Source organism: Pteropus alecto, unplaced genomic scaffold (assembly GCF_000325575.1).
Source record: "Pteropus alecto unplaced genomic scaffold, ASM32557v1 scaffold7, whole genome shotgun sequence".
Taxonomy (NCBI): domain Eukaryota; kingdom Metazoa; phylum Chordata; class Mammalia; order Chiroptera; family Pteropodidae; genus Pteropus; species Pteropus alecto.
Genome location: NW_006494614.1, coordinates 56,201,244 through 56,260,242, shown reverse-complemented (window position 1 = coordinate 56,260,242; position 58,999 = coordinate 56,201,244). Strand labels below are relative to the sequence as shown.

Sequence of the window (58,999 nt, the reverse complement as noted above, 5' to 3'; positions counted from 1 at the left end):
AGAAGCACATCTGTGTCTCTTCTTACCACATATGGTCAAAATAAATAACCCATTTCGTCAAACAAATTGCAAGTGCAGATGACAGAATAGTCATATTTACTCAATTAGATCATGAGGTAGAAAAGCTAATCTTTCAGAAACATGAATTGGATGGATGATCTGCTAAATTATCTCTGGGAGTTAATTTTGGTGATAATCAACCACCCTGAGAACTGCACATCTGTGATGTTGCTTAAACTCTATTTTCTCTTGTCATCGTTTAACTTTTCTTCTACTAATAATTTTTTAAAATATTTACCCTTCTTGTTTTCTTCAATATTTGTAAGGGTTTTATTATTTTCTTAGCCAATTGCCTCGGAGGAAAGAAATTAGATTAGGATTTTAAATAGCTGGTATTAAATCCTAGCCTGACCCTCAGTAAATATATGGCTTTGGGAAACTCATTTAGCTTTCTTGAGACTGTTTCCTCATATAGTTAAAGAAAAGGTAAAAAAATTAACATAGATGTGCTGTCGGAATTAAATGTATAATTCATATAATGCCTGAAAACTTTTATCACATTTCTAAGAAAATGTGATAAAAGAATATTGTATATGAGGCTTTCTGACAAGGTTGTTGCAAAGTTATATGAAATGATGTATGTAAAACATCATGTAAAATGCTACTACTACTGCAGTTAGTAATAATAGTAATAACTTACATGTCTTGAGGGAATCCTATATGCCAAGCACCGTGCTAAGTGCTTTACAAACAAGCAATTTATTTTCACAACAATCTTATGTGGTAGATACTACAAAATTTTGTCTATTTTCTGATGAAGAAACATCTCTTTAACCTCATATTATTTTGATTCCAAGAGTGAGTGCTCAAATAATATAAATGCCATAATGTAACAAAATGACTCAAATCTACTGTAAAACCTTAAGTATGTCACATAATCAAGAAAATCAGCAATTAGACTTATTGGGAAAGGTCTCTTACAAAAGGTGTTATAATAAATTGTCCACACAGGAAATATCTGAACAGGCCCAGTGGAAGGAGAATTACATATATCAATCTAGTAAAACAACAATGTAGTCATCACCAGGCCTGAAAGTGAAACGATGAGGGTACCAGCACAAGCAGGAAGAAAGGAAGGTCCTGGCAATCCTTTTTGAGGCAGAGCATGGTTTCCCAAATTCCACGTAACTACCCATGAAGGACTTTGTGAGCAAAAGATTCCATGGTCAAAATAGTTTGGGAAATACTGAATATAATATTACTTTCTTGGAGGTTCACATTTCATTCCATCACATTCAAAACTTTGTCAAACTTAGCAATAGAGAAATCTACTGAAACTTCCCAAATTAATTTGACCGTGAATCCTCCTTACTTTAAGGAACATTTATTGATAACCTATTCATCAGTGTTCCTATGAATACTTTTGTAAATTCTGAGGTAGGAAATAGTGGGAAATAATGTAGATAAGGAAGGTGCAACCTAATTGAAAAAGACCTTGAACTATAGAGTGCAGATGAGAATTTTAGTCTTGTACTGAGAGACAAGAGAGAAAATGAAATAACAAATAATTGTCAAAACATTCACTGATTAGTTAATGGTTACTTGATGATTCACTTAATGATTAGTTAATACTGATTGGCTACTTCAGGGTTCCCCTGAAGCAAAGGAAAGAATCAACAGCAGTAAAAGGGGTAATAAATCCCTGCCCTAAAAGATCTTAAAAACTCATCTAAGCAACTACAAATTTATATTTAATAATCATTTTTGTCAATCTGAAAAGTTAAAAATAACATTAATTAATATAATTTTAATTTTTCTAAATTTATTTCACAATTTTAAGATCCAGCTATATGTTAGGTACAATTCTAAGTATGTTCACTTATTTAATTTATTTAATTTTCTGGTAAGCTTCTAAAGATCTATTATTTCCATTATAAAACCCAAGACAGACTCAGGGAGTGAAAATTAGCCAATAACACACCAAGAGAAGGTCCTGGAACTAGATTTTGAGCCAAGAACCTCTGAGTGCAAAAGAAGCTCTTTTCACTACTTTCTTTCATTGACTTAAAACTAAATTTATGCACAAGACTTTGGGCAAATGCATGAGTTAAGTGACCAGAGATGTGTGTAGAAGTAAAAAACATTTTTGAAAGCACATGAGTTAAGTGACCAGAGATGTGTGTAGAAGTAAAAGGCATTTTTGAAAGCACAGATTTTTTTGGTGAGTAATTGCATTGGTCACTAAATGACTTGACCAGAGATGTGTGTAGAAGTAAAAAACATTTTTGGTGAGTAATTGCATTGGTCACTAAATGACGTGGGGGGTCATATGCCTTAGTAGCTACCACCATCCTCTTTCAAAGAATTGAAAGTACAGCTACCATAGGGTAGTTCTATCGTGCAATGAGTTATGACCTTTGAAGAGGCCCAAAATCTAGCTTTAACTCTTCAGATTTTTATTTAGAGCACTGTGATCTTTGTACTATCATGCAGCAAATAGAGTCGTGTCATCTTTCACAGTTCAATGTTTTTATGTATTTCTGTAAATTTTGTCCCAGTACTGAAAGTTAAGGTACTTTTCCGCCTGGGAATTTAGGCTGTACATACATCAGGCAAGGCATAACCTCGCCCTTCAGCTCACTCGCATTTTACGCTTGCTGGTGAAGAGTGAGACATATTTCTTTATGGTTGTTTAATAAAAGGAATACAGAGGGAAGAGAGGAAACTAACGTATAATAGCTATATAACATATACAGGGAACATAACATACATTGGCATTTGGGATACTCTACTTGATCCTATGTTATTTTCTTTAATTCTTTTCTCTCCCTTCTGAAGGCAAGATAATTGTTCTATTTTACAGATGAAAAAGGAATCAGAGAAATTAAATAACTTGGTAAAGTTGCACAGTTTCTACTTTTACAGAACTGGTATTTGAACCTAGATCTCTATAACATTGGAAGGCTGTGCTTGTACCACTCTACCCTATTCATTCTTTCCTTACTCTTATCCATCTACCCACTAACGTTAAACATCTTCTATACACTTGGCTCTATTCAAGACACTAAAGATGTACATCCAACAACACCCAGCCTGTGTACTAGAGAAGCTCAGTGATTAGAGCAGAAGGAATGCATAATAATTGAATTACTATATTAGAGTGAGTGCTATGTTAAAATATGCACCTCACAGATAACAGTTTATTCATTGATCAAGGTAAGGGCTTTATAGCTATAAAACATACGTAATATTCAAAGTGGTATTCTTTAAAATGTACAGCCCCTTTCTTCCCAAAGCTCCAACTGATTATATAAATAGCCCTGATTTGTAAAATTAAAAAAATAATAATAATAAAAATTTATCTTTCACACTTGACTGTCTCAAAAATTACAGGGTCCCAATGTTACTTATTTTCTATCAAATAAGTTGGAGTTTTGGTTTTATTTTTATTATTTCCCTAGCATTCATATTTAATCAGCTTAGCCTAACAATTAAATCAGTCACTCAGCAGATAACTCCACATTCTTTCTATTTAAAAAAGTTGAAATCATCTTAATTTTTATGAAAAAATATTTATACATTTTATAAAATTATATGCAATACACAAGTATGTACAATAGAAAGGAAACATCTCACTTTATCTGAGCCACACAAATCCCTTACTCTCTTCCCTAAAAGTAATCACTGTTAACAGTTTGATATCTATTCTTCTATAACCTTTATGTACATTGCATATATATGTAACTTCACAAGTGATAATTTAATTTTTACATAAAAGGGCCATACTGTTTATGTTGTTTGGTAAAACACCCTTTTCACTTAATGATATGCCCTAGTGATATATCCAAGTCCATACAATTAGATTTCATTCAGTTAAATTGTGTGATTTATTAAACTACTGCTTATTGATTGATACTTAAGATTTTCTATTTTATCACTACTGTAATGCTGTGATGAACATCAGTATGTACACTTAGTATAGTATAGTGTAGTGAACACTTTTAGGCATTGGCTCACCCAGCATCCATTATTATTTTTTTAAAATAATGAAATTCAGATGACCTTTATTGGAATCTCCTCTGGCCCTCTTCCATGAGATTCAGAAAGAACCCTATCCCACTCAGTCACATGAGCCATAGGCTTGTGCCAGACAGAATATCCCATACTACATCATAAAGTTTGTTCTAGTGATGAACACTTGTCCCATTTGAGTTGGTGAGTGTCATGGCTTTCATTTAAGTTGGAAGGAACAGAAGCATTATTTTCTATGGAATATAAATCTGATACAATACAATGCTGAAACTGCTACAACCTTTCTGCCACTGCCATGAGTGAACCCGTCTGGGAATGGAGCCAAAATAAAGGAAGCAGAGCCAGGAAACAGAGAAAGAAAAATAAGTTCTATTGACCTAATGTCAATCCCTGAAACAAAATGTTTCTGATGCTCCCAAGAACTAGCCCTGTACTTAATAGTTATGTGAGTTAATAAACTTCCTTTTTCTGCCTAAGCCATTTGAAGTTAGCTTTTCTGTTGATGGCAACCAAAAGATATCTTACTGATGTTGACAGAAGTATAATTGTCAGGCAATTTAAGGGTACGTGCAATTAAAATTATGTTATATAGTGACAAATTTCCTTTTCATAGACTCTACCAACTTAAAATATAACAAATCTCTAAACGTCAAGAATATTACAAATAATTTTACCTTTTGACAAAGTATAATAATAAAAAATAATTATTTTTAAATGCATTATTTGGTAACTAGGTAGATTGATCATCTTTTCATATGTTTTGACCATTTATAGTTTTTCTTCTGTGTATTAACTGTATGTACATTGTTTTCTATTTTTTTCTATTAAGTCATTTATATGATTTTCAGATGGTCTTCATATATCCTGAAAATTAATCCTTTTTACTTAGGATGCATGTATTTTCTTCCAAACTACCTCTTTTCTTAAAACATTATTTATGGTGTTCTCATAAAGATGTTTTAGAAATTTTACTGTAGTTAATAGATTTTTTGGGAGGTGGAGTCTTGTTTAGAGGATCTTCCTAAGATCATGTTAACCTCTTAAAATTTTAATTTATCCTTAATTTTAAATTATAATTTCTTATTTGCTTTTTAAAACATTTAGAATACATTTGGATACATGATGTGAGGTGATATATAATGGATAGTTATTGTGCTAATACTACTAAGTAGTCTATTCTTTTCTAATGATTTAAAATGACATTTTTATTATTTGTTATAGTCTTCTTATACCTATGTCAGTTACTTGACATTATTCTGCTTTACTGATCTATTTTGCTTTTTTATTTTGGGGGCTCAGGTGCACACAATTTTATTAATCATATTTCTTCTTTTATGATTGGTTTATGAATTACCTGGTTTTGATTAGTTAGTTGGTTTGACAATTTAATAAATACCTGCAAATTCATCACTGAGAGCAAAATCTATGAACTTGACAACCTACATCAAACTATTTGATTTCCTTCTCCCTATTCAATTTCCATAGCTTTGTTCCCTTGCTTTCTTTGTAAATACTATATGTACTTTATAAATTCTATATGTATTTCTAGAATTAATCATTTAATTTTAATTTATTAACATTAACATAATGAGACCTAAGATATCCTTAGAAATTGCATGATTTTGAAGAATAAATTTGGGGGAATTCTAACTATAAATAATTTGAATAACCCCAAATAAGCATGTCAGAAACCTATTTGGCTGCCTAATCTCATGTAATCCCATGAATGAAATATCTTTCTGAACTGTAGGAGCAATCCACCTGTTGGATTGCCGTTCTGGAACCATGACCTTGCCACTAAAAGGACACCTTAGGCATGAATCCAGAGCTCCTCAGAGAATTTATTCAATCCCACCACAGATTAGAGGGTCAGAGAATACCCCAAAGGGAAGAAATAATGATCAAGGCCAACAAGTTCTAGTCTAGGATCAGGGTGGCCCCCACCCTGGATGGCATCACAGGCCAAAGCTGGTCCCAGCCATTGGAAGAAAATACAAAAGATTTTGAGGAAGTCACTCTAAAGCATGGAGTTCCCTGGCATTAGTGTCCAGGGCAAGGGATCTTTCTTGCCTGAGTCAAAGTGCAGTACTGACATGTGTAAAGCTTTCTCTTGAATATGTAGACAGGAATGAAGTAGGTTATATGAATATTCAGCATTTTAGGAGACAATACTAAATATGTTTACAAAGTGGTTGCGCTAATTTATATTCTCATCAGTAATATCTTCTGTGGCTACTCAATTTCTCTATATAACGCATGGCAATTTTAGAGTTTTTAATTTTTATCAATCAACTATAAAATACATTTCAATGTAATTTTAATTGACACTTACCTGAATAATGACAGACATGATAAACACTCTTCCTTTGTTTGCGTTATGTGTTGCCTCACCTGTGAAATATCAGTCATGTTTTTGGGATTCTTGTGCTTCTTTCTTATTGAAAAAAAAATTTATACATGTTTTATTAATCACTGATACTAATTTTTTGTTAGTGAAGTATATTGCAAATATTCCCATTTTCATGTTCTTTGAGGTGTTTATTTATGAACCATAATTTATTTTATTATAGTTAAGATTATAATTTTTCCTTTCACAATCAATAATCTTGTTATTTTTACTAAAAAATATTTCCCCAAAAGAAATCTAAAAAACATCTATTTATATATTATACTGAGTTTTATAGTTTCTTAATATTTATTAATCTAGCTAGGACAGGGTCAAAAAACTTTTCTGTAAAGGTCCAGACAGTAAAAACATTTGGCTTTGTGAGCTATATAACTTCTATTAAAACTATTCAACTCTGATGTTGTAGCATGAAAGAAGTTATTCACAATCCATAAATTCATAGAAATCCTACTGTATTATAGGGAGAGTGTTATTTCCTTCTCTTATTCTGCACAAGTGTTTGACTATTTTTGGTCCTTATTCTTCACCTAGAAGTGTATTATATCCTTTCCCTGTCAACTAAAATATTTACCTTTTGAGATGAATGTAGCTTAAAACCTTCCTCAGTCAAATATACATAAACCTTGATGGTCTAGATTTCATGATGTAATTCAATCCCTTCTTTGTTTAGAAGCAGCTGTTCTCAAGCTATGCTCTAGTGAGAATAAGACATTCTAATCTTGTTTTAGTTTTTTTAGTTATTCCCAGGTTTAATGAAAAAAATATTTTTCAATAATCAAATACCTAAAAATTTTGTCGTTTGTTAATTTCACATACTAAAATCTATATAGGATGGTGTCTTAGGATAAGTACACTTAGTCGCTACAATGAACAACCTCCAAATCTTAGTGGTTTAAAATAATAAAGATTTATATTTTCCTCTATTATAGTCCAATGTGAATTAGTATGGATTGTGCTCCATGTAGTCATTCAGAGACTCAGAATCTTTCCATGTTGTGTCACCTCCATCTCTAACATAAAATCTCACTAGAACAAAAGAACAGTATGTGGAGATTCATCCAGATGGTTTTACATGTCAGTCATGGAAGTGGGTCATATCACTTCCACTCAATTCTATTGGCCAGAATGCAGTTTGTAACTCCAAATTTACTTCTAAGGGTTAGAATATGTAATCTTCCTGTGTGTCCAGGAAGAAAATGAAATAAATTTGATGAATTTTTATAGCACTGTATCTGCAATGGATGAGCTATGTATCACATTATATGTCATTATTTATTTTACATTTGTAATTAAGTGCATCATGGTATTTTATAAATTTAGAAATCCATTAGATTAAATAGTTTGAGAGACACTTAACTAAATGTTGGAAAGTTCTGTGAATGTTTTGCTACCAGGTTATATATTTCCCTATAGGAAACATAAAAAGTATAGACAGAAAAACATGAGAGCTGCTAAACAAATATGCCGAGGCCATCTTACTTCACTGGTAGAACTACCAGAATTATTCATGTTTGTTTAAAAGATGGATATAAAAAATGTATCTAAATATCTATGACAACTGGAATGCCTAGAGTATTTTCTATGTAGGAAAAGACCAAATTCTAATAATTTAATTCCTATTTTTATTCCATAGGTTACGTTTTATTCTAAAAACACTTTTATATAATTTCTCTTCTCTGATCATCTTTGAAAATAGTTGTAAACCACTATTTATAAATGTGTATTTTAAAACTTCCACTTCACTCCACCTTTTCTATTCTCTACATTGACTTTAATAACTTAGAATGAATCAACTTGAAACCATGGTTTACAGTAAATAATGTTTCCAGCACAAGACAAAAAAATGTGTTACTCCCTAATGACTGTGCATGATGTTGACATAGCCACTGTTCCAAGTTGATTTATAACTTCAGTATGCCAGTAGAGTTTTACTAGGATATTGTTTAAATGAAAGAGCAAGAGATTATCAAAGAAAAGGAGATCACCAAGGAAACTATGTGTCTGTCTCCCTTGGTACTTCATCAAAAGACTTTATGGAAACATTCATATGCACTGAACAAACCATGACAAATCTGAGACCTAATCACTCTCATTTTGATGAAATCTGAGTCTCTTAAGACCAATAGAACAATATAAATTTCCTCTGCTTACTAACAGGGACATTTTCTAAGGGAAAATAGAGGGAATCTTTAGTCCAAACTTCAATAGGCTTATATTTTAAGAAATCTCAGCTAGTTCAACAAATGCATTAAAGATCCAGAGAAAAAAATTTACCCTATAGCTTCTGGTATTTACTGTTTAATGTTGATATAATTAAGAAATATATGTTTAAAAGGTTTCATTTTTAATTGTTTTTAAAAATCAATTTTGGTATTTTCAGTGTACAATTTATTTTTGTGAACAAAATCCAATTATAAAATTTTGCTTCTAATGAGAAATTATTTCACCTTCCATGGCTTCACTTATAGTTGCTACCTTTGGAATAAGTGAAAAGACTGAAGGAACATAAATGACTTCCTACTGGACACTTAGTTCTCTCAAAATCCATATCCCAACAGCAATTTTATGTGCTGAGAGTGGGTCATTTTCCTATTCACTATCATATGTTAAGTTTGTTCCATAGAAAGGAGAGTATAAGAACTTAAGACAAGAGAATGAAAAGTCTTCCAATTTCCTGCAGTCTTGCAGCCAGCACTCTTTTATGAGCACAAAGGAAAAATTAAATTTAACTATTAATGGAATACCACATTTTCAGTTAAGTATTGTAGACTTTTAACTGATCCATCTGTTGTTGCATCAGCTGAAATTCTTCATTTACTATCTGTGGTCAGCAGAATAATGGTCCCTCAAAGACGATCACATGCTAATCCCTGGAACCCATGATATGTTACCTTACATGGCAAGAGACTTTGCAGATATGATTAAGATTCAAGACCTTCAGATGGAGAGATTACATGGATTTTTCAGGGAGCGGGGCAAATCTAACACATGAGCCATTAAAAGCAGAGAATCTTTCCTGGTTGTGGAGAGAGACGCAATGTGAGGAGGATCTGACCTGAGCAGAGTTACAAATGACAGAGTTTAACCTTACGGTTAAGAGATATGGCAACTTCAGCCTCACATGAGTTCTTAGAATTTAGTAATGGAAACTACTCTCACTTCCCAGCTATGGAACATTTGTTTTTCTTATCTATTTATTTAAATAACATTAAATTCAACTTGCATTCATATGCAAGTAATAACTGGAAAAAAAGTAAGGCAAACAAATTTTGTAAATTATTCAGACCAAATAAACAACTTCAAACAGTTTACCTTTAAATATTTACTCATTTAGGCATAAAGTGCCATTCCAAACCCTGCCTTTAGGTAGTTTAAAGGATCCAAATTTGGGGGAAAAGTAACTTGTGATTCACTTTCACTTTGAATGGTATGACTTCTATGATGTGGAAATCAGTTCAATCCATTTTTATTAACTCCTATTGTGCCATGCAATAGTAAAGTTGTCTTACTGTTCTCATTTAAAGGAAGTATAGGAAATTTCTGTAACAGACTGTCTATACCTTATCCAGAGAAAAGCCTGGAGGTGCAGAGTGCATTAGGTGCCAGTGCAAGCAAAGGCGGGGACCACCCCCAGATATGAAGCTATTGGCACAACCATGAAATGCAGGTCTGCAAAGCTAAGTAGGTTCTAATGGTTGTGTTTGAAGTTTACCAATATTGATGAGTTCATTGCTCACACAGCTCAATGAAAAGAACAAGCCCTTTGATGCTCTAGGATGCAAGTAAAGTCTCTTATGGAAATAAATTGAAGCATTAAGCTAGTGTTCCTAAGATTAAATACAAAGAAGTACTTCTAGCACTCTCACAGTTAGATGCAGACATTGTCTGTGTGTCTGCTGGTGTCTGTGTTTTGGTGCTTGGTTGGATCCTCAAAAGCTAATTCTTCAATCAGTATTTGATGCTATATTGTGGAGGGACGGGGGTAGATTAAAAAGTTACAGATGTTGTACCTGAAATATTTTAACTATCAATCCAAAGACTGCAAAACAGAGATTATGCGTCACCACAAAGGAGCAGTTCCCAAGGGAGTTTTGTACACTCCTCACTGTATGCCTCCCCCCGCAAAAACAAACAAACAAAAAAAAAAAAACAAAAAAAAAACAAACAATAAAAACACGTAGACACTGCTTTAGAAGAATTATTTGTGGAGGCAAGGGAGTATGTTAAAAAGCGACACTGTCAGAATTATGAAGATGGGGATAGGAAATAGTAACTTCTGAGTTTATAAAGTGTGTGTGTATGTTAAAGGGAGAAGAGAGAGACTTTTTCCATTTCTAGGAAAAATCAGCTATTATAAGATGATATCCCTGGGGAAAGAGGCTGCAGCAGAACTGATAATATTTTGCTGAATTAGTGTTTTGGTACTTTAGTTATGGTTTATTTTATTTTTGCAGACAAAATAAAAATTAAATTGTTTGACTGGTTGAGTGAATTTTTGTACTAACTTTGGAAGATTTTAATGTAGATAGATTGTGTATATGTATAAACATGAGAGAATGTGTATACTTGCAAAGCAGATACCCACACATTGTCCTGGGAGGAAGGTGGTGGTGGTGTGGTGAGAAACAAGATCCATTTTTGGCTCTGTGAGATTCTAGGATCTAAATTCTGTTTGAAGGTTAAGTACCAGGATATTTACCTATTACTCATTTATTTGACATCAATTTTTTTCACGGAAGTTTCTAGATGGAAAGATGTCAGGACAGAGATTTTTTTCTCTTTGAAGACAAATTATTAAATAGGCCAGCTAGCAGAGAAGGACAATAAAAGCCCCCCCCCCCCTCCAAATGATATTCACAATAAGGAAGGGATGACATATCTGGACTCAACATCAAAATCCATTTTGTTGCAGGGAGATGAAGAGTGTGTGGTTGATGCTGTTACCTTCAGTGAGGCAGTCACACTAACAGCATGAAGTGGCCATATAATTCATAGCCCAAACTCAGAGCCATTTGAAAGGGGTAGTATGAGGCAAGGTAACTATTTATAATTAAACCAAGAAAAGAGGCATAAATTGAGACTATCATAGGAAAAGTGGGGTACAAACCTTAAGAAATTTGGGGTGGATTGGGGTGCCCTGTTGCTATAGCACTTCCTGTGGTACACAGAATTTGTAACCGGTGTATGGACTTTCTGATTTCAGAGCAGTGCCCCGTGGTGGCAAAAGTCGTGAGTACCAGGGCCCTTTGACTTGCTGTGAGGAATCTAAAGTACTGTTCAGACTTGAGTAAGCCCTTGTTAGAAACCGGAACTTATTCCTGAGCCCAGAGTGAAAAATACCTGTCTTATAGTGAGTAGTCAGTAGACACAGTAAGGTATGCACTAGTTTTCTGGTTGTTAATTTGTTCCTAAACAGTCCAAAGCTTTTTCAGTTTCAGAAGTGGACCTGATGAGTCGGTGCATTGTTAAGCTTTACTATTTTTCCTGACAGCCCAAAGAGATAAGAAACTTCAAAGCTGTGTGAGCATAAAATAATATTTTGTATTGGACATTCATTAAAATATGGGAGGAAGACATTTCTAAATTTGGTGTTTATTATTTTAAGTGTTGACTGGATCTTGTGGAAATGGAGACATGTTAACAAATTTTGTTATTCTGAATTGGAGATAAACAGAATGACAAATTATAAATAAAAATAAAACCACATTAATATAATACTTTATGTCAACTATAATTGAAAAATAAAAAATATGATTTAAAAAGTAAAATAAAACCATAAGTTATAAAAGAGATGATTTGAGATGGTCAATCAATTAGACTTACTTAAGCGTAATTGGAATTCCTTTCTTGCTCAAAGTCAGAAAGAATACCAGCTTCCAACATTTTATGAAGAGGGACAAATTGTTTTTTCTTTTATAAAATGTCTTCAGACCTGGGAGTTGGTAGATAGGGCCAGATTCTCCGGGCCAGCATGGAAGGATACACTTAATATCCAAAGCGGAGAGTAGCAAGAAATCTCTGAGAGAGGAAATTGGATGCTGCCTGTTGTTTGGAATTTCTCTACCCCTCTTTCTATGAACTTGCTAAGTAAATGGGGATTTATTCTCCCGCATGGTAAGAGGATATCTTGAAAGCTGTAAATTAAGGAGAGGGTAGAAAGATAATGGACCAAAGTTACATTAAAAGTACAAGTAGGTATAAGGAATTGAGGATTAATTGGTTACCCTTCCTTTAAAAAAAAAAAAAGTAAAAATAAGAAATGATTATAATAGAATAAATCTCTACTAGATTTAATTGTATACCTTGCTATGTAGAGATTTTTTTAATTGGAAATTGTTGGCCTCTGGATATGAACCTCTAGCTTCTTTTTCTCTTAGCACTTTTGTTTTGTCCTACCTTCTATTCCTTGGGGGAAGTAATGTAGATGTGTTTCCTTAGGACACTGACATTATTCATTTTTGCTCAGTGAAAACTCTTGTCTTTCACTCCTTGGAGTCTCTCTTTCTCCCACTTGAGTTGTGACTGAGGTTAAATTGATAATTGTAACAAGATAGAGGGATTTTTTTTTTTTAACCAAGATTTCAAGGGTCATACACAGGATCCTTGACTTGCAGCAGGCTCCTGTGTACCTGCTCCACTCTGCCACCATGCCACCCCTACTCACCATCCATAGGACACATGCAGTGATGTCTTCGGAGGAAACACATTCACAGAAGACAATGCCAATCCCAGTGAAACTGTAGGCCTGGAGTTTCAGTACTGAGTAACACATTCAATTTCTGTACTGGACATAAAATGATTATTCAGCTATTCTGTTTCTTTTTGTGTCAATTTTTCTAAGGTGTATCTTTTAAGAAAGATATCCATTTCATATAAATCGTCATATTTGTTAGCCCAAAGTTGTTTATATAGTATTCTCTTATTCTTTTAAAGTGTATAATCTGTGTTGACAAATCCTACAGATTAAACATTCATTATTGATATTGATTTATGTTCTCTTACCTTTTCTCATGAAAATTCTACCTAGAGGATTATCAATTTTATTGATTTTCCCCAAAGAACTACATTTTTACTTAGCTAGTATTCCCTGTTATCTGTCGTTTTTCAATATAACTGATTTTTGCTTTCATCTTTATTAATAACTTTCTTCCTCTTATTTTGTTCTTGTTTTTCTAGTGTTGTCAGATGGAATCTTAAATTATTGATTATAGATCTTCTTTCTTAATTTATGCATATAAAACTTTCCATTTACCAGTGCTTTAGCTGTATTCTATAAATTTTGATATGTTATTTTAATTTTCATATCGGTTCAAAATATTTTGTAAATATTTGTTCTTTGATCAATGAATTATTTAAAAGGTGTAATTTAATTTCCAGAAAAATAGGATTTAACTCAATATTTATTTTTATGTAGTTCTAATTTAATTCTATTGATGTGAGAAAATACACTCTGCGTAACTCGGATTTTTAAAAAATTAATGGCCCTGTTTTGATCTATCTCACCATATTCTGTCTATCATATGTACTTGAGAAGAATGTGTATTCAATTATTAGACGAAGTACTCTATAAATATAATTAGATTAAAATGGTTCATAGTGCTATTGAGATCTTCTGTGTCCTTACTGAGTTTTTGTCTAGCTGTTCTATCAAATGCTCAGACAGCTGTTTGTTAAAAATCCTATGATCAAAATTTATCTCCCTTTAATTCTCTCAATTTTTTTCTTTTTAAAAAATTTTATTTATTTATTTATTTATTTATTTATTTATTGAAGAAATGATTTAAAATTTTTTCCCCCTGTATACCTACCCTCTCCTCCTTCCTTTCCCCGCTACCCTCTGGTAACCACTAGTCCATTGTCCATGTCCATGAGTCTCTGTTAGTTTGTCCTGTTCGTTTGTTGCTTTTAGGTTTATATCCCATGTATAGGTATTATCATATGATTTTCAACTTTTTCTGTCTGGCTTATTTTCCTTAGTATGATTATTTCAAGGTCCATTCCTGTTGTTGTAAATGGCAGTATTTCATCTCTTCTCAATTCTCTCTATTTTTGATTTATGTATTTTGAGGCTCTGTAATTAAGTACATAGAATATGATAATTGTTATTTTAACTAATTACTTCTCTTATCATTATTATGAAATGTATGTAGACTGTTGTAATATTCTTTTATTAAGGTCTGGTTTACCTGATATTAACATAGCCACTCTAGACTTCTTAGGTTTAGTATTTGTATTTCATGTTTATTGCATCCACTTACTTTAAACCTATCTGGTGTCTTTATATTTTGTGTGGCTCTTATAGCAGCATATGGTTCAATCTTGTTTTTACCCATCTGTCAATATGTCTGTTAATTGGAATACTTAAAACAATAATGGGTTATGTAATTATTGATATACTTGGATTTAGTCCTACTGTTTTCTTGTTTGCTTATCCTTTCCGGTTTTGGTTTATGTGTTCTTTCCTTTACTTTTGGAATACTTTTGGTATTCCATTTTAATTTATTACTTGGCTTTTTTGATACATTGTGTGTCTATGTGTGCTTTGTTTTATTTTTAGCAGTTCTTTTGGGGATTACATATACATACCTAACCTTTCACAATCTACTTAGAATTTCTTTTAGCATTCCCTATAGAAAAGATCGGGTAGTGACACTTAATCCTAGTTTTATTTCATCTGAAAATTTCTTGTTTCATTTTCTTTTCTGAAGGATATTTTCATTGGATATAAAATTATGGTTTGATAAGATCCTTTTTCTTTCAAAGATGTTGGCATCTGGCCTTGATGGCTTCAAATCATTGCCCTCTTGTAAGTAACATATCATTTTTCTCTAAATGCTTTCAAAACTTTATATCTGAATTTTAACTTTTTGTCTGTAATGTGTCTAGTGTTTTCTTTAGTTGATCCTTTTGAAGCTCACTTTAAAATTTAGTATTTTTAATCTAAAAATGTATGCCTCTTGTGAAAGTTGGGAAGTATTCAGCCATTATGCCATGCAATATTATATTTTTGCTCCAATATCCTTCTCTTCTTTTTTGGAGGGGAACTCCAAATATTCATATATTAGACCTTTAATATCCCATAGGACCCCAAGGGTCTGTCCAACTTTTTTAATCTTTTCTTTTTTTGTTATTTCCATTGTTATATCTATTTTGTTTTTTTGTCCATCCAGTAATTCTTTATTTCAGATATTTAATTTTCAGTTCTAAAATTTCTATTTGGTTTTATTTTTTTTATTATTTTCTGTTGAGATTTCTTACCTTCTAATTCATTTTATGTGTGTGTATGTTTTGTTTTTGACCTCATGGAGCATAGTGTTGCTTTGTGTCTGAAAATGCTAATTTCTATTTTGGTGTTACATTCTTTGCTTTATTTTTTTGGAGATGGGTTACATTTTCCTAGTTCTTCATATGTCAGATAATTTTGAATTTTATATTAGACTCTGGCCTGTTACAGTCTTCTGAAAAAAGATGATAATTTTGTATTAGCAGGCAATCAACAAATAAGATTTGGACGCTAAGTTCTGTCTTGCCTCTTTTGGGTGATGGTTCCAATTTTAATTCAGTTCTTTAAATTATTATTTTGCTTGTCTATGGTTATTTTAGGTGTGCACGATTTGAAATTATTCTGAGCCTTGTAGAGATGATTCACATCTTAGTTTAGTTTTCAAAACTTTTGCTATGCTGGTTTGATTCTGTCCCTATGTGTGTAATTCAGAGGTTAGGCTCAGTCTTATGTTAGTGGTTCAAATCTTGGTTCAGTTATCTAGATCTGTTCTATGTTGGTTTAGGTCTGTCCCAGGCTTATTTGTTCAGAGTTAAGGCTTGCCAATTACCTTTATGTTTGCCCATATACATAAACAGACTGATTAGGTTATAACTGAACTTTTGTTTTAGATTTAGTTTTAAATTAGCCGGTATGGATACAGAGTTGTAGAGGTCTCAATGATGAAAATGGCAAGAAAAGCCAGAGAAAATTAATAAGGTTTATTTTGAGAAAAGTAAGGAACATGGGATAAATCTGAGAGGGAGTATAGCATAGTAATGAAGAGCATCGGCCTTAGAATCTGACCAAACGGAAATCAAATTCCAGATCTGCTACTATCAAGTTCTGTAATCTTAGAGATAGTACTCAGCCTATCTGAGCTTCAGTTTACTCAACTGCAGTGGGAAGAATGACCCCTCTCTCAGAAGGTTCTCATAAGAATTCTCATAAGAATTGTACAAACTGTTTAGCATAGGGCCTAACACATATTGAGATTTCAATATATGGTAAGAAAATATTTAAGACACACTTAAAACAAGTTGAACTAATGGCAGTGTTATGAGTTAGAAAAATTTTGAATTCAACATGAGTATCTCTGTATTTGTTAGTTTCTATATAAGTCAATTTGAAAGAGTAATCTCCGCTCTTTTCAAAGAATTATTGTGGGGATCAAATTCAATAATCTTTGGGAAAATGTTTGATAACTACAGAGCACCATACAAAATGCAAAGAAGTACTGGTAACTTTGAATTTGTTGGGACATTGTGTAAAGGGTCATGAGCAGAAAATGCAAAACAATTAAAGCACTTTGAATAGACTAAAACTAAAATACAACAAGAAGAAAAATGTTATTTAAGTGTCCAGATCAATCAATAATATGATAATGTCTATAGAACTATGTGCCTTTAAAATTAAAAGGTAATAATGAGTAATGATGAAGGAATTTTTAACAAATTGAACATGTCAAGAGAGAAAGAACAAAAGAGTTACATTACCAGAGCCTATAATATAACTTTTCTTTTAGTAGTCTAGAAAAAACCATACTTTATTTTCATATTATGGTTTGTGGTTTCTAAAATATTTCCTCATTTACTTTCTCATTTGAACTTTACAATAGCCTATTGAAAGATGTTCCTCTCATATCTGACCAGTGTGGGATTTAAGAGGTAGACATAAATAGATACAGCTGTCTGCAAAACAAGTGGGTATCAACATGAGCTTTGTGACTCCCACTTCTCAGTGCATCTCAGTGGGGCCAAATGAATTAACTGCCTAAATAAAGAATCTGGGATCTGAGAAAGTAATAAAGTATATCTGGATCTCATGGGAGGGACCTGAGTTCACACAGTCCCTAGTTAAAGCCCCCATTCTGCTCATTTCAGCCAGCACTCTCTCCTACAGCTTGTTTCCATGGCTGCACCTTGAGAAAAATCTCATACATTATATGAATAATGCCTTTCAAATGGCAGTGGATTGTGTGAGTATGTGTGGTGGGCAAGGGGGTGTGTATGTGGCTGCTGATGAGGGAGAGCTATTTTGGCCAGTGTAGAAGACTTGTGTATTATGAATTAGAGTCATTTCCAGGAGAGTCAGGTCAAAGTAGAGATAATATGCAAAAGTAGAAAATAAAGAACAAGATTATTGTTGTTAAGGGACTATCAGAGCACACATTCATTTGTGTAGCTCACAGTTCATTACAGTTTTTGGATGAACTTACTTTTAAAGATATTTATGGCACAAATTAATTTTCCAGATACCAATCACAAATACTCTCTGAATTGTTCAGTGAGAATGGAGGGCCCTCCTCAACTGCACAAAAGACTCTTCGGGGCTTTTGATTTGACCAAATGAGGGGGCCTAGGAGCCTCATTGCAGAACTTTATTCGAACTCCAGAATTTCAACGTATCTCATGTTACCTTTGCCCCAAATTTAGCACAAACAATTTAAAATCTTGTTTTCTCTTTGCTCCCCCTTTTCTCTCTCATTAATGATGATTTTTCATTATCTCTTCTCTGGGGAAATCCTTGACCTTCACTAGGGCTGCAAGTTTTCATGTTACCTTCTCTCGTCACATCATTTACTCATCTAGTGAGCTAGAATTCATTTTCCTTCTTATGAACAGCCTCTCTGATGTGTTTTTCTTTCTTTATCCATGGCACTTCTCAGAGTTTCTGTCTTATATTAATGCAGTTTTCAGTAGGTCTGAAAGAGAGAAATGAGATAAATGACATTACCATCAAAAGTAACATAAAATATTCTGGTTACGTGAATGTTTTTTATATGGAAGTCTTGACTTATAGCTTCATAGACACATTTCCATATAGGGACAGTCTCAAGTCTCACTTTCATAGGATAGCAAAAAATGTCAGGTTAAAAAAAAATAATCGTATCCTTCATGCTCTGGGTCTTATCTTCTTCTCTTTCTCTGATAGAGTGTTTCAAAGAACAACAGAAAGAAAAGAGGAAACAAAGGAAAGAAAAAAAGGAAAGATAACAAACATCCAGGTGAATCTCAGAGAATAGGGAACTACTCATATAATTGATTTTTTACATGTCTCCTAACAGAAAGCAAAAGTTACAGGTGGGGTGACCATACATCCCATGTTGCCCAGGACATCCTGATTTATACTTATTGTCCTCATATCCAATCCAGTTAGCACCACCTTTTATCTTCAAAAGTTTCTAGATTTTTTTCACCCACAGAAAATAAAAATGAGTTTTTCATGTTCAAATTGAATTGCACATTCCGAGAAATGGGCACATAATATCTGAAATTCAAGACTGTTTCTGGTATTGAAGGGAGGCTTTGGGAAGCTTGGTATTCAAATAAACATTAAACCTTAGGAACATTTATCAAGGAAATGTGTGCTAAATAAAGAATACCCACTCATCTTCTAGAAAGCATCTCATCCTTGTTTCCATAAAACTTATCAGACAGTTAAAATTAAGGAAGAAAATCAAGCCCAAAGAAGAGGTTAAGATATTTCTACTTAGAAGGACATGTGTGTGTTTGAGGTTGAAAGGGTGAAAAAAGCAAGAGTTTCAATATCAGTGAAGTTAATGGATTTCAGTAGAAAGGAGGACTTTGGAATCAGACACAACTTCAACTCACTGCTATTATTTATTGGCTATAATGTAACTTCTCCAAATCTCAATTTCTTCATCTATAAAATTAGGCTAATAAATTGGAGCCGTTATAATAATTAAAGTATGATTTGAACAGAATAGTAGTGATAGCTGATATTTTTTAAATGCTTACTATGTACCAGACACAATTCTAAAAACTTCATATTAATTCATTTAATTCTTACAAGAACTCTAAGGAGATAGCCTGCTGTTATCATTAGCATTTTACAGATGATGAACCTGAGACTCAGAGTGACTAAGGGGCCAAAAATTGTGGAATCTGGATTGAGTTTTTCTTGGTATAGGTATTCAGCATGACCTTAGTCACTATTCTGCACAGCTCTTCCCTACCAAGCAAGAAACAGATTATTAATATGAGCAAGGAAAAGAAAATAATTAGTTGTAGTAAAATGACAAATGTACACAAATGATAATACTTTAATATGAACTGTCCCTATATGGAAATGTGTCTATGAAGCTATAAGTCAAGACTTCCATATAAAAAACATTCACGTAACCAGAATATTTTATGTTACTTTTGATGGTAATGTCATTTATCTCATTTCTCTCTTTCAGACCTACTGAAAACTGCATTAATATAAGACAGAAACTCTTAAAATAGACTTATATCACTGCGTTAAACTATAACTAACACTACTTTAATTTAGGATCAATATAAAGTATTGCAGATATGCTTTCCTCTCAGGATGCTAGACTATCGATTCTATGTATGTAGGATAGGACCTAGCTTATCCTGGGTGAACAATTGGACATTCCTTCCATTGGACTTTGTAGAAAGGACATTGTCCTGATGATCACCTAGCAGCACCTCACTCCCTGACCTTTGGGAAACCAGTGGCCAATTAGTCAACACTCAGGCACTTTAGCTATATGCTGTTTATTTGCTTACTCTGAAACCCAAGGTTTATGCTTCCCACATTTTTTAAATTTCGCCAAGAAAGAGGGAATTTACTTTTTTACCCCAGTTCAAACCCAATAAATTTAGTATTCTCTCCAGCAATCACCATTCATTTTGATTTATAATGTCAACATCTCCCTAACTCTTCCTTATTTTTATTTATCACTTCTCTGCCCTCTTCTCTTTTCAGGTTTCCTTCCTCTCTCAGTCTTTCCACAAAGCTAAGAGTTCTTTCTTGTCTCCAATAGAGACTTCTTTGAGCAAAGAAATTTGCAAGTTATTTTCCTCTTGCCTGGGGCTCAATCTCACCAATGAAATTATGTAGGCTCACTGGGCTACATAATTAAGTAGATCCTTGTTCTTTTTGTTATTTTCTGGTTTTTTCGCAAGCCATTATTATATACATTACCATGATCAACCTGACAGAAGCCATTTGATGTATAGGGATGACAGAAAGATTTCTCTTTACTGGCCAGATGAAGATTCATTCTTAGTGTACTCAGAGTTTGGTCCAGTTTCTGGCATCAGCTCAGTTATCGAATTATTGCGAATCGATACTGCTGAAGAAACTTGTCCCAAACTTATTAGTGTCCAAGTCAGTTGCATCCCCTATCTCTTATTTCATTGCTTTTCAAGTACAATATATTAAGAAGGCTTATTCAAATCTATCTCAAGTACATACAAATTCTGCTACTGATAAGACTTGACACTTAGAAACTTTAATATATAGTTTTATCTCTGTGTGTATAAAATAATTAAATCATGCAATTTTGCTCATTCTACTCAAGATGGTCTTGGTAAGATGTACTTGAGGAGTTTGGTAATCCTTTTTCACTGAAAAACAGTAACTGAAAGCCAGGAGTCTATAATTAGCAAGAAGCCAAGGATAACCTATGATTTGGGGTTCCTATACTTGATAACCACAGGTCAGAGCGCACACATGTGGATCACTATCTGCCTGAGTCATGAGTTTTCTGCAGCATCTCTGGTCATTTAGTTCAATTAACAAAGTATTGCATGTCTTCAACCTCAAAGCATTGTATTACATAGTTGGAGATACCAACAAAGGATAAGACATGGTTCTTGATAAAAAGACAGGATAGAAATCTGCTAAACATATTTAAAAGCAAAAGGTAGAAGCAAAAACACCAGGAATTCTAATAGCAAAATTTATGAAACCCATTAAATAGGCTGCTGAGTAGATTAAAATTATTCCAGTCTAACATCTCTCTAGTGTCTCATGGATAGTAGCACTCTTTACTAATGCAACGTAGCATAGTGATTAGGAACATGGCTTTGGCTATGTTTCTTGTTGGCTGATGGATTTTGAACAACTTGCCTGTGAAATGGAGAAAATATTAAAATTTACCAGCATTGTTATGAGGATTTAGCAAGATGATGACAGTAATGAGTTTTACAGTATCAGCACATAGTAAGCACTCAGTAAATGTTAGCTATTTTTAAAGTTAACAGAGGATGAGCTGGCAGAACTATTTCAGAATGTCATATGTTTTTTCCATAGTGTAGAATTTGAGTTCAAACAAAAATATGAAATGACAAATGCCCGGCATGAGGTTCACATGCACCCACATCACTGGCATTTTCTTCATCCCAGAAAAGGTTTGTGCTAGCCAGGCTGCTTCTGCTTGATAAAGGAAGCAAGAATACCAAGCTATCTTGGGAAAACTCAATTCCTCTTAGGTATGTGCCCCTCTCCCAGAAGTAGGCAGATCTAACAGAGCCACATTATTACCATCAATTCAAATTCATGACTGAAAGATGATTTCTGTTTATAAGTAGCCACTGATTCCTGTGTCTGGCTGTTGCATAAAATGAGTACAAGCAGATATTCCTGTATTCAGTTCTCTGGGAGTTGCTGGACTCGCATCACAAGATATTAAGCAATATCCACACATAAACTGTTCACCAAGGATTTATTGAGAACTTGCTAAGTGCCAAACTGATTGCTTAAGAGCAGGTAATTTGCAGAAAGATTAATTCAAAAGAAGGCAAAAAACTATTCATTTGTAATTTTATATGTCAAGATGATCTTCAAATTTTTGTATATGTGCTTAATATTTCATATTTTCATTACTGCTTTACTCGTGGAGAGTGACTGTATGACCTGATAAAATGGAAAGTGAAGGCTTTGGTTAGAAATTACTTTCATAGTAAGTGCTAACACTATCTGTGTGGGCCAAAACAAAAATCTTAGTTCACTTGGTCCTCAGTTATCTCATCTATAAAGTGGGAGAGTAATGCCTGATTTATATAGTTGTTATGAAGATTGAGCCATAACCATTGGCTAGCCCCAATTTGGCCCTTAGAAAACATTAGTTTAATTTGGCACCCTCTTCAATTATAACATATTTCATGGTACTTATACCATACTAGTGCTGCATTCCTCCCATCTTTTGCTTAATGCTTATGACAGATACATTCTAGAGCTTTAGGTGGTGCCTGCCAAAGCAAATTCTAAATCAAACTTGATGCCTCTGTTAGAAGAATTGACAATAGAAGAATCTCATTCATTTAAGAAAAATGTGTTAGGTACCTGTACTATGCTGGGCATTAGGGATACGAATGTGCCCTCATGGAGCTCACAAATAGGCAAGCAATAATGTACTAATATGGGGGAAAATGAAGGTACAATGGAAGTATATGAGGCATTCCAAATTCATTTTTTGAGTTCAGGAGTGGACTAATCAAGGAAATTTTAGTAAAAGAGAATAATAAAAATAGTAATGGCTATCACATTAAGTGCTTGCAATGGTCACTCAGCTATTATAAGTATTTAATAAAACTTAGCTCTGTTTTCTACACAATATCTTGGTGAAGAGGTTTCTACTTCATGCCCATTTTACTGAAGAAGGAGCTGAGGTGCAGAGATTAATTTTTTTGATGACGCACCAGTAAATGAAGCACTGAGATCTGATATCTAAACAGAAACTTTAAGTAGTTAAAAGGGGAATTCTGAAAATAAAGAGGCAGCAAAGCATTCCAGATAGAGGGAATTCCAAATACAAAGTCTGGTAGAGAGCACTAAAAGAGAAACTAAGTGTTGGTGTGGCAGGAAGTAAGAGTAAGATTGGGGGAAAGAGAAGAGATAAACCCACAGAGGGAGGCATAGACCAGATACTCAAGAACTAAGTAAATTAGGCAAAGACATCCTCGTGCTTTATTATGAGGGCCATGGAAAGCCAGTGAAGGATTTAAGCTTCTTGTGGCACAGAAGAAAGACTCTGGCTAGACTCCAGAGAAGAGATTGGAGGAATGGATCCTGGAGTCAAGGAGAACAATTAGGATTTTATGGTGTCATTTCGGGGGAGAGATGAGGATACGCTGGACTAGGGTAGCAGCAGAAAGGATGAGAGAAGTGGATGGGGTGGAAAACTATTTTAGGTACTTGAGTCAACAGCAGATAGTGATTAATCGACTGAGGAAGTTGAATGAGAAAGTAGTCAAAAATATCTTACAGGTTTCTGGACTAAGAAACCAGGTGGATAGAATTTTAATTTGTCAGTAAAGAGAATGCCAGAGAAAGGACATATTAAAATGTATTGAATTTAGTTATCTAATTGCACAATTATCTGTGCCACAACCAAAGTTGTTTTTAAATGGGGTTTTCAGAGGTGAATTTATCTGAAAGGTTCAAGGCTTTCGTACAGTCAATATGAAGAATCTGCTCGTTAATCATCCCTTTTGTAAGGGAAATAGTGTTATTATAGATACTTTTCCCACATTATCATGGCTGTATATTATGTAGAAATTTTGATTGTTGAAGAAAAAATGCAGGTTTAAAAGCTATATTTGTTATCCTGGGCCTGATTTTAATTTGAAGAAAAATATGCTGTGACGTCAATGGCAAAAATTAAAGCATCAGACCAAGCAGTGGATTACTAAAGGAACCCCTTTATATTAGTTTGCTAGGGCTGCCATAACAAAGTACCACAGACTGGGTAAACAATAGTAATTTATTTTCTCAAAGCTTAGGAGGCTGCAATTTGGAGACCAAGGTGTTGGCAGAGTTGGTTCCTTCTGAGGGTCGTGAGAGAAGGTTCTGTTCCAGGACTCTCCACCTGGCTTGTGGATGTCTTCTCCCCGTGTCTTCATGTTGGCTTCCTTCTGTACATTCCTGTGATCAAATTTCCTTTCTTGTAAGGATGCCGGTGATATTGGATTAGGGCCATCACTAATGACCTCATTTTAACTTATTTCTATGAAGACCCTATCTCCAAAGATGGTTACTTTCTGAGGTATTGCTATAACAAATTGCTACAAATGTTGCAGTTGAAAACAACATTTATTTTTTACTTCACAGTTCTGAAGGTCAGAAGTCTGGGTGCATGCTGCTCGGCTGGTTTTCAGCCTAATGTTTCACAAGGCTAAAATCACGATGTTGGCAAAGATGTGTTTCCTTCTGGAGGCTCTGAGGATGAATCCTTTTCCAAGCTTGTTAAGATTGTTGACTGAGTTTGGTTCCTTGTGATTATGGGACTGAAGCTCCAATTTCCTTGCTGGTTGTCAGCTAGAGACTGTCTTTCATCCTAGAGATTAACAGCATCTCTTTTCATGCCTTCCATGGGGCCCCTCCAGTCCTTCTCATGCTTGGACTCACTCTGACTCACCCATCCACTGCATCCCTCTGCTTCCAGCTAGAAACAGTCTTCTGCTTTGAAAGGCTTATGTAATTAGATTGAGCCCACCTGGATAATCCAGAATACTCATCTCAAAGCCAGCTGAGTAATAACCATAATTGCACCTGCAAAATCTGTTTTGCCATGTAACATTCACAAGTTTTGGGGTCAGGGTAAAACCTTCTTTGGAGGGTATTATTGTGCCTCCTAGAGTAAGCAAACACATAAATACCTCTTTATGTGCAGATAATAAGATAGCAATGTTACATATTATTTAGAAGTAAAGACTATGAAGCTGGACTTCTTGGGTTCTTCCACCTGTTGGCTATCACCTTGGACTAGTTAACTTTTCTGTAGTTCAGTTTCTTCACATGTAAAAAAGACGTAATAATAGTACTTATCTCATAGGATTCTTGAGAAAATTAAATGTGTTACTATATTTAAAGTTTTTAGAACAGTGCCTGGTACGTAGAAAGTGAGATGCTTAATCTTGTCTATTATAATTACAAATTGATACTTATTATGAAAGAAAAAGCTATGCTTTAAGAAACAAGTGGGGGACCAATTTTTTAATATGTAGTTAACACAAATCTCTCTAAGCTTAGAACTGAACAGTGGAAGCTATAGAGTGACATGACTTGAGTAACACATTTTAGAGGATCATTTTGACTGCTCTGGGGAAAGAAACTAAAGAAAAAAAAAAACAGAAAAGCAGAATAACTGGTTAGAAGTTCATGGAAACAGTCCACATTAAAGACTGGTGTAGGGTCATAGAAATAAAGAGAACTAAATATTTTTAAGCTATATTTTGAAGGTCATGATAAGCTGAACAATGCTCACCCCCAAGATATTCATGATCTAATCTCTGGAGCTTGTGAATATGCTATGTTGTGTGGCAAAGGGGACTTCGTAGATGTAATTAAGGTTACTGATCTTAAAATGAGGAGAGTAGCTGAATTATCCAGGTGGGTCCGATTCAATCACATGAGCCCTTAAAAGTAGAGAACGATCTCCAGCTGGAAACAGACAAGGACTTCAGAGCAAGGAAATATAAGGAGATCAGCATTCCAAGCATGAGAAGGCTGTGGCATGCCATTACTGGCTCTGCCACGTGAAGGCTGTGTGCTAGGACTAAAGAGAAACCTTCAGAAAAGTTAAAGGAGACCCCCATTTAACAGCCAGCAAAGAAATGGGCCTCAGTTCTATATCCACGAGCAACTAATTCTGCCAACAACCTGAAAGAGCCTGAAAGCAGATTATTCCAAAGCCTTTTATTAGAGCCCAGCTAGCTGATACCTTGATGCTGGATTTGTGAAGCCAGGAGCAGAGACAACAGCTGAGCCAGCCTGGACATCTGAACTACAGAACGGTGAGAAATAAGCTGTTTTGTGTTCTTTTTAGGTTTATTTATTTTGTTTTAAGTCACTAAATTTGTGGCGAATTGTTATGGCAGCAATAGGAAATGAATACATTTTCATATTTATATCAGTCTCTCTCATAGACTGTGACCTTTGTAAGTACAGAGACTACATCTGTTAATTCACCACTATCCCTGATACCTAGCCTAATACCTGGCATATGGTAAGTGCTCACCAGGTATTATTTTTGCAAAAATGAGGCAATAAAAGTTTATATAGCTCGTTTTAATGTCACACACTTAGTGTTTGAACCAGATCTTGAGCTCATGCCAGAATACTACATACAATTACTTTGAACATTAAGAGAGTTTCTATAAAGTCACTGATGCATAGTAGGAATTTGACAGCTATTATATCCTCCATTTCCTCTTAATTATCCTGATCCCAGTTCAGACTTTCCTCATTGTACTTCTGACTAATTGCATGTTTTAAAAGGCCTCACTGACTCTAAGCACCCTCTCTTCCAATCTATCTACTGCCCGATTAACATTCCACAAACACATTAAATGAGATAATGTCTTTGTAAAGCCTATATATCGTTACTATTATTATCATCACTCCTATATTCATACCACATTAAATCTAGACTGCTGAGCCAAGCTTCCAAGGTGCCAGTCTCATAGCCACTTCCCCATTCTCTCTTATCTCCCACCATCCCTCAGGGTGCACTCACTGTGCAAGCCAAACCATCTCCTTTCTCTTGGAGAAACATCCATGACTCACTGTTACCCTAGGCCATTGCTTGTGCCCTTTCTGGCTTTCCTTTCTAAATATTTTCTAGGCTGCAGCTTAAACATCCACCTCCTTCCTACAGCATCTTCCTTAAATACTATTTGTCATTGATCTCCTTCTCTGAATTCTTACAGCACTAAACTTTTATCCACACTCTTCTGCATTTATTTTTTTAGTCCATTCCACAATTCTAAACTTCATGTTTTTGATGTGACAGATATTATGGTAGGCATAAACTATGATGTTTGTCCAATACTGTTTTAGATTACTTTTAGTTGGTTGGGGGTGTATATAAGTCTTGTCTCCCCAGATCTAGAGTAAACCCCTCACAGCCACCTAAGAGTCTGAGCAATTTCATTTAATTCAGGTTCTGGAGCCAAACGGGCTGTATTCAAATCTTTGTTATTATTTATGCCTGTTTGACCTTGGGCATTTTCCTTAACTTCTCTAAAACTTAATTTCTTCATCTATAAAATGAAGTGAATAATAGTATACTTCACTGAGTTGTGGGAAATAAAAGGAAGTAATTCATGTAAAGTTCTTAAAATACTTTCTGACATGTAATTGCTCAAAAAACGTTGTCTATTATTATTTATTACTACCTTTACCACTATTCTGTACCTTCCACAATGTCTAGTCCAATGTTGAATACATAGTAGGTATTGGATAAATACTCTTAGATAAATAATTACTGAAAAATAAGCTACAGTAGATGGCTAATCCAGCAGAGGAAAATCAGAAAAAGGGTCCAAAGGTGTATTGTCTGAACCAAGCATTCAATTGACAGAAACCAGAAAATAACTTGGAAAGTGAAGATAGCCACAAATTGTTCCATTGAATATAAATCAAACTAAACAAGGAACAGGGAAGTCAGTCATTAGAAAATATTATTTTTTTGAAAATTTTAAATCAATATGTGCTGTTTATAAAACTGAAATTCCAGTGCTTGCTTCGGCAGCACATAAACTAAAATTGGAATGATACAGAGAAGGTTAGCATGGCTCCTGCACAAGGATGACACACAAATTCATGAAGCGTTCCATATTTTTTTGAAAACAGACTCACAAATATAGAGGACAATCTGGTGATAGCCAGGGGGAGGAGGCTTGGGGGACTGGGAGAATGGGGTAAAGGGTTAAAGAAATACAAATTAGGAGTTGATAGATGGTCATGGGGAGCACAGCATAGGGAATGTAGTCAGCAGTAATGTAATGGCTATGTGTAGAGCCAGAGGGAACATAGAGTAATCGGGAGGATCATTTTATAAACTATATAAATGTCTAACCAAGGTACTGTATACTTGAAACTAATAATGAAATGCTAAAAATCATGCCTGTAGTTTGATTAGGGGCTATTTGCACTCAAATTAATTGATTTTTAAAAAGTAGTTATAAATAAAAAGTAGTACAAAATATTTTTAAAGTAACAAATATAAGTGTTCTTTTAAAATGAAATTCCAACAACAGAGAAGGGAAGTGATATCACCTCTATCCTTACCCCTTCACTATTCCCATTCTTGCCTGGCCTTTCCTAAATGAGTCTAATACCAACTCCTTTATAGGAGTTTCACCAAAATTTAATAAAGTATACAATATTTTATCCCAAGATAATCTTAGAACAGTATAATTTTATAGCCATAGAGGCATAAGAGCAGAGATTTGTCAGAGTACTTTCAGAAGAGTACTTTCAAGGTGAGTAAGATTAATTTTCATGAAGGTATTAAGTCTCAAATGAATTATTAACTGAAGACTATTACAGAGTATGCCCTTTCCTAAATCCATTTAAATGATTGCATTGTTCAAACAGAAAGCTGTAGATGAATTAGCTTTTAAAAACGTTTGTTAAGAAAAAATAAATATGTGCATTTATAATCATTCATCACAGTCAGCTTGCCAAATTTAAAGCACATTGTTTGGTAATCAGAAAAGCTGATGAACGAAATGAAAGAAGAATTACAGAAAAAGTCAATGAATAAGCAGTTATTGGAGAATGGATAATATAAAGATAGATTAGGAAGTGGAGCATAGAGGCCATGACTGTATGCTGAGCATGAGCTTCTGCAGTGTCATTGTCCAGCATTTGCCCTCGGCAAAAACCGCCTAGTGATCTTCCCTTGGCCTCCCATTCCCACTGGCAATGTACACCAGACATAGAATAAAATGGACTTCTATAGCTTTCATTTTCTACCATATATCTTTACCTCTTCTAGCCCCTTTTTACTCTCTGGGCTCCTGATTTTCCTCTCAATTTTCTGTGATGGTGATAATATGACTCTGGAGGTGATAGTGATGATAATGACAGTGGTTTAACTACATGAGTATGAATGGTGGTCCAGAAATGGGACATCTACAAGAAATGTCCCTTTGTCTAAACTGAACTTATATTTCGAGTTTCGGTTCTTTCAAGGCAATTTGAAATCTCCCCAAACTCTTTCACCAGGGATGTGTCTATGTTGTGACAAGGCAGTAGGGTGTAGGCGGCATGTCCTTTGGGATTCATCATTCTTTCGACCAAACTTCTATTCCTCTATATAGATCACAGGATCCTTCTGACACTCCTGAGCCATCTGGGAACTTTAAAAACAAATCCCTGGGGCTATCTCTGATCCTCTACTATTTCCAAGACATTATCGGGCACACAGGAGACATTTTACTGCACCTGCTCATTTTGGGACACCTGGGAACTCCTAGAGCTGTGTTAGGCTCCTCGGTTTAGGCACAGCCTGTGTTATGCTTAGGAGTCGGCAACAGCCTATCAAATCATTCTCAACTTTCGCATATTTAACTTCTTATGTTCACATCTGTCTAAAGTCCTCTTTTGCTTTCAGCTGCAGAATTTTAAGAGTTCTTTAAGGACTCTTGTAATTAGATTGGACTCCCCTGGATAATCCAAGATAATCACCTTATTTTAAGGTTTGTAACCTTAATTACATCTGCAAAGTCCCTTTGCCATTAACATAAGATAATACAAATTCTAGAGATATTTGGGGGAGGAGTGAATTATTCAGCTTACCACACCTCCAAAATATATCTCAAATATGTTCAATTATTTTTATCTCCATCGCCTGAATCAGTCTATCACTTGGATGATTACCATGGACTTCTAATAAGTTTCCCCACTTTGGTTCTTGCCCTTTTCCAATCCCTTTCCACATAGCAATCAGAGTGGTCCTCTAAAATTTGTTACTCAAGTCATGGGAAGTGTTAAAGAAGTATAAATTAGTAGTTGATAGATGGTCACGGGGATGCGGAGCATAGCTTCCACTGTTCTGACATCTGAGTCCTTCATTCTGACCACTGGAACATGTGGGCTCTGATGCCCTTTTCCATCTCTAGCTTCTTTTTGCTTCACTCTACCAGCTTCTCACCAGGTTGCAATCATAGTGACCTCCTTGAAGTCCCTCATATACCAATATTTTCTCACCTCTCTGCCTGTCCATAATTCTCCGTCCAGAATTCTCTACCTGGAATACTTCCTCTACTAACTACCTACTTTCTACAACTTGTCTTAGCTGTCTCCTTTCTTTTTCTTTCCTCTCTCCCTTGCTTCTTTCCTTCTTTACTTCCTTTCTTAGTTCTGAGCTTAAAGAACTTCCTGTGCATCACTCATTGGAAAATTGGTCTGTACCTGTCTAGAATCTCTATAGTTCTCTCTCACTTAGACTGTGTCTAGAGACAGCATAAAAACTCCTCCTTATCAATGACCCCACTTTTACTCTAGCTTTCCCCTAAAGTTTCCCCTCTCTTTCTGTCTCAGGGTGCTATTTAGTCTCCACGGTGGGGTGCAGAGCTCTGAGTCTTCATGTGTTTTCTGTGTTCCACATTTATATAGGACTTATACTATAGACACTCAAAGTACTTTTCTCTAGGTTTATTAGAACTTCCTTTCCCTGACACAATGAATGACATGGTTCACATGAACAAGTAGTGAATAAGTTACAGGGCAACAAATTTGATTGAAAAATAAATCAATTGATATTTTAAAATATTATGACATAATTATAAAGATTAAAACAAGAAAAATTACTACCATTTACTGAGTACTTATTATGTATCTATAATAACTATACCATTAAATGCTATAGTTTTTTAACCTTCAAAATAGCCCAGTAACATAGGTAATATCCCATTTTACTTATGAGTAATATGAAATTTCAATAAGGTAATTTGTTACTTTCAAAGGCTTCTAATTAGAAAGAATTATTGGCTACTCTCTGACAAAGATGTTGCTTTTCTACCTGCTTGGGGTAATTGTTTTTCTTGCTCTTTATAGGGCCTGGAACTCTCTCACCCATTAATGACTTTCTTGGAATTTGAGGGAACACCTTGAATGACCCAGCTTTTCCCACAAATAGTAATTGTGGAGCTGTGTAGAGGTAGATATCTTGGGTAAAACTGCAATTCCCCACCAAATGCAATAGAGCAGGTAGTTTGAGAGTTTAATCAACATGGAGAATTCAAGGAACTTATCCTGAATTCAAGAAGTGATGATTAAGCAGTCGATTCTCCAAAAGGAAATTGTGTCCAAAGATAGGAATTTAGGAACATCTTGGAGCAAGAGTTATGTGAAACAGCCAGAGAGATAAGATAAGTAGGGACAAGCTGGGACAATGATTCTTTTAGGTGTAGGTTTCTTCAGAGGAATTACTCAGGGTAATCCAGTCTTCAAAGAGCCTCACTTTTATGTATGCCCAAGGAGTGTCCATTCTTGATACTAATTACAATGAATTCTCTGAGAATATTCTGTGATATAGACCTTGCATGATTTACAACTAGAAGCTATTGATACTAAACAAAGTGTCACAAGGTGGAGAATACCTTTCCCAACCTTTACTTTTCTGTCATAATTACATGTTTTATGTCAACAAAGGAGGAATGCAAACTTACTGTCTGTAGCATAGATGAGAGAGTCATATACTTTAACATTTTTCATCACTTGAGGAATGCAAACTTACTGTCTGTAGCATAGATGAGTCATATACTTTAACATTTTTCATCACTGAGCATAGCTAATGGGAATTTAAAAATAGATATCTGACTTAAAATATCCAGAGAGAACTAGACTAGATAGCCAATAAATACAACAAGTTATTAACGATGAATGAATAAGGCATTTTGAATATCTAGTTTAAGGAACAGGGGGAAACTTTTAGAAACCTTAAACGTGACTTACAACAGTTTTTAGAATTCTTTGGGGAGTTGGCATCAAATCAAATATTTCTGTTTTCACAATGTTGAAATCAATGGTTTTAAAATATTTTGAATGTTTTATTTTGGAACAATTTTGATTTGTAGAAATGTTGCAAAGATAGCCCAGGGAGCTCCCATATCCCTCACTCACTTTCCCCTAATGTTAATCATATGTTATCATGGTATCTTTGTCAAAACTAAAAAGCTAACATAGGTACATTACTATTACCTAAACTCCAGACTGTATTTGAATTCCACCAGGTTTTTTACTAATGTCCTTTCTGTTCCAAGATCCAATCCAGGATACCACATTGCATTTAGAAGCTGCTAAATTTTAATCTTGTCTTTCCCTCTAGAATGGTAACTATAGTGGACAACCTATCTTTCCATTTTGTAAAGTGTAGTTTACAGCAGTTTCTACATGTTGCTGGAATTTCTGATTGAAAAGACACACATTCAATCTGCTGATGGGTTTTGCCTAAAGTTCTCGAAATAACTCTTGACTTCAGGTAATCTGATTATTTTGGTAATGACAAGACAAAGTGTCATGAAACTGTCTAAGACAGTTCAGTATACAATAGTAATATAGATGTAGGGATTTTTATTTCTCAGTTTAGACTGTGGCTTCTCACTCACTCACATCCTTCCTAAGTCAACACTATCTTTGCTGCAGATTCATATATGTTTTACTCAAGGGTTAGTAAGGAAAAACTATGACTACATTTTTGTTACTATTAGTGTGGTTATGTGTTGTGATAATTTCTTAGAGGTAAATAACATTTTAAACAAACTGATGAATCATCATTCTCAATTAGACTCATATTTTTCATAGAGTATTCCTTAAAATCTTTTCACTAAAGACTCCTGATGAGAAAGAATCTAACTCAGACCCTTGAGATTTGGGAGCTTTCATAAGAGCCTGCCAAAAGCAAAAAATCATCTTTGAAGTCTTCAGCTTTAATTTAAAAATTCATATGTTTTGCATTGAAACACATGTATTTATTTTCATATAACAGAGATGTTTTATAAGAAGTCAAAACTGAGTCCTAGTTATCCTTTGCCTTCATAAACTTTCTCATTGATGGTTGGGGTATGGATGTCTCTAAGAAGCAGAACCAATGGAAGTCCATGCTAGTCAAGGTGGGTGGGGGGTGTGTGGTGTGGTATGGTATGGTATGGTATGGTATGGTATGGTATGGTATGGTATGGTATGGTATGGTGTGTGTGTGTGTGTGTGTGTGTGTGTGTGTGTGTGTGTGTTGTGTGTGTTGTTGCCCCAATTAACCTCTCAACCGAATCTCATTCTACAAATATCAAGATTTCTGCACATAAAATTCTCAAGTCCAGGCCTTAAGTCTTCATGCTTCTGGACTACTAAATATGTGGTTCCTTCTGTCTTTGACATCCTCCCCGCTTTCTCACTTAAACTGCAAATGGTGAAGAGGTTAATGACACAGGAGTGGAGTCAGGGAGACCGGGCATCTGGGTCTGTTTTAGACCAAAATGTAGGGAATTCTTTACCATGTAGTCAAGGCATTTAAAATTCTAGGACTGCCATCTATTAGCCAAATGACCCTGAGCCAAAACCTTACTAAGCCTTACTTTCCAACTATGGAAAATTGGAATCGATAGTAGTAGCTCTCTGTCAGATTTATTATGAGAATTAAATGGTATGAGGCATTTAAGACATTTAGCTAAATGACCCATAGTAAGATCTGTTACTGTATCATTTCTTATATTTTAAGATCCAGTTCAAATGTCACTTTTTTGTGGAGTCTTCATTTCCATGAAGAATTAGTGATCATCATCTTTGGGTTTCCCTGCATTTTTTATTTTTTAAAAAATATATTAAAAGGGTTGTCATGGAAAAATCACATGCTTCTGAGTAATAAGATTATAAAGCAAATTTAGTGTACATGTGAGATAACCATGTTAACAGTGGAGTATTTTCTTTTGACACCTCTGCATTTTTCAAAATTTCTACCATGAACATTCATTAAATATAACCTGAAATAATATTATACTGTTCTAACCATCACATTAAGTTTTATCAAAGTGATATATGCACATAGTCCCCTTTCCTGCCACTACCTACTGAATCCTGATCCCCAAAGGATATCATTTCCTTGGAGATCAAATCTTTTCCTTGTTTCTCCCATTATATATCTTCATTTTTCTAAATAACAGGCATATGTTAGTCCTCAAATTTATCATTTAAACATCTATTGGCTTTCTACTATGGAATATAAAAGCTTCTCTCTTGTACTACTACCCAATTTCTCAGTATTTCTCTTCAATTTCCCAATATAGGATTTTTCATTAAATCATTATACCACATTGTTATTACTATGTAAGTATAATTCATAGCCGAATTATGTGATTTATTATGTTTATTTTGTACATTTTGGTTCCCTGGAATTAGTAATTGTTTCATGATTTGTCCGTTTAAAGGTTATGTACCTCTTATTGCTGCTTCCCAAACTCTCCCGTGAAAGTCAATTACCTCTCAATAGCGAATACATCCACCAGTTTTTCTTTCTTGAAGGAATCCTTACCTGACACCTTATCCTCCAGCTTCACTCAGTACTGCTTCCTTTCTAGGCTTCTGTTATGGACTGAATTGTGTCTCCCTAAAATTTGTATGTTGAAGTCCTAATCCCCAATACCTCTGAATATGACTGTATTTTGAGACAGTGCCTTTAAAGGGATGATTAAGTTTTGTGTGTGTGTGTGTGTGTGTCTGTGTGTGTGTTTTTTTTTTTAAGGTCATTAGGATTGGCTCTAATACTATCATTATCATGTATTTCACTTTTATTTTTTGAATCCCCAATATTTTAATCTATAGTCAGTGTTGGTTTTAGATTTAGCTACACATTTACTATACTTTTAATTGCTTCTTGCAATTACATCTGGAAGGAATTTCTTTAATTTCCTTAAGAATTTTGTAGGGGTTACTAATGAATTCTTTCAGTTTTTGTCTGAAGATGTCTTTGTTCCACTCTTGTTTTTCAGAGATACTTATAACAGATTTAGATTTCTAGGCTGCAGTTATGTTTCTCTCGATACATTGAATATATTATTCTGATTTTCATTGTTACTCTTGAGAAAACAGTTCCTTTTACATCATTATTTTGATAGCATTTTATTTTTGCTTGCTTGCTTTTAAGATGTGCTCTTTTTCTTTATTGTCCTGTGGTTTCATTATAATGTATCTAATTTCTTTTTCCTGCTTGTAGTTTACTGGGATTCTTAAAAATGTGGATTGATTTCTTGTTTGTACTAGAAAATTCTTGGCCAAAATTCATTCCAATGTTGTTTCTGACCCTCCCTTTTCTTGCTTCAATATCTGTTAAATTTTCTTACTCCAATATCTGTTTCTCTTTGCTTCTCTTTTATGTATTCCATACTGGTTAAAAATGATTTCTTCAGATTCATCTTCTACTTTACAATTCTCTATTCTTCTCTCTCTATTATGCTGTTAAACCCAACTGTTCTATTTGAAATATTTTTAATTTGATCATTGAGTCTAGATTCTTTTTTTATACATATTTTTAAATTTATGTCACCTTTAAGCATATTAAATATCTATCTGATTAATTATTTGATGATTTCGTAAGACTATCTGTTTAATGCTGGTTCTTATTCACGGTACCTTGTTTTTCTGCGAATTTAGTTTTTTGGCCATTTTTATTTTTTCATGAGCTTATTTTTCTTGGAGTTTTATTTATGGAAATTATTTGAGGGCGGATATAAAGGTCAGTACTACAGAGGTAATTTGCCTTTGACTTTGCCAAGTACTGTCAATACAGGACCACTCTAAATATGTAACCAAATTTCTTTTGAATCATGGATGGATTGTATATTAAAAACCTGGGTAAGGGTTATGTTATGTTTATCAATTTCACCAGTCATTTTTCATTTGAGACTCATTATTGAGGTTCAAGACAATTAACCTTTCATTCCAGTGAAAGATATTTTATTGGTTTTGTTTTTGGTTGTAAATCATCGTTATTCTGAATTGGTTCTTACACTCTCCTACCTTTAGAAAGCTATTTGACTCCCTGCTTTTGGCAGACTTTGGGCTGTATTTTCTGTCTGTCTCATTTCATGAACCCATGAAAATTTAAACTCAAGTTTATGTAATTTGGCAATTGTCCTTAGAGTGAATACCAGCTGCAGAGCTCTACTTAGTTTTTTGAATTGACATTCTTTATCCGTGCCTGACCTAGGAATTTCTTACTTTCTAATTTACTTATTTATTTATTTTAAAAAATTTATTTATTTTACTTATTTATTTATTTATTTTAAAAAATTTAATTAAATTTATTTAAACTTAAAAAGAAGTTCACCCATTTCTTCCACCTCCACCCCTCCACGCCACCTTGCCTCTTACAACCACCAGTCTGTTTTTGCTATCTATAAGCTTGGATTTTGTTTTAAATTCCATATGTAAGAGAGATCATAAGGTATTTGCCTTTGTCTGACTTAGTTCACTAAGCATAATGCCTTTGAGGTCCATCGATGTCACAAATAGCAAGATTTCATTCTTTTTTATAGCTGAATAATCCATTGTGTGTGTACATATATATGTATGTCTATATGTATATTATATATACTACAATTTCTTCATCAATGGACATTTAGGTTGTTTTCATATCTTGGTTATTATAAATAATGTTGCAGTGAATGTGGGATGTATGTATCTTTCTGAATTAGTAATTTTGTTTTATTTGGATAAATATCTAGAAGTGGAATGGCTGGATCATATAATAGTTCTATTTTGATTTTTTGAGGAATTTTATAGTTTTTTTCATTTTGGTTGCATAAATTTACATTTCCACCAGCAGTACACAAGGGTTCTCTTTTCTCCACATCTTCGTCAACACTTGTTATTTCTTGTCTTTTTGATAATAGCCATTTTAAAAGGTCTGAAGTAATATCTCATTTTAGTTTTGATTTGTGTTTCTCTGATTAATGATGTTGAGCATTTTTTAATGTACCCGATGGCCATCTGTATGTCTTAAGAAAAATGTCTATCAGATCTCCTGCCCATTTATTAATTAGATTGTTTGTTTTGCAATTGAGTTGCATTCTTTGTATATTTTGAATATATTAGCTCCTTATCAGATATATGATTTTCAATTATTTTCTCCCATTAAGTTGGTTGCCTTTTCATTTTTGTTGATATTTTCCTTTGCTGTGCAAAACCTTTTTTTTTTTTTTTTTTCCGTGATGTAGTCCCATCTGTTTATTTTTGATTTTGTTCCTTTTGGTATTAGAGTCAAAGAATGTCATCACCAAGACTTATGTTAAGGAGATTTCTACCTATGTTTTCTTCTAGGAATTCTATGGTTTCAGGTCTTACACTCAAGTCTTTAATCCATTTTGAGTTAATTTTTTTGAATGATAGAAGATAGTGGTCCAGTTTTATTCTTTTACATGTGGCTGTCTAATTTTTTCAACACCATTTATTGATGAGACTGTTTTTTCAACACCGTTTATTGATGAGACTGTTTTTTCTCCACTGTATATTCTTTGCTCTTTTGTAGTAAGTTAATTGATCATATATGCATGGGTTTATTTCTGGGCTCTCTATTCGGTTTCATTGACCTATATGTCTGTTTCTACGCCAATATCATACTACTTTAATTACTATAGCTTTATAATACAGTCTGAAATCAGAGAATGTGATGCCTTCAGCTTTGTTCTTCAAGATTGCTATGGCTATTTAAGGTCTTGTACAATTCCATACAAGTTTTAGGATTCTTTGTTCTATTTCTGTGAAAAATTCTATTGGAATTTTGATAAGGGTTGCATTGAATCTTTAGACTGATTTGGGTAATATGGATATTTTAACAATATTCTTCCAATCCATGGCATATCTTTCCATTTACTTGTGTCTTCAATTTCTTTCATTGATGTTTTGTATTTTTCAGAGTACAGGTCTTATACCTCCTTGGTTAAATTCATTCCTAGGTATTTTAACCCTTTCGATGCAATTATAAATTGGATTCTTTTCTTAATTTCTCTTTCTGATAGTTCATTATTAGAGTAAAGAAATGCTACAGATTTTTGCGTGTTGATTTTGTATGCTGCAACTTTACTGAATTTGTATATTAGTCTTTACTGAGAGTCATCTGGACTGAACCTAGACCCTTACCCTGGCCAGTGCTCAAAGACAGTCAGTCCTCCACCACCTCTTCACAGCACCCTTGGACCATCCCAAGGCACCCACTGCAGCTCTATATCTCTTCAGCCGTCTGCCATGACAACTGTATGCCCTTCACAAGTGTACCAGAACTACCACCAGTACTCAGAGGCCGCCATCAACCATCAGATCAACCCAGAGCTCTGGGCATCCTGTGTCTACCTGTCTATGTCTTACTACTTTGATCAGGATGATGTGGCTTAGAAGGACGGTGTCTAATATTTTCTTCACCAGCCTCATGAAGAGAGGGAACATGCTGAGAAATTGATGAAATTGTACAATAACAAGGTGGCTGAATCTTCTTTCAAGATATCAAAAAAACTGACTATAACCATTGGGAGAATGGGCTGAATGTAATGGAGGGTGCATTGCACTTGGAGAAAAGTATAAATCAGTCACTACTGGAACTACACAAACTGGCCACTGACAAAAATGACCCCTATTATGTGACTTCATTGAGAATCATTACCTGAATGACATTCATCAAAGAATTGGACTACCACATAACCAACTTGTGCAAGATGAAGGACCCCTAGAACCTGGAATAATGACAGGGTATCTTGGTGGCAAGCACACCCTGGGAGACATAATGAGAACTAAGCCTTAGGCTAACTTCCCATAGCCTTCCCATAGCCACCAAGGTGACTTCTCTGGTCACCAAGGCAGTGCATGCATGTTAGGGTTACCTTTATTTTTTCTACAATTTGCACCAAAACATCTAAAGTTATTTCATTTGTACCATTCCTTCAAATAAGGTAATTTGGTAATCCCCTCCCCCTCCCAAAAAAATTGCCATTCTTTAACAGTACCTGATTTTACCTGAGAATTTACTTTCCTGAGAGCTTATTAATGTGTCAAATTTACATTTTATATTTTATTTAGGATTTTTAGGATGTTTCAGCAAGGAGAGTTGATCCAGGAAACTGATTTCCTGTATTATCATTAAGAACAGCCTCGCTGCTGCTCCAAGAACAATATCTATCGATAATAATGTATAGAATATACTTGCCTGTGGTTCTTCCCTACTAAGAGCTTCTCAGAGAAAAAGCCTGTTGTACACCTCAGCGCCTGGCTAGTATTAGTAAATTCTATGTCAAATCACATCTTCTTATCCTTTATTTCTTATTAAGCACATTTCTTATAATTAGGACAAGATAAAGGGATCCAATTTGAAATTTGATTAACTGGTGATAGAAAGTTTAGGTACTTTTGAGTTTTTGCATTCCTTTTTTTGTGGCTTAACTCATAGGAGAAATTTATTAGTTATTAAATTCAGTGTATTACCTCATTAAAATCCATAAGAAATACAAACCAGATGCCCTCACACCAGAAAACCAAAAACTCTGTTATATAATGTTGACTTTTCATTGTCTCATTTTTGGTGGACTGTTGCTATGGAAATCTTCCCATACTATCTGCAGACATGAATCACATACTGGGCAGCACTACATCTGTAGTGCTGCAGTGCACCATATGGCAAATTTACTGCAGCCAAAGGAGGCAAGTAAAATGTCTTTCGACAAATGGATTTAACACCTTAAAGGTTGAGGCAACTGTTAAATAGGCTACATTGCCTGTTTCTTGGCAATACCAAAATTCAAAAAGCATTTGTCCTTAAAGACTGAGCTAGTACTGGAATGGATAGGCAAAATGAGATCTTTGAGGAGAGCTCCCGTAGAAAATCTCAAGTCTGAGTTTGTAAACACTGATTCATTACAGTTGTCTGGTTTCCCTCTGAATCATTTATCATTAGAGTTTATAAAATGCTACTAATTTGTAAATCTATAGCTACAGAAGAACCTGTAGCTCTTAGAAAACATCTCGATGTTACATAATTTTTTAACATAAGACAGATAGATGGATGATACAACTGGGAAGTTCATTCTTGATGTGGCTAGTTACGTTTGATGTAAGCAGATGATGGCTACCATTTGTTGACCACCACACATGCCAGACCTTTAAGTGTTTTAATACATTATTTTTTATTTTCCAACATTTCTAAAAAGATATCTCTATTTGACATATAAGGACACTAAAATTAAAAGATATCAATTTGCCTGTCATTTATAATTTGTAAACATGATGCGAAGTTAGGTTTCACAGGTTAGGTTACCTAACCTTAAAGCTTTTTCTTTTGTCGCTACATAAAAATTTCTCTTTGAGAGGCACATATATAGATTAAAGGTCCACACTGATCTCCAGGGTCAGACTGCCTGGGCCCAAAAGTATGCTCGATCTTTTATTATGTGACTTCAGGCCACTTACTTAATCTCTCTTATCAGTTCTCCCATCTGTAAATGGAGGTAATGAAAGTACTTACCTAGGAGGATTCTTGAAAGAATTAAATGACCTGTTAAGAATCAGACCACACAGCAGCAAGTGAGCTGTGGGTCAGCTAGCAAAGCTTCTTTTGCGTTTGTCAAAAGTATGCTCGATCTTTTATTATGTGACTTCAGGCCACTTACTTAATCTCTCTTATCAGTTCTCCCATCTGTAAATGGAGGTAATGAAAGTACTTACCTAGGAGGATTCTTGAAAGAATTAAATGACCTGTTAAGAATCAGACCACACAGCAGCAAGTGAGCTGTGGGTCAGCTAGCAAAGCTTCTTCTGTGTTTGTAGCCACTCCTCAGTGCTAGCATCACTGCCTCAGCTCTACCTCAGATCATCAGGCATTAGAATTTCATAGGAGCACTGGTCCCTGGTGCCAAAAAGATTGGGGACCACTGACCTATTGCACAGGGCCCAGCAAGTGCTCAATAAGAATTACTATCATTGTGTTCGTTCATTAATTTTAAATTTTGGCACATTAGTTCTAGATGTACAAGGTTGAGCTTTTCTTTTAGGGCTGTGTGTTTATTAGGCAATAGTTCTCAAATTGTGGTTCCCAGACTAGCTAGAAATGTGTTAGAAATGCAAATTAGCAAGCCTTATTCCAGATATACTGAATAAGAAAATGTAGAGATAGAGCCCAGCCATCTGTGTTTTAACAAGCCCTCCAGTGATTTTGATGCACACCAAAGTTTGAGAAGCATTAGTGTGAGAGAAAATATTTTCCTGGCTTAACGCAAGGCCAGCTCTGTCCAAAGGTTGCTTTGGCAACCAATCCTGAGGCACCATGATGTTTCTAGAATTAATTCCCACAGCTTCAAATGGATGCCGCTATTACTTTGTTCTATGAGACCGTCTAATCACTAAGTTTCTTGATTAATAGTTAATCATGTTGTCTTTACTGCATTTGAAATGATCAGTTATTTTATAATGATTTCCTCTTGTGTGGAATGAGATGTAATGCTGTGATTATCGTAGCCATTAGAAGACACCACTGGAATTTCCCAAGAGTTGAAGCAGACAGAATATCTGAGGTGTCTCTAAAAGCAGGCTGGCCTCTATTTCTCCATTACAAACAAACAAACAAACAAACAAATAAAAACAGTTAATTTTTCCTGACTAGGGCTTATTTGAATATATTTTGTAAGGCTTTTCCTAAGTTTCACATTTTTTGTTAAGGCTCATAAGTAGTGACACATTGACAAACTTTTAAATTAAGCCTGCTTTAGTGCAGGAACAAAACTCAAGAATTTATTTGAGACTTAGTAAGATTAATTTAACACCATCTTCAAAAATGAAAATTAAACTGCTTATTTTAGGTAAGTTGGGAGAAAATTAAGTTAAAAATCATTTTTATCAATATTTCTAAGCAAATGAGAATGCTTAAAAGATTTAAACATTTCAGGCTCCCTAAATTTTTTAACTTGTTTAACTCTTGAAAGTGTCTTTTGTTAATCTATAAAATTAAGGGGTTACTTCAAATGATTTCTTAGGTTTATTTTTTATTTTTTCCTAGCTATGAGAAAGAATGGTGCAATGAATGCGTTGACAACTACCATTTACACCAAGGAACAGAATGTTTAATCCCTTTGGGAGTCTTTCTAGAGTAGAGTAGATCCAGCTCTAACAAGGTAAAAATTTTAAGCATGGTCTTTTGGGATTTTTATAGAAACTATCAATTTGGCAGACTTTGTAGCAGTTCCTGGACTGCGGTTATCCCATAGTTATATAGAAGCTCTTGATTTGAGCAGATAGAAATTTCTAGTTAGGTTGAGGGTATTTATCTATCTGCCTCAATATCTTTATCTGATTTATAGGTATATAAATATTATCTATCTCAAAGTTTTTTGAAATTAATGTTTCCTGAGGACTCAAAAGGCAATTTCAGCTTTTGGAAAATTTAAGAGGTACATTCCCAATGGTGCCAGACAAAAATGGCATCATCTGATTATGCTACGGTATAATTTAATACAGGTCATCTTTTGTATTGTGGAAAGAGACTTGGATAGCTTTCAAAACCTGATTCAAATTCTATAATATGTATTTGCAGCACAATCTTAAAGACATGTGTAAGCTTACTTTTATTTAGTCTTTTAAGTTCTCTCACTTAAGGACAGAAAAAGTAACAAATATCTAATAGGTTATAATGAGGATAAAATGAGGTTAAGTATCTTTTGTATAAATATATCTGTTCCTATTGTAAAAAGGATATAAGGAAGCTGGACAAAAAATGTGCATTTTATATATATTTTTTGGCATTTCATAGATAATCTACTGGATTTTTTACTGCACTCTATTTTTGTGGTGGTTTTATTGTTTGTCAAAATTTGAGTTTTGTATAATTAACTTATAAGCATTCATTTTAGAATTTACTTTTAATAAAGTCATAAAGGTAAGGTGATAGAATGCTTTATATTTTAATGGCAATGCTGTCAGTTATCAAATATAAGTATTTTAATTTTAAAACTACAACCAGATCGCTAAAACACCTTTTTATAAAACTAATTCATAAGCGTGCAGGTTGGGGAGCAGTTGCTTCTATTCTAAATCTTATTGAATCTCCATGTAGAATGATAGCAAATATTGTGCTAAAATTACAAATGTACATATGATATTTAATTAGAGATAGTCATGTAAATAAGGCAGAATAATCTGTCAATGAAATTACATTGTCCTATTCTTTTTCTTCAAATGAGATTAACTTTTTTTTTTAATTCTCTCTGTCTCCCTTCCCTTTGGCAATTATCGGCTTATTCTCTACCTATCCATAGGTAGGTTTCTATTTTGTTTTATTTTAAACATTTTTAAAAAAATGTTCCACCTATAAGTGAAATCATCCAGTGTATGTCTTTCTCTGAGTTATTTCACTTAACATAATACTCCCTAGGTCCATGCATATTGTCACAAATAGCAAGATTTCACTCTTTTTATTGCTGAATAATATTCCATATTCCATTGTGTGTGCATATACACATATACATATTGTGTTTCCATATATATATATTATATATATGTGTATATATACAACTTCATTTATTCATCTACTGATGGACATCTAGATTGCTTCCATATCTTGGCTATTACTAGTAATGCTGCAGTGAACATAGGGGTGCATATATCTTTTTGAATTAGTGTTTTTATTTCCTTTGGATAAACACCCAGAAGTGAAATTGCTTGATCGTATAGCAGATCTATTTTAAATTTTTGAGGAACCTCCAAACTACTTTCCATAGCAGCTGTACCAATTTATAATCCCACCAATAGTGCATGAGGGTTCCCTTCTCTCCATATCTTTGCCAGCATTTGTTATTTCTTGTCTTTTTGAGAATAGTTATTCTAGCAGGTGTAAGATGATACCTCATTGTGGTTTGATTGGCTTTTCCATAATGATTAGTGATGTTAAGCATCTTTTCATATATCTAAGGGTAAGACTTTGCCCCACCCATGGGTACCATGGCCTGATTATATCACAGCCAGTCTAGCAGGATCTTTTCTATTCCTTTCCTCTTCTACCTCTCTTCACTCCCAGCCTCCGTGACCCAGAGGTCTCGGGCTGTAGTTGTGAGCAGCTCTAATTTTAAATAAAGCTTGGAAACTGAAATGCACATTTTGCTAACCGAAAATTCATTTGCTCTGATGACTAAACATGACTTGAGTTCATTATCTGCAAATGACAGAAAAAGCCAAGAACAGATTCAAAGGAAGAGAAGGGCAGAGAGATAACCTTTTTCTTTGCTCTCACCCAGTAGAGTTCTGCTTATACAGATATTAGAATTATCAATGCCTGATGCTGTTTAGAATTAATTGTGCAGAGGCCTAATGGTTAAGACATACTTAGTTCACTTATAATAATGTTCTCCAGGTTCATCCACATTGTTGCATGTAGCAGAATTTTTTTTTATAGCTGAATAATATTTCATTGTGTATGTATATACGTGTGTGTGTGTGTGTGTGTATATATATATATATGTGTGTATATATATATATATATGTGTATATATATATACACATATATATATATATGTGTATATATGTAGGGAGAAGGTGAGCAAGAGATTTATTTAAGGAGTTGTCTCATTTGATTGTAGGAGCTGGCAAGTCTGAAATTTGTAGGATGGGCAGGCAGGCTGGGAATTCAGGAATTGAAGTTGCAGTCTTGAGTCTGAATTTCTCATGGCAGCAGGCTGGAAACAGTATTTTTTATTTTAGCATTTAGGAAAATTTCTTTTTTGCTAAACTTCAGTCTTTGCTCTTAAGGCCTTCAGTTGATTAGATGAGGCCCACCCACATTATGGAGAAGGTCTGCTTTATTCAAAGTCTACTGATTTAAATGTTATTCACAACTAAAAAAAAAATACTTTCACAGCAACATCTACACTAGCTTTTGACCAAACAAGTGGGTAGAGGGAGAGGAATGATAAGATTGGATCAGATGTGGAAGTAGAAAGAACTATTTTTAAGCATAAAGATCAAGAAAAATATTTTAATCTTCCAAAGGTTAAACATTATTCAACCTTTGCTTCTCAATAGCTAGATGTAACTCAAGAAACCTGAAGACTATGGGGGTATGGAAAGAGTAAGTAATTTCAGGAATCTGTAGGAGCTGAAATAAGAAAAGGTATTAATATTTACCTTAAGGTATTAATATTTATCTTTAATGTTTTAGGTGTTGCTGCAGTTTGTAAGTAAAAACTAAGACATGCAATGGATAAAGACAATTCAGAAGCTAATTTTAGTGCCCAGGTACTACCCAGGGGCTAGAGTCAAGATTACATGGTCAGATGTTGGGATAAAGAAGCCAAATTAAAATTTCCGAGTCCCTGTCTTTCAGAAACTATGTAGCTGCATCATACAGATTATTTTATTTAACACACATGGTTTCTTGAGATTTTTATAGATGACACACTTGAACCCCAAATTCCTCAGGTAAATTACCTGGAATTATACAATTTTTAGTAATAAACCCATAGTTTACATCCAGGTCTGTCTGACTTGAAAGCCCACTCTCTCTCTGCTTCATCATTCTGCCCCTGGAAAAGAGGAGGCAGCAGGAGTCACAAGGGAAAGTGCCGTGTCAGATTTGCACAGAATGCTTCCATTCAAGTCAGGCCCCTTGATAGGCCTGGATTCTGCCTTTCTGGCCATGCTTTATTATATGATTTTTGTCCTTGGTTTTGTTGATGTAATGAATCCCATCATTTTGTGCATGTTGAACCACTCTTACATTCTTGGTATGAATCTCACTTGATTGTGGTGTATATATAATCCTTTTAATGTACTGTCAAATTTGGTTTATTGGTGTTTTGTTGAGTATCTATATCTATGTTCATCAGGGATATTAAACTGTAGTCTTTTTTTCTTGTAGCATCTTTTTCTGGTTTTGGTATCAGGGTAATGCTGGCCTCATAAAATAAGTTTGGGAGCCTTCCCTCCTTATGAATTTTTTGGAATGGTTTGAGAAGGATGGATATTAATTTCTTAAATATTTGATAGAATTTCCCTGTGAAACAATCTGGTCCTGGGCTTTTGTCAGGAGTTTTCATTGGTCTGTTAAGATCATGTTCCCTCCTGGTTTAATTTTGACATGTTGTATATTTCCAGAAATTTATCCATTTCTTCTAGATTGTCCAATTTGTTGGCCTCTAAATGATTATAGTATTCTTTAATGATACCTCGTATTTCTGTGGTATTGGTTGTAATCTCTCGTCTTTCGTTAGAGGGTGCAAGAGGGGAAAATAAGTTTTTTTTTTTTTTTTTTTTAATGAGTCTTGCTAGAGGTTTGTCAATTTTATTCTTTCAAAGAACCGGCTTTTGGTTTCATTGATCTTTTTCTCTCTTCGCCTTGCCTCTCTTCTCCCCTCCCCTCCCTACTCCTCCCCTCCCCTCTCTTCTCTTTTCTCTTCTCTTCTTCCTTTCCTTTCCTTTTCTTTCCTTTTAGAGTCTCATTTCTTTATGTCTGCTCTGATCTTCATTATGTTCTCCCTTCTAATTATTTTGGGTTATGTTTGTTTCTCTTTTTCTAGTTCCTTTAGGTATAAAGTTAGATTGTTTATTTGGACTTTATACTGTTTCTTGAAGTAAGCTGTAATAGCTGTGAACTTCCCTCTTAGAACTGCTTTTGCTGCATCTCAAATTTTGTAAATTGTTTTCGTTTTCATTTGTCTTAAAGTAGTTTTTTATTTTCTGCTTGATGTCCTTTTTGATCCACTGGGTGTTTAGTAGTATATTATTTAATCTCCACATATTTGTGTTTTTTCCAGTGTTCCTCCTGGTGTTAATTTCTAGTTTCATGTCATTGTGGTCATAAAATATTCTTCATATAATTTCAATCTTCTTGAATTTATTTTATGACCTGCTATGTCGTCTATCCTGGAATATGTTCCATATGCACTTAAGAAATATGTGTAATCTGCTGTTTGAGGATAAAAAAAATATGTAAATATATATTGATCTGGTCTAATGTGGCATTTAAGGCCATTATTTCCTGATTAGTGTTTTGCCTAGGTGATGTATCCATTGAGTTAACAGTCACCAACTATTATTGTATTACTGTTAATTTCTACTTTTTTTGTCCATTAATACTTGCTTTATATACTTCCTATGTTGTTCCTATGTTGGATGTGTAGCTATTTAAAATTGTCATGTCCTCTTGTTGAATCGAACCTTTTATCATTAAGTATTTCTTTGTCTCTTTTTACATTCTTTGTTTTAAAATCTATTTTGTCTGATATGAGTATTACCACTTCGGCTTTTTTTTTCATTTCAATTTGCATATAACGTCTCTTTTTCATTCCTTCACTTTCAGTCTCCATGTGTCTTTACATTTAAAGTGAATTTCTGGCAGACAGAATATAAATAGGTCTTTTTTATCCATTCTGCCACCTTATGTCTTTTGATTGGAACATTTAGTTCATTCACATTTAAAGTAAGTATTGATAGGTATGTGCTTATTGCCAAATAGCTTTCCTTTTGATTTGCTGATTTTTTTCATGTGTTGAGTTCCTTTCTCTTTACTTTTTGTAGGTTTTGGTTTGTGGTTATATATATTCATCTATATCTATAGCAGTCTATTATAAGCTGATACATATTTAAGTTCAAATGCATTCTAAAGGCACTGCATTTTTACTCTCCCCTCTACTCTTTGTGTTTTTTATGTTACATTTATATCTTTCTGTTTTCTGTATCCCCCATCTATTTATTGTAGTTGTAATTAATTTTACTAATTTTCTCTTCAAACCTTCATATTAGTTTTTAAGTGGTTTATTCACTGTTTATTATATATTTGCCTTTACCAGTGATATATTTTTCTTTCCTGATTTTCTTATTTCTGGTTATAGCCTTTTCATTTCTGCATAAATAAGACCCTTTAACATTTCTTGAAAAGCTGTTTTAGTGGTGAACTCCTTTAGTTTTTCTTGTTTGGGAAACTCTTTCTCTCTCCTTCAATTCTGAATGATAACCTAGCTGAATATGTCTTGACATGGGCCTTTTTGGATTCATCTTGCTTGGAACTCTCTGTGCTTCCTGGACCTAGATATCTGTTTTCTTCCCCAGATTAAGAAAGTTTTAAGCCATTATTTCTTCAAATATACTTTCTCTCCCTTTCTCATTCTCTTCTTCCTCTGGAATCCTTATAATATGAAGGTTAGAGTATTTTATATTGTCCCAGGAGTCCCCTATACTATCCTTATTTTTTTTTAATTATTTTTCATTCTACTGTTCTGTGGGTGATTTCTACTATTCTGTTTCCTAGGTCACCAATCTATTCTTCGTTATTAACTAATCTGCTGTTCATTTTTAATGTATTCTTTAAGTTATTGTATTCTTCTTCTCTGATTGGTTCTTTATTGCCTTTTATATTTTTTGTTAAAGCGCTCTCGAAATTCCCCTATACTACTCTCAAGTTCATCGAGCATCCTATAACCATGTTTTTGAATTCTCCATCAGGCTCTTTATCTCCATTTTATTAGAGTTTATCTGTTTGTTTGTTTTTTTTTCTCTTGTTCCCTTATTTGGGGCATATTCTTCTGCCTCACTATTTTGTTTGACTTTCTGTGTTTGTTCCTATGAGTTAGATGAAATAGCTATCTTTCCTAATCTTGAAAAAGTACCCTCTGTGTAGACTATGTACCAAATAGTTTGGGCAGGCCAATTGTAGTTGGGGTGGGTGTACATGATGCCTAGTGTGCTGCCTGGCCAGAGGAGTGGATTCCAGGTGGGGCATCCTGGTGTGTGTGTGCTTCCCTACCCTTCTCCTCTGGTCAGTGCTGCCCAGTGCACACGCAATGTGCCTTGGTGCTTTATCTGTTGCCCTAACTGGATCTACATGGGGCTGCTCTGAGTGCGCACATCTCAGTGCCATACTAGCTCCACCCTTTCTCTGGAGGGGCATTTTTCTGTGCATTTACCACTGCATTTTGCTAGTTCTGCACACTCTTGGCTGGGCAGCCCCACATGCATGCACAGCAGAGCCCTGCATGCAGGTACCACAAGGCTTTGCTAGTTCCACACTTTCTTCAGGCAAAGAACAGTGAGTACACACAGCAGTGCCCTGTTCTACTCTGGATCAGTCTCCAGGTGGAGAGTCTCCATGTACACATGCTGTGGCACACTCCTGTTCTTGCTGAATCTAGTTCCAGAAAGTGATGGCTGAGGACATGCTATAGTGGCCCTGCAGGTGGGCCAGAGAACCTGCATAGAACTGCTACTCACTATTCATGTGCACAGAAACATAAAACAATGGTGCTCATAGCTTCCTCTGGTCCTGGATTTTAACCTTGAGTACTTCCTATCAGATGTATTTAGCTTCAAGCTCCACAACTCAGAATCCAGTCTTGCTCTTTCCCCATACTAAATCTAGGCTCCAAAATCCCATGTTCAGGACCAGAGGAAGCTATGAGCACCATTGTTTTATGTTTCTGTGCACATGAATAGTGAGTAGCAGTTCTATGCAGGTTCTCTGGCCCACCTGCAGGGCCACTATAGCATGTCAACTAAAATGGATCCCTAAGATGGAGTGCCCACAACTGGCTATGGTAGGGTTTCAAGAGTTTCCAGTGACAGTTTGTTTGATTTTAGACAAACTAGCTCACTTGAAGAACTAAAATAGAGACAGAGAAGAGATAACTGTTAATAGACAGTATGTAACTTCTTGAGAGCATAATGTTCTTCAAAAATAATATGGCTGAATGCAAACATTAGATCTTATTATACCACACAAGATTCCCCAATCCTCAAAGTGGAGAGAAGTCTTTGGCAACTATAGGCCTCTATCTCAAATCTCAGGAGACTTACTTTTGGGAGCATAAGCACACCCTGGCTCTCACATATCCAAGGTCTCTGCATGTTTCAGTGCAGATGACATAAAGGATCTTTGATTTCCCTACCCTCCATCTCCACTTTTCTACTCTTGGTTGCCTCCCTTCTGTAAAGGGAGGAAAAGAAATCTTAACCTTGAACATGCCATATTGATTTCACCTTGGGACTGGAACAGTTCTTCACAACATATGGTGCTACCTTAATGCCTGCATAGCTTTTGAAAGGGCTTGGAAATCTTTTTCCTCATATTCTACCAAAATTTATCACTTGAAATAAATTCCTGTGATGTTCAGATAGTCATTTCTGCTGTTCATGTCGAACTGAACAATATAAAATACCATCTGCATTCTCTTAGAATTAGGGTACCTCACAGAGGCATAATCATATTTCCTCTCCTTCCTCACTGCTATATGTTACTAATGCGAGGTGGAAAAGAACTATGGCTTTGGCTTTTGGCAGTAACAAGCACTGGGTCTTTTTGATAAAAGCAGGCATTTCTTACTATAAAATGACATTCTTCATTATTACAGAATTTCTTTGGAATATAGTCTTTAAATCTATTTCTCATCCTTGAGGGGAAAAAAAGGAGAACCATTGTTACAGTCCCTATATTCAACAGGACAATTTAGAATCCATGATAGGCTATAATTCTCTAATTTATAAGAAATTAATTCACTGCTGACCTAATTCCTTCACAGTGGCAAAGTGAGTATTGTTTCTAAGCAACCAGATATTACTGACATGAAGATTCAATCTTTCAGCATCTTGTACAAAAGCCAAGAAGTCTATTCTGCTGGTCAGATGATTGGAAGATGCTTGATGAGAAGCCTAGGACCTCCACAAGTCAAAATCTGCCTAAGAGCCAAACACACAGAGCCCCACTTACTGAGAAATCTCTAAAGACCCTCCTTCATGTTATTTTTTATTCCAACTGCATATAAGTAATAGGTGTACATAGAGTATTTCCCCAACAAAAACATGCAACTAAATGTCTTCAGTCTCAGAAATTGAAATTTTGTCTTTTTTTTTTTTTGATAGCCTGAATTTTCATATATTTGTAAAGTAGATTAAATGAGACAAAGTGGTCTTGGACCAGTGCTCAACACACAGAAAGTACTTAGCAGAGCTTCAGAGGTGATTTAAACATTGGTGATAGAGAAGTGAGGTTAGCCTAACAGAAAACCAGAACCAAGGATGACACAGATTTTTAGTAAAAAAAAGTTGGGTTTTGGGGGGGAGTTTGGGGTTTTTAAATTTTGTTTTGTTTGTTTGTTTGAATTACACTGATCAGGTCAATATTCTTTATTATACAAATAATAAAATGAAGTTTTTGCCTCAATTCAATGGTGGTAAAGTTGAGGTCCTAATTACTAAATGCTGAATTCTGCTCTACTTCACAGTGAACAGCATTATAATCAATTTGAAGTTATCTAACCTCTGGGCTTACAGTAGCTCTATGGCAAAGCATTGGAGCCAGATGATCTGAATTTCTTGGAGGATACAAAATGTATGCATTTTATAATGGAAAAAAAAGGAAACTCAGATCGCTCACTGGCAATTACTACCTAACTGAGCTGCTATTTGAAATTGTACACATTTCAATTTTCCCAAATTTTTATCACATCTCACACATTAAAGACCAGTAAATCTCTTATATTTTATGAATTTTAGGTACTTAATGTATAAATTAGGAGTAATATTTAAAGAAGGTATTGTTAGAATTTTACAAACAAATTAACAAGTATAATCTCTGGTGCCTTTTCTTTTCCTCTAAATTTAAAAAGCAATACGATATGGTAAAATAAAGACTTGATTAAGGCTGCCAAGTGAGGGAACAACTGCATGTAGAGCCAGATAACAGAAAAGAGAAATTTTCGCATGGGAGATGAGACCAGCAACCCCTGAAAGACTCCGCAGGGAAGGACGTGAGAAATGGAATAAGCTTTCCAAATAGAGGGCCTCTCATTCAAAAGAGGTACAGACCATGAGGTTCTTGAGAATAGCAGTAGAAAATATGCATGAACAAGTAAGAAGAGGCCGAGGCCAATCATTGAATTTGGTCTTTTTTTTTCTATTCAGCATTTTATTATCAGAAATTTTAAGCAGGTGGATGTATAGTCATATTTGCATTTCAGAGAGAAATATTTATGAGTAAACCCTACATACTATCTTCATCTGTGCTAATAGAACTTTGCCCATACCACGGTGGAAATAACCACTGGGTTGCAGAATTATAACAAAGGCACAGTTAGAATTGGATTTCCTTCAGCTTTATGATTACTGGATAATTTAAAATCTAGACTCTATTTGCAACTTAAGTCTCCTCTGTGTCTATATGATATTAGGCAACCTAAAATTTTCAGAAATTTTGAAGTATTGATGGAAAAGTTTTCTCCTAACTCTTCCATGTCTGAGAAGTGACAGAAATTGGGAAGGAATTGAAAGACATACAATTTAAAATAGTAGTTTATTCAGCTGACATTTTCAATAAGTGAATTATCTTCATTACTTTAAACACATAATATGTAGATACTGTATAATATGTAGAAATTGGATGTCTGTCTTTTCTACTTCATAAAGAATAACAAAAAGCTTGAGGAAAAAAACTCCCATCAAAGTTACTCTATTATCTGGACTTAGTGTCCTCCAAATTGTTGAGCAGAAAAGGGAATGGAGGATAAAAGGACAGAAAAATAAATTTAGTTTTGGGAATAGACCATTTACCTTCTTGAAACTTACTTTTTTTTTGAGAGCTTTCACTATGGGCAATTTTGTTTTCTGATAATTTTTTTAAACAATACTATCTTTAGTCTTCTAAAAATGGAAAGATTGCCCAGGTTGATTGAGTCTTGATTTGTATCATGTCTTGATTTGGTATCATAAGTCCAAGTCCACACCAATCTTCAGCAGACTGCACAAAGTGACAATAAGCAGGATTCTGAGACCATGAGTTGCCGTTGTGTTGCTGGAGGCACCATTCAGCAGAACCCAGGCTGCAGCTTTGGTTCAAAACCAAGAAAAGATTTAGTGTCTATCACATTTCAGTCTTTTTTTACACCTAGGACTGAGTGTAAAGATTCTTATGTAGTCTGGGCAAAACAGTAGTTGTGCCATTTTTTTGTTAGAATTTCTTAGTAAATCTTTTACATCCTCTTACTTTCAAAACTTCTGTATCTTTATGTTTTAGATGTGGCTCTTGTGAATGGCATATGACTGAGTTTTGTTCTTATTTTATCCAACTCAGAAATATTTTTAAGTTAGCTCATTTACTCCATTTATTTACATTTTCTCCATTACTCACTTGTGAGTTTAAAACTATTATGTACTGTTTTTCTTGCCAATTCTATTTTCCTATTTCTCACTCCTATGCCTTCTATTGGATTGATTATTTTTGGCAATTCCAATGCTTCCCCTCTGCCAGTTTAGAGATTATATGCTACATATCTATTATTTTTGTGATTAGCCTTTAGCTTTCATCTTTAATTTTTTAAAGTCTCGTATTTATATACTTATTTTCCATAAGAAAATGCAAAAACTCAATGTTTTAATCCTATTTATTATTCCTCCTGATGGATATGATATTTTGTCATGTATTTTAATTATACATGTATAAGTGAATGTAAGTGGAACAACCATGAAAGGATTTTAAGAGGAAGAATGACATAATCATATTTTCACTGTAAAAACATTACTAAAACTGTGGGATGGACAATAGATCACAGAGGACAGGAAAAAATATTTTATTATAAAGAAACTATGGAACTGGAAGAGTAGTATAGAATTTGGCACAAGTATCTTTATTCAGTATTCAAGAAAAAAATCTGGTCAAAAGATACAAATTTTATTTTAGGATTTTCATTTTATACTGCCAAATTATCTGCCAGAAGATTGTGCCAATTTATTCCTTTACCACCTCCTGGACAATATCAATATATTAACATTTAAAAACCTGATATGGGACCAGTTTCACAGGGAAAGCCTAAATTAATTTTAATTAGCATTTTATTGTAACTGTTTTTATTCTTTAAAAAATTATGTCATGTGCTGCTGTTTGTTCATATATTTTCCATCTTAGAGGATGGAGATTTCTGTTTTTTGTTTTTGTTTTTCTAATTGATTTTATATGCTTGTAGTAAGTGAATATTAGTCTCTGCCTTTTATTTTTGTTTGTGATTTTTGATGTATACATGGCTTTTATTAACTAGTGAATTTTACTTTCCTTTAAGAGATCTTTCACTATTGAGCTTTAAAGTTGTTTCCCATCCCTAATCACAAAAATGTATTTACCTATATTCCTTCTATTACTATGGTTTTATGTGGGCTAACTTTTGCATTCAACTCTTTATTCCTTATGAAATTGACTTTTTTCTATCGATTAATATCTAATAGTATTGTTTCCTAGGTGAACAACCATGATTATCATAACCATTGCTTAAATTATTTCAAACAACTTGATGATATTGTTAAATATTATACATTCAAGATGTTTTTGGAACTACCTTTTCTCTATTAATGTCTGTTGACTCTTGTTTATCTTTTTATTTTAATTATTATAACTTCATAGGAAACATTTATATCTGGTAAAGCAATAACCCTCCTTAATTTTTGAAATTTTTAGTAATTTTCATTCATGTGTTCTTCTAGGTGAATTTTAGAATCACTTTGACAATTTCCTCCCAAATTCTTCATATGTTTATTGTCTTGCATCACAATTACAAATTAATGTCATAAGAATTAGTATATTTAAGTAGTTTTAAAAAAGATTTTTCTTCCATCTCTGCAAATCTTACATGTTGTCTTATTTACATTTCATAGAAAAAAATTTTTTTTGTATTATCTTACTGAGATAAATTTTTCCCTTTGTATTTTTGAACTACTTATTTCTGGCCTATAAAAAAGGCATTGGTTTTTATATTTTGCTTTGATATCTATCCACTTATTGAACTCAGTTATTTTTTCTAATTATCTTTCAGTTGGCTGTTGAGTTTTCTTATTTAAATTCCTGATTAAATTTTTTTAAATTTCTCCCAGCAATGTTGTATAATTTGCAGTGTACAAAACTTGAACTTCTTTTGTTGAATTATTCCTGAGCATTTTATTTTGTTTGATTTTAAATGGAATTGTTGCCTTAATTTCACTTTTGGATTGTTTGTAGCTATATAGAATTATAGAAATACAGTTGATTTCTGTATATTGATCTGTGATTCCACAACCTTGCTAAACTTACTAATTTATTAGTTCTAGCAGGGTTTTGTTGTTGTTGTTGGTTCATTGGTTTTTTATTTTCTACATATAGGATTATATTGTCTGAGAATAAAGACAGTTTTATTTCTCCCTTTCAAATCTGATGCCATAAATTCTCTTCCTCTCCTTTACCTTCTCTCTTCTCTCTCCCACCCTCTTTTTTGGTGGAAGGGAAGGGTTGTTATACAGATTAGAACACACAGTACAATATAAATAGAAGTGCTGAGAGCTGACAGTCTTACATTTTCCTGATATTAGTGTGTTTTTGTTTTCATTCAGTTCAAAATATTTTATAATTTTCCATGTGATTTTTTTCTTTAACCCATGGGTCATTTACAAATAAGTCTAATTTAAGTGTGTTTGACAGCAACACATATTTTGTATGAATTCAGTCTTCTAAAACTTAGTAAAAATTTGTTTTGTAGCCTATCATATGAGCCACTCTGGAGAATATTCCTTTTGCACTTAAAAAAAGAATGTGTATTCTGTTTTCTTTGGGCAGAGTGTTTTGTGAATATCAATTACATCAAGTGGTTGATAGTGTTTTCTGTACCTTTGTTGATTTTATGTCTAGTTATTTTATTATTCATATTAGGATATTGACATCAGCAGCTTTTGTTGAATTATCTATTTTTCCTTTCAATTCTGTCATTTTTTTTCTTCAATGTTCTATGTCTTCATAGTATGTCTTTTCCATCCTTTTACTTCCAACCTTTTTTTGGTCAGTCTTTTTAGTAAGATAATCTTTTCCCTTGATTATTAAATATTTGAGTATCTTAAGACTCAGTCCAAGACCCTTTAATTCTCATACATTATACTCCTTCTATAAGCAATTTAATTCACATTCAAGACTCCAATCATCATGTTTTTATAAAGATGATTTCCAAATTTATATCTTCAGTAGAGGTCTCCCCTTTGATCTTAAGGATTAATATTCACCTCAAACAATAGTTTTAAAACAAAGCTAATGATCTTCCCTGAAAAACACATGTATGTTGTAGAGTTCTCTCCTTTAGTAAATGGCATAATTAACCTCACACAAGGCAAAGTCCTGTTTATCTTATACCTGTCAATTCTGCCTCACTTTTCTCCATCCCATGCCCCTACCAGTTTAGTTAGCATTGTCTATCACTGGGCTACTGCGATGATCTTCTCACTGATCTACTGAAATCAGATCTTATTTGACTCACCCAAAACTAGCCCAATAAAGTTATTGAAACACAAATCTGATCAAGTCACTCCTTGTCCCTTCTTAAAAACCTCCAGTGACTTGCCATTGCCCTAAGATAAAAGCAAACCTCATTCAAGTGGTCTATAAAGCCTGGCATAGTCTGACCATTACTATGTCTAGCATCCTTTCACATCTTGATCCCTTCACACGCTCTATTTGAACTACTTTGTCTTCTTTTAGCCTCTCATGCTCACAATGCTGCCTTTTGCAATAAGCCATCTGTAATAACCTTTTTGCCTTAGATGTTCGTTTTTCATTTAGTCAAGTCCTATTCTATTCTCTACATACCAGGTCTTTTGTCCTTCACTTTGACTCACTGTTTAGGTCAAATTTTTATTTCAAACCCTCAGATCACAGTGTATCTCTCTTTCATAGCACTTAGTGCAATTGCAAACTTATATTCACCTTGCGATTATTTAATCAATGTCTATCTACTACGATGTTAGATCCATGAAGATAGTTGAAAGTTTTTTTTCTCTATCACCTCTATTACCTATATACCAGATACATAGGCAATGTTCAATAGATATTTGTGAAATTTGCATGAGGGGTTTGTATTTTTAAATGTCAAGATATCATCTCAAGTTGGAAATTTCTAACAGGAAAATTAATAAATGTTTTTAAATTCTAGAGCAGGTGTATTATGGCATCTCTGTGTTGTCTTGAATATTTCAAGAGGTGAAGGGATTAAGAAGTACAAATTGGCAAGTATAAAAATAGTTACAGATATGAAAAGTCTGGCATAGGAAACATAGTCAATAACATTGTAATAATTATGTATGGTATCATATGGGTACTAGACATATCAGCACTTCATAAGGTACATAAATGTCTAATCACTATGTTGTACACCTGAAACTATTATATGTCCACTGTAATTGAAAAAAAAAATTCAAGGTGCTAGGTATTTAGAATCACAAACTAGAAATATAATTTAACTACAATCAAACAGTTCATCTCCACCTTCACTGTCACCTTTTCTTGACCTTTTCAATAGCATTCTTTTATGCCTCTATAATTGCTTAAAAGCCCATATATTTTCTCAGTTGTTTCTCACAGCAACTCCATGTGTTTAAGTGACTTTCCTGCTTCTGAGTGGTATTTTTATTATAATATTATAACTCTACCATAAGAGGTCAATAGAGATAGTATGAAAAAAACAAAATAATTGAAAATGGTATAAGAAGGTTTATATCTGGATAGTGACTTGATGGCTTTGTGAGCAGAAGAGAGATACTAATGGTTTTCAATATAAGTTCTAAGTAAAGAGCAGGCAGTCTTCATAACAGTTTCACTGGAAGGATTAAATGTGATAAAGAGTATGAAAGTTTTTATTAATTATAACTTACTATGTAAGTACCCATAATTATTGTAATTTTGGAGATGAAAGGTGTAGAAACACTTAGAAGGGATCATTTGCCCAATATCAGAAATCCTCTAAATTGCCTAAGAGCAATGCTCAATGATTCTACCTCACTTAAAATGTTTGTGATTTTTCAGATAGAAAGAATCTGTGTGTGTATGTTACCTCACTCTGAACTATAACATTTGTCAGATGAGGCCCTGATCATCAGGTTTCTCCATCCCAATGTTCTTCTTAGGACAGGTATCAAAAGAAAAAAAATAGTATTAAAGTAAGTTTATTGTATTAATTTAGTTAATTAAATGGGTCCCAGGTATACTCATTGTTAGTGTCAAAATGACTAAATAATATTACTCTTGAAGAGTAGGTAAATTAAAACGGAATGTGTTCATTACCAATAACTCTCAAAAAAACATTTCAAAGGTGAAGACAGGAGATAAGAGAAATATTTAGCTGAAAGAATTGAGAGTTTTTTTGTCATTTTAATGATTTTATGCATTTATTTTTGCAGTTATTTTATGCAATTATTTTTTCACTTTACTAGTACTTTATTTTGCTGTTCAAATTATTTTTATTTTAATGCTATCAGTTATCAACATTTTCTTTTTTAATATTTATTTATTTTAATTAGTTTCAAATGTACAGGACATTGGTTAGACATTTATCTAGTTTATAAAATAATTCCCCTAATTGCTCCTCTCCTCTGGTTTTCCACCTAGCCAATATATTAATGCTAACTGCAGTCTCTATGACGTGTTCCCCATCCCCATGACCATCTATCAACTACTAATTTGTTCTTCTTTAACTCTTCACCCTATTCTCCAAGCCCTGCAACATCCCCTCCCCTCTGGCCGTCACCAGATTGTCCTCTATTTTTGAGTCAGTTTTTGATTAACTTGTTCTTTTTGCGTCTTAGATTCTGCATATAAGTGACATCATGTGGTATTTATCTTTCTCTGTCTGACTTATTTCACTCAGCATAATAAACTCTAGGTCCATCCATGTTGTTGCAAATGGTAAGATTTCATTTTGTTTTTAATGGCTGAGTAATATTCCATTGTACATATGAACCATAACTCC

General features: G+C 34.1%; 1 non-coding gene and 1 pseudogene across 1 annotated transcript; both read left to right on the top strand.

The window, feature by feature from the left end:
* The first annotated feature begins 27,977 nt into the window (after positions 1–27,977).
* LOC112474642 lies at positions 27,978–28,084 on the top strand. The gene has a single exon (XR_003044502.1). It is a non-coding gene; the product is annotated as a U6 spliceosomal RNA (small nuclear RNA).
* A 10,405-nt stretch (positions 28,085–38,489) lies between these two features.
* Positions 38,490–39,039, top strand: LOC102888066 (annotated as a pseudogene).
* Positions 39,040–58,999: the final 19,960 nt, after the last annotated feature.